General features: G+C 47.2%; 2 protein-coding genes across 3 annotated transcripts; both read right to left on the reverse strand.

The window, feature by feature from the left end:
• Positions 1–6,500: 6,500 nt before the first annotated feature.
• Positions 6,501–12,638, reverse strand: LOC144094923 (uncharacterized). Of its 2 annotated transcripts, none has more exons than XM_077628791.1 (5): positions 12,454–12,638; positions 12,096–12,179; positions 9,430–9,528; positions 8,839–8,915; positions 6,501–6,671 (listed from the first exon to the last, which is right to left on the reverse strand). In XM_077628791.1, exons 1-5 carry the CDS (start codon positions 12,581–12,583, stop codon positions 6,654–6,656), a joined length of 408 nt encoding a protein of 135 aa, XP_077484917.1. In that variant the 5' UTR covers positions 12,584–12,638; the 3' UTR covers positions 6,501–6,653. The 2 variants fall into 2 exon arrangements, with proteins under 2 accessions (XP_077484917.1, XP_077484916.1); XM_077628790.1 differs by having other exon boundaries at positions 6,501–6,731.
• Positions 12,639–23,665: 11,027 nt separating this feature from the next.
• Positions 23,666–51,863, reverse strand: LOC144094925 (aurora kinase A-B-like). The gene is made up of 7 exons (XM_077628792.1): positions 51,683–51,863; positions 49,898–50,015; positions 44,839–44,918; positions 43,149–43,287; positions 41,886–42,034; positions 26,663–26,894; positions 23,666–23,890 (listed from the first exon to the last, which is right to left on the reverse strand). Coding segments are annotated over exons 1-7 (825 nt in total). The 5' UTR covers positions 51,685–51,863; the 3' UTR covers positions 23,666–23,785.
• Between the last annotated feature and the right edge of the window lie 19,690 nt (positions 51,864–71,553).

The following is a 71,553-nucleotide window of genomic DNA, read 5'->3' on the forward strand; positions in this document are numbered from 1 at the left end:
CCACTACCAATCGATACGAGCCATCTGGCTTTTCCACCAATAGTGCTGGTGCTCCCCAGGGTGACTTTGAGTGTTCGACAATGCCGCGATCAATCAGGTCCTGCACCTGCCGCTCCATCTCCTCACGTTGGGAGTAAGGAATCCTGTACGCACGCTGGTAAACGGGCGATGAAGTGCCGGTTTCTATCCTGTGCTTTATAACGCCACAGCAGCCCAAATCCAGGTTGGACGCGGCGAATACCTCCGAGTAGTCGTTCAGCAAACCAGCCAGAGCCTCCCTCTCCCTGGATTTTACGTGAGAAAGATCGAACGACACCTTTGGAGCAGCCGAAGGACTAGCATGCTCTACAGTTGCGAGTACCGTATCGGTGGGCTCACGTTGCTCTATCGCAGAGGTGAAGAAAGCCAATGTTTTGTTCTTGGGAAGGCTCAGTGGCTGCTGGCTACAGTTAACCACCCGTAGGGGCACTCTGTGGGCGTCATTAACTGTCACGAGGCACGCGGCTGCCTTCAGGCCATTGCTGAGAGAGTCGACCGGCTCAAGCACTCCCACGGCGCCGCTCTCTACATCTGAAGGCACAAACGCGTACAAAATGTGCTCCGACCAAGGAAGGACGACCGCCTCATCGACCAGCCTGACGGCAACCCGCGAATATACCTTCTCCAATGATCCCACTGTTTGACGGGTGTCAATATCGGTAATGCGAATCTCAGCCCCTCTCCTGTTCAAAAACGGAACTTTTGATCCGCCCGCATTAACCTCTTCCTCAGAGAATGAAACTACTACCTTCCCTTTTCTCAAAAAATCCTGCCCTAATATACCTGACACTCCGTTTGGCAGAGACACCGTGTCCGGGCATACGTAGCAGGGGTGCTCCAATGCAATTCCGCCGAGAGAGAAGTGTAACCGGTAGAGTCCACTTATGCCAAGAGGATCCCCCGTTATGCCTACAAATTTGGTTGCCATACCACCAGACGCTTCCAACACCTCGCGGTCCCCCTTCCTTCGAAGCGTGTTAAAACTGCTCTCCTTAAGCAATGTCACCTTTGACCCCGTATCTATCAACAATTCCATACAACAACCATTTAACTTGCAACGCACAACAGGGCATGCCTCGTCGGCCACACAAACTACCACCACCTCATCATCTACTGCTCCCTCCCCACGCTCCTCAGGCTGGGGAGGACTAACTAGTTTTTTGACTCGGTATCTGGAGCCCCGCTGTAGGCTTGCTTAGGGCGTGTCTCGCCTGCTTCTCTTTGTGGCTCCCCACGGCGCACGTTTTGGCAGAACCTGGCGATGTGTCCGCGACCCTGGCAAGCGAAGCATACGATGTCTTCAAAATCTCGCATACCGCGCCTGTAGCTTTGTGGCGGTCTCCGGTTTCCAGCGAATGGGCGCTGTTGAGCGCGCGCTTCAACCTGGCGTTCTACCTGCTGAGTTAGCAGCTGTTCCAAGCGATCTAACCGCTCTGTCAAGAGAGCAACCTCAGGGTTGAGCACCGCTCTCTCTATGACGCGTACTCTCGCTGCGGCTGTCGTTAACGCCTCATTTCGTTCCTCATCCAATGCGGCCTCCACGGCTTGGTCGAAATTGCTCGGCTTGCGCGAGAGCACGAACCGGCGCACGGGGTCTTGCAGACCAGCCACGAACAAAGCGGTCATTTCCTCTTTAAGTATATCCTCCGCGTATTTCTTCCTTAACTGGTCTCCTTCCTCCTCCCTGCTTAACGTATCGCGTGCTAGGCGCTGAAGCCGCGACGCAAATGTTCGCACGTCCTCCCCTACCATCTGTCCGGCGTCACGGAACCTCTGTACCCGCACGTGACGTGGTTCAGTGTCGAAATGCTCAAACGCGAGCTTCTTAAATTCCGCAAATGATTTTGTGGATTTTACTTTTTCGTCTCGCCAGGCAAAATCATGAGCAGCTCCTGCCATCTTACACCTCGCCATTCCCAGCATTTGAGCATCGGACCATCCCCCCATTTTCCCAATCTCTTCTAGCATGGAAAAGAAATCGCAGATTGGAACCCCTGTCTTATCTCCCGTAAACGTCGGAATGACGCTTCCTAATGCCAGCATGCTTGCTCCGAGCGACGGCTGTGGAGTGGGAGCTCCCTCAGATACAGTCATTTTTTTTTTCAAGCCCTCCAGTGCCTCAAGCCTCTCAAATGGGGGTAAAAGTCCCACAATCAGTCCCGTGATTCCCTTTTGATTACAATTTTGAAGTCATGAATGTCACAGCATTCAGAGGACATTTGCTTTTGAGACCCCACTCCTGACACCAGTGTGATGACCCCCATAATGCGCAGGTCCACACGGGACGGAGAGGCAAAGAGACACCGTATGGCTCAGTTTAAACAAACAGGTATATTCAATAATTACACATGGTTAAGGTTATACATCAGAGGCTGGGGCGTCCGAGCTTACGTGCCGACGACTTCATGGGGGCGATAGAGTGGCTCCGGAGTTGGGCTCGAGCGGTTGCTGGCAGAAGCTGCACGCTGACGGGTTTCGGCGCTGAAGGCCCTCTTGGCAAACGATGTCGTCCTGAGCGTGCTTGCAGTAGAATTTCAATAGTCGTCCGTTTCTTCGAGGATGGTTCACAAACCCTTCCTCTAGTGTCGTTCGGCTTGGAAGATGAACAGGAGGCGAGCTTGTAGATGATGACAGCAGAGCATAATTTTACAACAGAACAAACTTTGCACTTCTTTACTCATCGACCGGGCAGGTTAGTGCCTAAGTAGCATCACATTACATGCTAAGCATGGAGCCCCAGCTCAGACTGAACTGCATCCGTTTACATGCGCTTTTAAGCACTTGATTAACAAAGGACTAAGGGCGGTCATTTCCAGTGGCCCGCCCAAAGCATCAATTCTCCAATCCAAAATAACATGCGAGATGGGGACCACCCCTTGGGCTGGGCTTAGCCTCGACCCCAGAGTCTGTTAACAATACAAACTAAATAAACAACAAAAACGCCACCACTCTCTCTCAAGTGAGAGTATACACAGGCTCTCTCTTCGGAGCTAATTCACTAGCGCCTGTCTTTCCACATTCTTGGCGAGTACTGCCTGTCCGCCATGACAGGTGTCCGTCGCGGCCCTTCTGGGAAGCTGTGGGTGCCTTCCCGGCGATAGCCCACGACAAAGGGGGGGGGGGGGGGGGAGGGAAAGAATGTCGTCTTCGCGGTTTCGCATAGCGTCGGCTGTGGTACGGCGCGCTCTGGCCCGCTGACAGCTCCCTTGTCCTGGAATGTAACCGGAAATTGGGGAGGACAAAGCCCGTTTCCCCGGGGCGGCGGCGGGACCGGTTTTTCTGGTCGTCACCCAAAGAGCATGGCTGGGCAATTGATGATGCCGCTGTCACGGGTCTCCGTCTACGCCGCGCCGTCGAACGTGGACCCTCGCAGCACACACGGAATGTCACAACAGAGTGCAACCTAGGAGGCAGTTGGGCCACCTCGGTGACGTGCCCTTGCGGCGTCATCACAACCTACCCATTGGAATGTGAGAAAACTACCCACCGTGGCAGGTGGCCCAGCGTTGCCGATTGGTCACTAGGAAATAGCAACCTGGGTCGCACAAGGAGGACTGGTGGCAGCAGCTGCCATTCGGGGCAGTGACTTATCGCTTAACCGCTACGCCACTGCGCCAGAAGTGGTAGTAGGGCTCCCAGGGAACTATGAATTTGAAGTAGAGAATGACCAATTCCGCACACATGGGCATTAACTCATTAACTTTATTACGTCATACCCTTAAGGCGGAGCTGAAGTGGCCCCTCCAATTTCGCGTCGTCGTCGACGAGTCGAGATAAGCAGGTGGCCCAACTGCCACCTACGTCGCGCACGTGACCGTGTGAATTCATCATTGCGAATTCATCAAACTACACCCCGCGGCATGCGGCAGTTAACGATTGGTCGTAAGTGGTTTCTCGGTCGAGAAGAGCAGCCTGGGTCTCCCAAGTCCCACCGGTGGCTGTATTTGAAACAGCCACCTGCCAGCCGGGGCAGTGACACTCCGTTTGACCGCTGCAACATTGATCCAGGAGTGGTATGGGGAGTCCCAGGCATCTATGAATGTGAGGTAGATAATTACCAACTTCGCATATATGGGCTTGTAGACAGAACCGAAAGGACAGGGATTTCTTTTGTTAAAATTCAGGCCCCAAAGCGACTCATGCGATGAGGGACGCCGTAGTGAAAAGCTCCGGAAATTTCGACCACGGATTGCTAACGTGCACTGGCATCACACAGTACACCGACCTCTATAGAATTCCGCCTCCATACGAATTCAACTAGAGCGGCTGGGATCGAACCCGCGTCTTTCGGGTCAGCACGAGAGGACAGAGTATACTTACGCGAGCGGGATCTCTAATCCTATCGCATTGTACTCTCAAGGGTGGTTTAAGCGTTACGCGATGGTGAAAGAAAGAACAGCGTCATTGTCTGCGAAGTAAAACGCAAAGAGAACACCAGGCCGCTGACTGGACCCATTAACGCTCTCGCGTCATACCCTTAAGAGCTTAAAGGGGCTCTGAAACACCTCCCGAGCATGCCTTGTAAAGTAGCTAACTTGCTAGATGTTGTTGCGATGAACATTCGAGAGATAACATACATCTACGCGCAGTAGAGAGCCAATAATTACATTCTAAAGTTGGCGGGCTCTTTCCTGCGACTTTTTCAGGCTCGCTCCCTCTTTTGTGCACCATATCTACGTAAATACGGTTTCGAATGGCTATTGAACAGTTGCTTCTATAGACGTCACGGAGCCGCTACTGGACACTTATTTCAAATTACATGTAATATTATTAGCTTCTAGTGATTACAACTGAAAATTATGGATTTTCAGTGCGTGATAATGTTTTTTACAAGATTTTCGTTTTGCACTCCCGGTCTGGTGCGGGCGGTCCTCGCAGCTGTCACAGCCGCGGTTGTCGCAGTCCCAGCGCAAGCTGTGTATCATGTGTTTTTGTTTCTTGCGTTTCCCACACGACATGTGTTTCGAAGTTCGCTTGCTGGTCCACAGGATTAAGACTGGTGCCTCTGTAACCGTATGCCGACGTGTCGTACGTGCAGAAATTTTCGGTTTGCACCGTCGTCACTAACCAAGTCACGCCGACAACTTGCGCTGGTAAGTAATATATCCTCGAGGCTCAACACAGTGCCGGCTAAAATAAGGTTTCAAGTGTGTATTGTGTTTAATTCATATGCGAGCATACACCCCTGTTATGCATCATGAACGTACACGGTTTTTAAAATCTGCCCACGTCTACCACTGGCTAGTTTGCGGTGAAACTGCGCACGGAGCTAGCATATTGCGGTAACTTTAGGCTGGTAGTAAGCTTGGCAACGGTACATATCTGGTTCGGGCGCGCATCGCAAATGAGCCGGCGGTTGAGGCGGGAAGGTTTCTAAAAGTCGCTACAGTAAAGATGCATAGCACGAAATCTAACGTGCAGCGACAGCGAAACTGAAGAAAACAACTATATTTAGGGCCTCTCTCTCAACTGCATGCGTCATGGTATTGCATATGCTGTTTTCCCCCTTGCAACGTTTCACATGATATGCAGTGATAACGAAACATCGAAGGAAAGAAAGAAGGAAAAGAACTTTATTTGAGGCCAGTACAAGGGCTTTTCTCTCCTCGGCGGCTGGCCGTGCTTCCAAAGTTCTGCATGAGCTATAGAAAACGTGTGTTGGCAAGAATAAAGCAAGGGTTTCCAAGTGCAATAAATACTCCATTAGTTGGTGCATAATCTTGTGGTCTGCTTTATGCTGTTGTCTTGTCAGTGCAGAGTAATTGATGGGTAGCAGTGTTCTTGTGAACAGAAAGACTCATTAGTCATGTGCAGAGTTTGCTCATTTTACTATCATAGTGGTGCTTGTATATGCAGTTTCCAGGAAGCACTGTTTTTTGCCAAAAGATGATTCATCCTATGGAGCAGCAGCATAGGTTTGTGGGAATATCTGCAGCCAATTTTTATCCACGAGCAACGTGTAATTCTATCCTTTGGCACTAAGAGCTGCAGGTAATAAAATACCTTACATGGCCGTAAATATTACCTGCAGGCAAGTGGTTACTTGTGTCTGTAGGAAGGCCATACTGACCTTTGAGTTGAGGCCAGCTGCACTTGTCACCAATGAAAACATACCATTCTGAACCATTGTTCACAATCGCACATCGCTCTGCCTTTTGCTATTTGTCCCTAACCTGCTTTAATCTCTCTCCTCGACAATGCTTTTTTTTCCAACTTTTTTTCGTGACGTTAAGAAGCGCTGTCTAGAAATTAATGGGTTTTTAAACACAGATTCCAGAAACATTTAGGCCTCACCGGCATGGAATCTAAACATTTGCCACTGCCGTGCTTCCAACGCAGCGATCTCCGAACCATCTTTTACTGCGTGTAAACCAGATGCGTTCACCTTACCTTCCACCTCAATGGCAGCAGCGACAGTGACGTCAATGGCAGAAAGAGAGAATAAACATTTATTTGTAAAAAGAAGACCGGAGCGGATTGGGGGTGGGCTCCTCAGCTCAAGACTCCAGTGGCTTCCGCCGACGCTTGGGCGATGACGACTAGCGCCTCCTGGTCTCCCAGGGTGCCGCTGGCCAGCTTCACCTCCCACTGCTCCAGAGCCGCGTTGTGCGGCTTCAAGTGGTTCGGTTTAGCTGAGCAGATCCATGTAACGTCCGTGAACGGGGGAATATCGCCACACCAGGGACATGTATCTGCGCATAATGTTCGGTGAATGCGGTATAGGTGGTGGAGATTGGGGAAAGTAAGTGTTTCGATGCGGCTTAGGAGGTAGGAATCCTCAAGGGAGATTCTTATCTGGCGGGGCGTAGAGACGCCTATTTAGGAGGAGGGTCTCTAGGCAGGTTGAAAAATGGGCTGAGAGGGGGTAAAGAGTAGACTCAAGGTGCCCTGCTCGGTCGGTGTAATCTCGAGCTATACACGGTATCTGCACTAATATTGACATCGAGACCTGCATGTCGCCAGGTGATGACGTGATCATACTGAAGAGTGCCGCCCAATATGCGGAGAGCCGTGCCCGGGACTGGTCCTCTCGTTTAGGCTCTGCAGGCTGCTTGGGATAAAAATGTGAGTGCCGTGGTGTTGGGTGTCGCACATTTCGATGCAGATGGCTATTGCAATGGCTTCTGCGGCTGCAGCATCCTGTGCCGTGAAGGACGCTCCAAGAAAAGGGGTGTTGGCGTGATTGACAGCAGCGCAAGCATATCTGTGGGGCTGCGCATAGGAATTAACATCCACATATATAGCAGAGCTGTCTTCGCCGTATGGCCTGCAGAGGCTGCGAAGGCGGGCCTGACAGCGCGGGGCCTGTGACTCGTGCTTCATATGGCGAGGGATAGGGTCTATGTAAAGGCGTGAGCGGACAGCATTTGGAAGAACTCCGGTCAGGGCCATGGGTCGCCTATCCTTGAAAGGATGGCCCTACCCGCCGAGGTGGTGAGGAGGCGAGTCTGTTGGGAGTTCAGAACAGCCTACTGGATTTCCGCAAACATGTTGTGAATCCAAAATGCAACCAGTCTAGTGGTGGATGTACACATGGGAAGGCCCAGAGCTGTTTTAAAGAGGGCATAACGGATAAGGATATCGATCTTACTCTCGGCGGTGCGATCAATATTGTGGTATATGGGAGACCATACTGGATTCGACTCATGGCTAGGGTTGGATAGGGCATGGATAGGGCGGTTGTGAATTTGATTATGATTGGGCCAGGGGAACGATAGCGGGGACCATAAACACGGATGATTTCCGATTTCTCCGTTGCACACTGCATACCGCTGCTCTGAACAAAATGCTCGACCGCACTGATGGCTGTTTGTAAGGCTTGCTCTTTGGCGGCGAGGAATCCTCAGGTTGACCAGATGGTGTTGTCATCCGCATAGATGGTATATCCGATGTCTCAGAGAGTGTAGAGAGATTGTGGGCGAGAGGGGCCATACGTTTATTGAATAGCAGTGGTGATAGGACAGCTCCTTGTGGAGTGCCCTTCTCAGGTGCTTGGAAGGAAGACTAGTAGATACGATCCCTATCGTGGCTGTGCGGGCAGTGAGGAAGGTGGCGATATATTGGAAGATGCGAGAGTCACAGTGTATATGATTTAGGCCTTCCAGAATTGCAGAATTGGAAATGTCGAAGGCGCCCATAATTTCAAGTGTTAGAAGAAGGTGCTCTCCGCCAGGAGGTATCCCCGTGAGGACTTCGTGTTTGATAAGAAGAAATGCGTCGTGTGCAGAAAGACCTGATCGAAAGCCGAGCCTAAAAGGGGAAAAGAGATTATTATCTTCAATATAGCTGGGAAGACCTCTCCATAAGTGCTTGGCGAACGGCGTAGCAGTTTGAGGCTGCCTTTCTGCAATGCCATTGGCCACAGCCCTGGAAACACACAAACCACACTTGCCATATTCTTTGGAGATGAAGTTTCAGACTCGAAAACTCTCTTCATCAGTTGTGTTTGCATGAATCAAGCAGTCATTGCACTGTGATGAAATAATGAAAAGGAGGCCTGATATGCGGGTGGAGTCAAATAGAAAGGCGCAGTGAACGGTCTCGATCAAGGTGGGAACCGGAACCACGCAGTCAGGAATAGAATGAAAAAGGCGGTGAAAGGAGGCAGAGAGAATTGCCATATTTGAGAACTGCAATAGGACGAAGGCACGCTTTGATGCTACGCACCACTATCTCCGTTCGGCAAGTTCGCTGTCGTATTTTTCACCGGATCACTATGTGCCGGCCGAAACGAGGTAGATGCGAACGCGGTCTGAAGGCAGCTTTTCAAATTCGTCAAGCTCGCGTGCTTGCACTCACCTCTGCGTCCTTGACATGGGTCAGTGGTCCGTGTTTGGGGCAGTCGCCGGGATGGTCGACACCGCAGTCATCGCAAACTGGAAGCAGATTACCCGCACCGTGATTTAGGAAAAAAAAAAGGTGCGCGGATGCCGACATCAGAATGGGCACTGAATCTTCCTTGGACGTTCTGCAGACGCCCTGCAGACATCTTGAACTTCTACAGGACATCCAAGGGAGTTTCAATGCCCATTGGGATATTATATATATGCACTGCTCGCCGATTGCAGCGGAAACAATTTGCGAGTGAAATATCCGTGTCTGGGTGTCCTAGGCTCATTCAGGCCATGATAAAAATGAATTCATCAGAACACTCCTTTTGTGCGACATACATTAACCGTATAACAAGCTGCCCAACTGGCCGCTCCAGAAAGTGAAGCATGTAAGTAGCTAAGAAGGTTTGTGCTAAGAGCGCTTGACGCTGTAGACAAGCCGCTCTGCATTTCATGTGTTCACCCCTTACGAGCAACACTAAAAGACTCTTTTACAATAAGGTGTGCATTTCCCATTCTCGTGTTGGAAGCCAGGAACCGGCTTTAGCAGACAACTCACATAGGTATTCTTCGTCCGAGTTCTCGCATTCCATGTAGTTGATGTCTTTTCGCTGGCGTCTCGGGTAGCGGGACCCGCTGGAAGACGTCTCGGGCGAGGCTGCATTTCACCCCACGATATTTGTAAGACTGGCTTGTAGAATCGTGCGCATCAAGCAGTTTTAACGGAATGCTACTATTTTGCGCAGAAAAACAAACATGCTCCAGACCAATCAAGCGTCACTTACTACACTCTATTAGGAGAACAAAAACCAAACAGCAGTCCCCAGCCCAGTAAAACATCAAGCCATATATAATCTCTAGTAATTGAGTCATGTTTCAAAACTGTTTCAAAGGAAAGTTTGTGAGAAAGCTCGGAGGATAGTTTGTGAGTTTCGATCGGAATTCGTGGCGTCTATGATTGACCATGACACATTTCTTGATAGCCTGAAGCGTTTCCTGATCCTGTGAATGGACTTGCAGCTGCCCAATTTTTATTGGAAAAGGTGTGTTTACTTGATGTACGAAATCTCTGAATGGCTGTTTGTTACTGTGTACGTTCTGTACGTTTCAGAGCCCCTTTGATTATAAATTCTGCCACTAATTTATGCATCGTGTAGTTAAAACAGCTCTGTGCCGGGCGCATAATCATACCGAGAATCTCCGAATTTGGTTACTAGAGCAGCGACTTCTACTGACGGAAAAGGAACCGTATCGCGTGCATTTCCACGAAACTTTTGCAAAAGAGTGCGCGCATTTTTCTCTGGAACAATTTCCTAGGAAGAGTAGTCCACCCGTACAAAGGAGCTCATTCAGTCAAGAGACCAATGAACGTATGGCATATGGTTTTCCCTTTCCGGTGGCTGTGTATTTGTAATTGTGTATGTGTGGTGGGTGCGCGCGAGGGTAACGGATGTGCGTGCGTGTGTGTGTGTGTGCTCACGGGCGTGTGTGCCATTTATCAATGCCAAATTAAGTCGTCGTCTTGCGAAAACCACCGGGCTTCTCCGTAACGAAATTCAATGATTGGTCAAGAGGGGCGCGTCGCCATCAGCACCATCAAATGTGTAAATCTGAGGAATTTTCTAGTACCTTCCACTGAATTATCATAGCGACACAATCTTCCACCTCAATCCACTCACTAATCCCCACCAATCCACCTATCCGAATTAATAGAGACCCATTATTCCGCACTAATCCACTTTATTACTTTTTATGGGATGGGCTTACTCGCAAAATTTGGGGGTCCTTTGGAATAACTTAGAAGGACTTTGGTGTAGGCCAGTTGGTATGACATCATGAAGAGCAAAACCGCAAAACAGGACGGGACTGAGGCAGGCGACAACACAGGCGACAACAATATTTTGGTGTGGGCGATATTCCAAATGCTATCTCGTTTTATTCTCTGAATGTGGTTAAGAAGGCCCGAGGTTTTTTTAGACTACCATTATTGTAGGTGAGGTGGGACCACCATACGCGGCATGTATATGGGCCGGCCGTGGGTTCGGATCCTATCGCAGCCGCGCGATTGTCTTTTCTACTATATTTTACCCACTGGGGGCCCTCAGTGAATGGTAATTGGTTGTTGAGCCCCAGTAAAGGACGCGAGATTGAATCCTGACCGAAGTAGAAGCACATTTTGATGGAGGCAAAATGCATATACGCACACATGTTCTGTCGATATATCACCCGATATTAAATAACCTATAGCTAGGTAGGTGGTCTATATTATTCCAGAGCCCTCCACTACGGCGTCTCTCATACTTAGGTAGCTGTGTAACATGATGCAGACTGTCGCACAATTAAACGCGTGCCGTAGAATGCTTTTCTCAGCTAAACTGATGAGTTGTTCGAGCTCAAATTTCGGAGAGAAATGGTGGATATTCAACAAAGAATTCCACTAAATTCGGCAAAGAAATTCCGGCAAAGAATATTCGATATTCGAATATTCGGCAATGTAATTCCACTTAATTCCGTCTTTTTTATTTTACAAAAGACTTGAAATTTAGTGGAATTTTGGCCAAATTAAGTTTTTGTCATCATTACCAAAGCAGTTGAAAAAAAAAAACGTGTTCAAATCTCCCGCAAACCATCCCCACCCGCCTCCTTTGCCGAATCTCCACATCTGCCAAACGAGATGGCGCTACTAGTACATTTCCTGAGATAACGGCTAGTTTCGTTTCCTCGTCGCCACAGACGATGCAAATATCCGACTTCTTTTTTTTTTACCGATTCAGGCAATTACATCACACAAATGTATCATGAAACAATTGTACCGAGCTGCTGCCATTTATGTGCGGAATTTGAGCTCGAACAAGTCACCAGTTTAGCTGAGAAAAGCATTCTACGGCGCGCAATTAACTGCGTCGTACGCTGTATTTATTATCATTTGCCTATCGAAACGAGCAGCTCGCACTAACAACTTGTCACGACCGTCTAATCTGAAAAGGTGTTTTCTCAACTGCAACAAAATATTGGTTGAACATATTATCCAACATCTGTTCTAGGTCGAACAAAACTCATTCTAAGCGTATACAGGGTCACGGACCTCTGCGATATCGCTCCGAGATGCAACTGAGGCAGAGACGTGCATCTTTCCATCAGCATATGAAGCAAGAAACTGGCCGTAAAAATAAAAGAAAGAATTATCTCAGCACCTGACACTGTGACAGCTCTTTGTATACTTACGGGAATTGGACTTTGTTGCAGGTTTAGCAGGTTTAGCTGGGGCCGGTTTTGGTTTCATAAATTCAGGAAGCACTGGCTTCAGTCCTGTAAATATGCAGGTAAGAGTCATCTTTTATGCGCAAGACTTTTTCTGTTTGTATCTCCTTTTATGCTAGCAATAATTGATGTCTGTCGTGGTGTGCGACTCAGCCGTTGATTCTGGCCCCACAAATTTTCTAATATGCACAGTTGCTGCGTTTTTTGAAAATTGCGTCATTCTGGTAGCCTTAAACTATATTAATCGCAGAGAACTTTCAAAGCAATTCGCGCTTTCAAAGACGCAGCTCCGAAGGAAGGCAGTACAAAAGAGTTCACTCACCCAGATTCAGCATCAGCTCGAACTTCTTTTTGAGGTTCGAGTCCGCCGTCTTCATGCATTCCGAAAGGCCCTTCCATTCTTCGTCCGTGAAATAGTGACGAAATTTTGCAAAGTCGTCTTCGCTCGCCATTCCAGTCAACGCACGAAAGTCTCAGCAAAGATCTCTCTCCACTTCTGCGCGTTAACCGCCACTCGGAAAGGCTGTCGTCTGCGTGAGCGCTTAGCGCTTCATGTAACAATTATACAGCTTAGGCACGCATAATCAGTTTAAGTTGACTATCACGGAGTTAGTACATCTTTTCATAACGTTTTGCGATGAATATTAGTTCACATTCGTCCAGTAATTACAAACAAGTGATTACAAATGATCACACAGCCAGTGCAGAGTTTAGCAGGATCCGAACACTCCTCTGGCCACATTGTAGTATTCTTTTTTTTTTTTGACGGAAGTTTTGTTGGTGGTCCGTATGGTCGCGTTGTTGTGTGGAAGTATGTTGAGTCTCCCCAAACGCGCGAATATAGTGCTGAGACTTCGCAGGTCTCGATCTAAATTGCAGGCCGTGAAACATAGCGCGAGCGCTATTCATAATTTGCTGCGACGAACCGCCCCGTAGCCGCTTGTTTGAAAAGCGCGCTCAATTTAATGCGCGTACTTTGCTTTCGAGTGGCGAAGCTGGCCTTCAATATCGACGCACATAATTTTGCGCTGATCGTTGCAACGCTGTCAGCCTAATGGATACGGTCCAATGTGGGCGTGAGATTTGTTTTTTTTTTCTCCTCAGGTCTGTGCCTCAGTGCCTGAGGCTTTGCACAGCGGCTACAACGTGTTGATTGAGCTGGTGGGGTTAGCGGTTCTGTACATGTGCATTTTTTTTCTCCACTGTTGATGAACTTTTTGATGACTCCACTGTTGACGAACTTATCAGCTTACGGGCAATAGCGCCTAGGGCAGCTCTGAAAGGTAGAACAGATGTAGTTTCATGTGTGCATGTGTGGTGTATTGCTCTTCAGGAAGGTGTCGCGAATTGCCAGGTCTCAGGAGGAAGCAGTTGTGTGCGGTCAGGTGGTAACAGGCCTGAATTCACTTGTGAATTTTGCAGATACACATTTCCGTGTTTTGACTGGAGCACTACTATGAACTACTATGAAAAAAAAAAAATCACGTTTGGCCCAAACTACTAGGTGCACTTCTCCAATTAAGCTAATCATTGCGTGTGGCATTTATAGTGAAAGGAGGATGTTTGAAATTTCTCTACTGTTGACATATTCTTTAAATACGGTGTTAAAACTTTCTCAACAGTGTGTACATAAATTCTCTCCCTGAATGCGATCCATAGAGATGTGTTGGCATGTAGTTAGGGATTTAGGCAGCTGCGAATCTTGCTATCAACTAATGCATTATTGTCTGTTCACTGCCTCTCGAGTTGCTTCTCCTGGTCCAGTTTCATGTAAATCTCTTTTCCCGTCTCCTACACTTTCTCTCTCACGGTGGAGAGGATGGGAGAGTAACCCATCAGTTGGCACAATGGTAGCACCAGAGTGCTGGCCCATCTTCTTGGCACAGTACAGAAGTATGTGTTTATGAACCTCATGTTGTTGAAGAAGCATTCACAATTGAGTTCTATATTACTGAAGATTGTAAAAGCTGCTGGATGCATAAAGATAAAGCAGGCCAGAAGACTAGAATGGCAACAGCAATGCAGTGTAGAAACACCAACGCATTGCAAATTAAACAAAATCCAGTTTTTATTCAGCTTACTGATGCCATCATGCTTGCTTGCAAAGAACAGATTTTGTTTGAAGAGGCGCCACATAACGATTAGGACGGCCATAGCAGTCTCATGCTGAAATCTATCTTGGTGCGACTAGGGGTAGAGCATTCTGGCGGTTGGTCACAGGCATTATTTTGAATTCTCGCTTCCTATGCTACACAGCAAATTGGCAGAAAAAAAAAACTGTCTCATTAATTACTGTGCATTCGTCAATGTGGTTGGTTGCATTGAGGCATAATTCTGGAATAAATTCTTTTCACCTTTTGGAAATGGACCAAAGACAAAAGAAACACACACTATGCAGATGACTGATTTGTCATTGCTGATCCTATCTTCACTCTTATTCTTTGTGCCCATTGTTTACTCCTTATTCTTAATTATTTATGTGTTATTTTTATTGATTGTTATTCTATGCTTAATCTTATTCTTTGCTCCAGGCCTGTGTCCTGAAGGTAGGGTGAATGCAATTCAAATATTAAACAGCTAGCTCACTAACTGCGATGATGGCACTGGTGAACTGTGTGCCTGTCATTTGTAATGTTACTGTAATGTCATAACTGGCCCAGCTATGCCTACTTCAGAACAAGGCCCTCTCCCAGATCCCTCCATTTAACCCTGTTCTGAGCCACCTGCAGCCACCTTAGCCCTGTAGACTCCCCAATATAGTCTGCTGCTTACCTGACTGTTGGTGCCCTTTTGTATGTCTGCATTCGCCTGTGTTACCCAAGGATCTCTCGGGTAATGTCACTGCATGATAGATTGTAATTAGAGCTTGCTCCTCTGTGAATTTTTTGGTGTGAATAACGCGCTACACACTAACAAAATGACAAATGGAAGAACAGGAGACACAGGACAAGCGCGCACTAACAACTGAAGTTTATTCTGGTACGAGGGTACAGAAATACATTCCGTCACATGCTAGCAATCAATTCATTGTCAACAGCTGTGTGTTCTTCCAGTTGTCGTTTTGTTAGTGTGTAGCGCGTTATTCGCACCAAATGTATAACCAACTAGCCCACATTGCTGCCTTGCCTCTGTGAATATTGAACAGATCTGGCCGCTCATGCTTTGCTATGCCGTGCTGCGAGTGAGTTGGTACAGTGCAGTAAGTATGCCTTGCAAACATGGGTGCAAAATTATATTAACAGTGAAATATGCAATGGAACCATCTTTTCTAAGTTTTCGCTTTGGGCCAAAGTCATCTTTTGTGTTCCTAAAATGGTTTTGCCTTTCTATCATTGACTCAAGGCTGATCTTACAAATTATATCCTGAATAAGGAATAAGTGGGCATCATTTGTAGTGTACGGTGATTGCACTTTTATTTTTGCCCTGTACACCGTGTGTTTTCAGAATTACAATTCCATTACTCTTTCTGCTAATGTATGGCACCATTCAGTTCGAGCTGAAATTCTTTTTCCTATATCACCGTGTATGCATTGTTCTTTTGTTTTCTGATTCCAACTTGAATTTAGTCTTAGCAAGATGAAAAATGGACGCATTTTTAAGCCGGCTCTCTCTATCATCCATGGCTTTTTTCCTTCCTCCCTGTCTTTGCACTGCTTTTCCGTTTTTCAGTCATGCTGAACCAACTAGCCCAATGCTCAATGTTTGTGAGCAAGCCAAGGGATTTGCCACTGCTCCTGTAGTGTGCAGGTAGGTTGAGAGACCATGGTCCTGAGCATAAATGGGTTGCATCCACCCACCCATGCTCTAACCTGTGTATGGTGTGCATTATGTACCCTTCTTTGTCTTTCTCTTTCCGCTCTTCACCTCCGTCGTCCCTTCCTCCTCCTGGTGTAGTTCAGGCTTGTACACAGTGTGAAGCAATCTACATTGCCTTCACTCTCTCCATAGCTTTCTTCTCACTACAAAGAGGACTGTGTTTCATTAAAAATGTCTGCACTGAGCTGAGGGGTCTCCATCACTCTCATATTCCTAATTCCTGTTTATCTCCACATTCCTGACGTGATACCTGCGATCTTGTGATCAAGCCCAAAGCACTACAGCATTCTGGCAGATGGAACAGGCTAAGTTGTGAGCTTTGCAGGTTGTGTTAGTGCCTGAAAGAAGATGACTTCTTTGGCTTTCAGCTATGGGTTCTCCCTGTTGATTCAAATTCCTTGTCCTCCGTTTCGCTTGAATAGCTTCTTCACCTTCTGTTGTTCTGTGTGTGACATGCATGCTGCCCTCGAGACCATCAAATGGTGCCTGAAGTGGTTTCTGAAATATTTCCACAGTCATGGTGAGTTGAATAATAACAATAATAATTGGTTTTTTGGGGAAATGAAATGGCGCAGTATCTGTCTCGTATATCGTTGGACACCTGAACCTGTAAGGGAAGGGATAATGGAAGGAGTGAAAGAAGAAAGGAAGAAGAGGTGCCGTAGTGGAGGGCTCCGGAATAATTTGGACCACCTGGGGATCTTTAACGTGCACTGACATCGCACAGCACACGGGCGCCTTAGCGTTTTTCCTCCATAAAAATGCAGCCGCCGCGGTTGGGTACGCAGTCAGCTTACTTTGCTGCTCCAGGACACGACGCTATTATGGATCCATTCATCAGATTAAGTTTGGAGATGGCGTCCAGCACTAGTGGTGAGTGCTTCTCTCACCACAGTGTTTTGTTATGACTCTCTGCATCAAAGCATACTCTGAGCTGATAAGGCTTCTCTCTTATATCTTGTTTTGGTCATGTTCCTTCACCCGGCTCTCCGTGCACTTTCTAGAGCTTTTCCTTTATATCTTTCAGGTGCAGCTTGCTAATTTCGTTTCAGAATGATAATGTTTATTTATTTTAATAAGCTTTCAAGACAGTCGCAGATCTAGAGCAAGTAACATTTTTCTTCTTTGTGAATAATCTTGAAACAGTCAAGCGTGTGAAGTTCACAGTGGCACCGGCGGCACTCCTGACAGCTTACGCTGTTTTAATGCTGTAGCATTGAAAGTCCCGTGTCGCAGAAAAGCTGGCATCAGTGTCATTGGCCATGGGCGATGGGCCACGGGAAAAATGCCTACCGTGGCAGCTGGCAGATCAATTAATAATTGTTTGCAAGAGGCTGCTTGGGAAGAGCAACGTGGGCTCACCGCCTTGGGGTCGGTGAGCTGGGGTACCTTGTCAACTTGGCTGGTGCCGGAGATCGATTCCTTCTGGTCTTCCCGAGTGGCTACCACGAGCTGGGTGTTACCCGGTGCCTGGACATTGCCGGGCCTGTGGGTGGTGTCAGCTCGGGGCTGACGGTCGCCGAATTCTGTCGTGCTGCGGGAGTTATTTTTTTTTGATGGTCCATTGGGTTCTTCGGAAGGGCGCAGACCCTTCCAAACGTTGTTGTTCGGCGGTGATGAAGGGAGATGTGCAGCTGAAGGTCAAAGAGGGAATATATTTACAGGATGTACAAGGGAAAACTGCGTTACAAGTTGAGTCACACAGACAGTGAAGCTTCAACTTAGAAAGACAATTCTCACACAGAGAGACACTCGCTACAAGCCCTTACTCATCGACCCGAGGTTAGAGTCTAGGGTTGTCGAATTACGTGCCACTGCACGGAGCCTCTAGCTCAACTAGACAGGAGTGCTCTCCAATGATTTTACATGCAAATTTAAAGCTTTTGCAAACAAAGAAGTTAGGGCGGTCATATTTCGAGGCCCGCCCTAAGCTTCGATAACCAATGCAGGTAGCCACGGCCCCTGAAGGTTGGACCCAACTTCGAGCCCGGGGCGTGGCTAAAAAGGAAAAGGAACACATACCGAAAACATTCTGAAAACCCTCTCACCTGTGCGTCGCCTCTTGAAGGATGAAAAGTTTTTTTTTTTCAGCTAATTGGCGGGACCACTAATCTACTAGCTCGCCGCAGGAATGTCAGATGGCGGAGACCCGCGAGGCTTCGGTGCCATCGAGAATGCCAAAAAAATGGGGGCCCATCACGGAATGCGACGCGGTTTGCATATTTCCGTAGACGCGCAGTATGGCGATCTGCCGCCGTGGGAGTGCTGCCTAAGACCAAGCGGCACCACGTGCTCGTTGTGTGCGCCTTGCATGCTTTCTTGGGGCGCTTAACAAAGCTAGGAGTCTTCGACCCTCACAGCGGTGCTGTCAAGCGGCAAATGATTCCTGTGCCTTTGCTGCTGTTTGCGGGAGAGGGGCACGCAGGTAGGGGGGAGCTCGGAGCTTCACTGAGAGCTCTCCACGCAGACCGGAGGCTCACAGTGACCGCAAGCTAAGGGGGAAAAAAAATGTATGCGTTGATGAAGCGCGGCGTTACAATAGCCTTAAGGTTTTGTAATATGCACGTGTTGGGTGACAAGGTTTTTTCGTGTTTGCTTTCTAGCTCTTTTTGTTTTTACACTTGAAGGCACGGATCTAGGGCTACTGTACATCTTGTTGCACATGGTTGACATTATGGTCTATTTTTATGCTCATGTCTCTTCCGAAAAATAAACAGTTGCTGGTAGCACTTCGTCGTGTGTGTGTGTGTTTCGTGCCAGTTAGCGCGTTCCAAAACCTTACGATGAAATATCAACCAGCCTCCCTAGTAGGTCTTCAAGTTGGGAGACAGCCACTTTCCCCTCTCTAGGCCTGTGTACTGTGCACAATTTTTATTCTTTTTATTTCATTACCATTAGGGCTCAAGGGCATTACAGAAAGGAGTGGGTTACATATGAAAGTGAAACAAAAATACAGCAGTATATAAACATATAAATCAAAATAAATGAGTGTCACAAGAAATGAAGAAAGGTTACATCAGAACAGTAAATAAGAGAGACTAGAAAAATAAGATAAGCATAGAAGGCATAACAACAACTTTTGTAAACATTAAAAAAAAATGGTACCACTCTAAAAAAGCATCAACATGCACATATACAGAACAAGAACAGGAACTGTTTTTTAAAAAAATTGGCTGGATCAGGAAATTAACTATAAAAAAGCAAAAATGGCAGTGCTGCAGATTATATTTATTACAAATACCTCAAGGGCCCTTGGGTGAGGGCTTTACATGAGGGGTAAAGCTAAAGGTGTTCCTTTGAGGATGTAACATAGGGGGGGAAGGGTCACTGTAAAAAACTTGTATAAAGAGCATAATTAACAAGCAAAGGAGCAAAAAACAGGTAAGGTATAACATGAGAATATAATTAAGCACCAGAGAGTAAATAAAGAAACAGGCAATAGGAAACAATACAATACAAATTATAGGTTTAAAGAAAATGATAAGGCATAACAGAAATTAAGAATAATACAGTGTACGTATAAGGCACGAAAAGAACAGAAGTAATCGCAAAAGTACAGCAAATAGAAAACATGGAAACTGGAAACATTTCAAATGCCAACGTCTCTGCAGATGAGATCAAAAAAAGCGGAGGCGTTAGATTCAATGGCTCTATGTGCTGGTAAATTGTTCCGCTCCATGATAGTGCGTGGCATGATTGACTTGGCAAATGCAGATGAACGACACTTGATGCGTTTAACTTTGTGGGGATGGTTGAGCCGCGGAAAGAAGGCTGATGGCGATTGGAAAGAATCGTGGTGAGGAGATGGATGGTGATGCAGTTAATAGAAAAGTGGTAGTCGTGATAGTTTATGGCAGTGAGACAAGCCTTCTAATTCACCGCGATTTTTTAAAGCAGTGACGCTGGTAGCATGTGAGTAGTGTGAAAAAACAAAATGCGCAGCATGGTTCTGCAAGGACTCAATGTTAGCTATGAGGTAGGCTTGGTCAGGATCCCAGATGGCTGATGCATATTCATCTTCGGACAAATGACTGTTATGAACTTAACTTTCTTCAGGTGCGAGGGAGCCAGTCTGAGGTTATGCTTTAGCGGGCCGAGTCAGAGGTTGGCGGACGCTAAATTCAGATTAATGTGGTTAAGCCATGTTAAGTCTGAATGCATGTGACTTCCGAGGTACTTGTAAATAGTTCCAAGTTTGAAAGAACCGTTATTTAAGAAATAAGTTGTGGGAATGCAAGAACTGCAAGTGATAGACATAAGATTAGTTTTAGAAGTATTGAGCGGCATAAGCCAAGATGTGCACCATGAGGTTACTGCATCAAGGTCAGTTTGCAAACATTGTTGATCAGTGATAGAAACAATATTACGGTATATCACATAGTCATCAGCAAAGAGCTGAACTTGAGAAGACAGAGAGTTAGGTAAATCATTAACATATATTAAAAAGAGGAGTGGACCAAGAACGCTCCCCTGTGGTACCCCAGAGCCGACTAGAGTAAGTGGAGTTGTAGCTGTTGATGGAGGTAAAATGAAGTCTAGCGTTCCTTGGGTTTATGACAGCAGCAGGTTAGAGTGAATGCAGACTTGGATGCAGAAATATCTGAAATTTCGACGATAGATCCGGGGGCATCATCATCAGCCTGACTACACCCACTGCAGGGCAAAGGCCTCTCGTATGTGTCTCCTATTAACCCGGTCCTTTGCGAGCTGCGCCCACCCTATTCCTGCAGACTTCTTAATCTCATCCGCCCACCTAACCTTCTCCGCCCCCGCTACGCTTGCCTTCTCTTGGAATCCACTCTGTCACCCTTAACGACCAGCGGTTATCTTGCCTTTGCATTATATGCCCTGCCCAAGCCCATTTCTTCCTCTTGATTTCAACTAGGATGTCATTAACACGCGCTTGTTCCCTTACCCACTCTGCCCGCTTCCAGTCTCTTAACGTTACACCTATAATTTTTCTTTACCTGGCTTGCCGTGTTGTCCTTAACTTAAGCTGAACCCTTCTCGTTAGATCCGGGGGCAATTCCAAATAATGTCCGGACCCCGTAGAGTATCTGTTACGGGTTCAGTTGGACTTATTTTTGGAAATGTGGCGGAGAGTTTGAAGGATCCTTCACTCCCGCCATCGGTTGGCCTGGTATTGCACTACCTCAGGGATCGGCCTCGTCTTTAGCGCCTCTTTACTATCCTGTCTTTCTATCCCATCTTTCAACTCTCCTACTATCTGCACGTGGTAGCGATTGTGGCTCGGCTAGAGCCAGTGAGCAGGCCTGTGTACTTTCCTTTTCTTCCTTCCTGGCAACAACAGACAGACCGACGCACTTGGGATGAATGAATTGTTTCATTACCTTCTTTCTTCCTGTAGCGCAGTTTTACACCACGCTTGCATATGTGCAGTACCTGAAAATGATGCATTCTAAATCCACTTCTGACGAGTTACTGTATCCTACAAGTTACTACACTACAGTGGCTATTTTAGCACGGCACAAATTGTAGTGCACTATTTTTATGCACCGTGCAAAGGCAATAAGTGTTATTATTCTTGGTAAACCAGCGCAATGGCACGAAGCCAAAAAGGAGAAGAGGGGACAAGACACAGTACTGATGTGTTCCCTCACAGCTGAGACCCGCAGGACAGTGGCGTAGCCAGAAATTTTGTTAAGGGGAGGGGGGCTCATGTTGCAGCACGGCCTTCTCATAGAATTTGTGGAAGGCTCAAACGCAACAATAATAACTGCATTTCCATTGCAATGCCATTGTGTATTAGATAACGCTACATACTGTCTAGACAAGTGAAATATGTATTTTTTAAAATAAAAGAATGTATTCGTATGTCTTAAAATCATGGCAGACATGATTACAAAACATAAGACTGAGCAGGGGACAAGACAGCAGGGAAGGAAACAGGACGAGCTTGTCCTGTTTGCTTCTCTTCTGTGTCTTGTCCCTTGGTCAGTTTTATTTCTTGTAATCAAGTCATACCAACTATGTATCCCCTTATTGTTCACTCGTGGCAGACATAACTGATACCAATGCTTCCATGTTTTTGCGTATTTATTAAGTAAAGAAAATATCCCACGAAGTATAAAACTATATCAGTCTCAAACCAGCAAAGCAGTGCATGCCGCTGATATGAAAAACGTAAAGGCATGAAATTAGCAAGTAGAGGACAAAGATTTTAATGAGTGTTTGTCGTTCAGGAACCTTTACATGTTTGTACATATGCAACGGCCAGGGAAAAATCTCTACGACGCTGTCCTTCGTTCCATTGTACTGCGCAGCAGCAGCTGTCACCGGTCATGTATTGCCAGTAATTGCACCGAAATTTTAGTCGCAACAGTGAGCCATCGATAGGCCCTTGAAAGTTTGCGCTAGGATGGGGCCCCTTGCGTTACATGACCCCAGGTGCATGGGAGTTTGCACAAAATCAAACCAGAGTTAGCAACGTTCGTGCCAAAATGACTTCTCTAGTCTGAAAAAGACACTGTAGGTGGCAAAATCCAGAATGACTTCCAGAACCGGTCATTGTTTTGGTCAGCGGTGCGGGACAGTTTGAAAAAATTTCGGGAGGGGGGGGGGGGGGCTGAAACACCACAAGAACCCCCCCCCCCCCCCCCCCCTCCTGGCTACGCCACTGCTGCAGGATGCAGACACCTGTAGTGGCCCAGTGGTATGAGCATTTGCCTCAAATGGAAAGTGTGGAGCTTGATCCCTAGAGCTCCCAGCTACCCACCAGTGATAAATGTATACAAGCTTTTCCTTAGCTTGGTGCCCGGATTCACTGGGTGAAAAACTTTGCAATTTCTCTCAAGTTGTCTCCACCGTCTGTAGATCAAAAAGATGTTAGCTACTGCACTCTTCGACTGAGCTGCTCTTGCACCATTGAAATTTTGCTTGCAGATGCTTACTGCCCCAGCTTGTGAAAGAAGCCGTCTTGTAGAGGGCTGGTGATAGTGGTGTAATGAAACTGCTTAACAATCGTGTGCAAAGGGACTTGTAGCTTTTCTAGTGAGTGTGCCGCACCTAGAAGCGATTGCTTTGTTTCAGGTGAATTTTGCATCCTTCATGTCGTAAATAATGTGGTTCTTTTAATGCCATATAGTGAACGCTGCAAATAATATTTCAAAAAACAGTGAGAGGGGTAGCATGTCAGGCACCATTGTCGTGCAGACTTATTTTGCCACCAGTAAAAACAGCAATTTTCTTTCACATTTTGAAGTGTTACGTGCACCTTCAAAATAGAAATTAAAACTTCCATGGTCATCCAAATGTTTACTTGATAAATCATGGGAATTTGATGGTGCTATTTGCATCAATTATGACACATTTTACAAAATTTTACACATCCCTGCAAAATAAGCCACTATTATTTTGCGCTCAGAAGTTAACAAATTATCTTAATTAAGACATGGATATACTATTTAGGCAGAAAAACATTTAATTTTGATGGAAACAACAAGTGGAATGAATGGATTAAGAAAATCCTTTGAAAGGATAAGAAATTTTGCTTCCCTGGATGATGCCGAACTACTACAGTATAAAAACCATCGACCACAGGTTGATTAGAGCCCTTCAAGGAGATTCCAAGGTGCAACAACGGCAACCAGGACCCAGATGCAGGAAGAAACAGCCCTTCTAGCTGCATGGCTTGATACAGCTCATCTGTGAACACACAGCTAGACCATCACCTTGAGCATCAAACTTTAGCCGGAAGGTCAGAAATAAAAGCATTTATTAAAAAAGCACAGCTCTGTTGGGGCTGTCAGATAAAATATGCTGCACACACAGCATGTACAGTATTTATGTGCAGGTGGGCTCCCGGCGTATTCTTTCTTCACAGTGTCTTGCACTCTACAGTGGTGTCTGCATTTGTGGTCACCCAGGGGTGGCTCAGTACCTCATCAAGGGAAATTCGGTCGGCAGGCCGTGTCTTCAACAACTGTTGAAAAAAAGAAAAAGGAAGACTATGCTGAGCGCAGGCACTCGCACGTGATCAAATGAATAAGACCTGTTTCATTCATGGGAAGTGCTTGCGGATCATGGAATCCCCAGAATAATTTAGAGTCCACATTTTTTTTCAAATGTGGTGCCCTCTAGGAAGCATACCAAAATTTGTCCGCTACACAACTGGTGGGAAACAAATGCATGTGGCCACTGCTGTTCCCACTACTGGCACAATCCGCTTCAGCAAGGCACCAACTGCTCATGTGATGCAGCAGGTGTGCACATTTAGCTGTTGACTGCTTTTGTGGCTAACACGAATTGCACATGCGTGGCGTAAGCTGGCAATTTGTTTTCAGCCAGTGGGTTGCAGGCATCTCTAAGAGACTTGGACATTCCGAGTTCATAATTGCATCATATCCTTCGAAGTCCCGTTTCTCCAGCATAGCAAAGCATTTTATCAGTATATCGAGTGGAACTATTTTAAAACAGCCAACCGAAACCAATACTATATGGCCAAAGACTGCACTCTCCTCGACTCCATGACGACGTCACAAACATTCCTGAAAAAAAGTTGTGCACAGGTTAAATGGCTGAAACAGTGATTGAACGGTACCCCATGCACAAAATGCCTCAGATGATCTGACACAAAGTGCGAAAATTTTGTGCAGCGAGTATAAGTCAATGTGTTGGCAATGTCTGCGACATCCCAAATATAGTGTTGCCCGTGGAAATCACACGAAATGACACATTGCTGCTAAACTTTGTGGAAATGACAAATGTGGCGAGGGGAACCTACAGCAATTGTTTTATGTGAATATAGGAACCTTGAGAAGCCCTCGGAGTTGCTCTTAGAGAGGTCCAGTCGGTGCTTGTGCAAGTGACCACCACAATCTTCTTCCAATTCCAGCTTTCAATGCTGTCCAAGAACAAGTCAAGTAACAAAATTTTTTTTGCGTGTGTGTGGCTCTAGTGGTCATTAATATTTCGTCCCCAATAACCCACGGCTGCGCAGTCCAACAAAACGTGTACATGGCTCACTCTTGACATCCCAGGTTCAACTTAGATGCCTGCGCACGAGGTACAAGAATACGCATCACAGGATGGCAAGAAAGGGCTGCACTTATGGTTCCAAAAATAAAGAGAAGGCCTGGTGTTGCACTGCACGCATCTGAGTGCAGCTCAATGCTATTTTTCTCCTGCAGTACTTTTCCTCATTCAATGTCTTCAAATGCAAAGCTTTGTGCTGTCACAACTTGCAGCTTGTCATAAAAGCCAATAAAATTGCCATCGCCCAGATGAATGAGCCAGGAACATGTAGTCCAAAAAACAAAAAACAAAAACTTCCTTCTGGATTTCTGATGCTACTGTGCGAATTTTAAACGTTTAAAGGAGACTAAACTGAGACATTAGGCGTACGGAAAAAGGCGATCTCACACACACACAGCCACCCACATTTGCGCGCACGCGCACAATTAGAAAGCACATGGGTATTAAATTACCAGACAGAAGAAATGCAAAAGGGCATAGTTCCATCAGTTAAAGCTGAGGCGGCCGTGACTGGCAAACTTTTCTAGCTTGTTTTGTGAGCAAGCACCATGACAATTTCTAAGTTTTGCTTACCTGTAGTGCTATATGCAAAAAATACGCTTCTATTTTTGTCACTTGCCAGTTGTACAACAGCCTTCATCGTCGATGTCACTGGTCTCAGATTCTCTACAATGCGCATATTAGCCGTCTGCCGAGCCACTTTCAAGCTGCCTGTTTACAAATGCAAGATGGCGATTTTTTCATTGTCTCTCATTTACTATGTTAACAGTTGAAAAAAGAAACGGGTATGTTTAGCTCCCATGATGCTGGCAGCATGGGCAAACAAGCACGAATTTACAGACAAATTTTAAAACAAGCGCGATTTTAGGTAGGCAAGCTATAAGCGAACGTCCCCAATGCCGCAACATTTGATAAACTGAGGCGCCCCTTCTAGGTTGTAGAAATCTGCAAAAGACACCAAATCTGGTTGAGGGTATTCTTTGAAAGGATACATAACACAACAGCATACGTGGGTATTCTCTGTAACATGTGGTATTCTCTTATGACTGTGACTGCTACACAATAACTGAATTTCGTCACATCATGCTTCGGCTTCAACAGTGGAATGATGGCTGCGATGTCAAAGGTCAGTACAGGTCACATGAGGCATAAAAGCATTGATATAATATCTGCTCCATCTTTCTTTGCGATTCCCACTCTGGAGACAGGCTGGCTTTAACGTTGCAGTGAATTAAAATGAGAGAGCGGAAATTATATCGCAGTTTTTTCATGCCTCAAGTGACCTATATTGAACTCCTTCATGACAGCCATAGTTCGGCTGTTAAAACTGAAACCAAAACAAAATAAGAAAAGAAACTCAACTGTAAATTATTTTGCGGTTGTTGCCGAATGCACTGGGATGATCCATGCATACCAATGTCTTATGTGTTCTTAAAAAGAAGAAGATAGGCAACCAAAAATTTTATGTCTACACTCCTTACACACATTAACCTTCCAACTCCTTACCGAGACAGCAGAGTCGATTTGGGCACTGCATTAGCCCATAAACTTCAAGTGTCCAAGTGCAGCATGTCACCAACATGTCACCAGGACGTACTTCCCAGCTAGGTATCGTTATGTGCCAGTTCAGTTTCCTCAAGCACATAGCGCTGCCATCATGGGAGTGCACTAGATGTCCCCTGTGCAAGTCATCACTTGGCTCAGAGGCAACCTTGCTCACCTTTCCAATGATGTCGCGGGCATCAGCGCTGACGTATGGGGGAAACTGGACCCTTGCGTTACGAATGCGCTGGTACGTCTCCTGCGTGGTCTCCGATTCGAAAGGCGGCTTGCCGACCAGGAACTCGTAGATGAGTATGCCCAGGGCCCAGTGGTCAACCTTCTCATTGTACACAGTGCCCTCGATCATCTCTGGTGGCAGGTAGTCCAGTGTGCCGCACATGGTCGCTCGCCTGCAGACCGGGTTGCAAGAACCACAATTAAAGGCCTATGAACCGCAATTAAATGCATGACAGGATGCTAAAGCAGTCTCTTTGCTTCTGCTACCAGAGGATAAGTCTTACTGGCCGATTGGCCAGACCACACAAACAGAAGGGCATTCGGAACAGAACAAGAAAAGAGGATGGCATTGCAATTCTGTGGCAATGACAGAAGGCTATTTGCGAAATGTAGATAGAAAAACAAGGGGGTTCTGCACTGTTACTTCCTATGCTCAATATTAACGAAAATGGCGGAAAAACATGTCGACCATCTGAAATGAGGGCAAGCACTGAAATACAAAACTTTGACATGAGCACACCATGTATATTTCCCTGCGGGAAACTTCTGTGTAGACAATGCGGTTTAGAACTTTTTAAAACATTAGGAACAGTCAACTGAATTCCCTCTTCAATTCTGGGTTAAGCAGTGCACCTTCAGAACTATTTGAAACCTTGGAGACCTAATGAATAAATCTTGCACCGTGGAAAAATGCTACCAACATGGCCCGAAGCTATGGTTCAATACAACAGCCGATAATGATCAAGACACTATGCTGCCTTACACAATGGCCAACACAAAAATACTTTGAGGACACTTGCGCTCACCTTACGACTATGACTTGATAGCATTAAAATGTCCCTATGATTGCTTCACAGACATCGACACATTTGCTGCTATAACAAACTGCTTTATTACACATCATTGTCCATATTAACTGGTAATACTAATTCGTGACCCTAATTACCAATTCCGCTTGACCGCCTGTTTTCAGCAAAACTACTTTTCTGTGTCACTACCCTCTTTACCAGGTCAGGATGATCCAGTCACACCGACACAGACACCGGGGTTTTTGTCGAACGGGGCCTTTGAACCTTGAGAGTTAAAAGCTGGTCATAGGAATAGATGCCACCTGTAGCTACTGGTGGCATCAATGATTGATAATAGCAAGCAAACAAAACAAAAAAATCCTGAAGAAATATATGGCTAAAGCCTCCAATTTCTTGTAGCAGAAAGATTAAAATTCCAAGAATGAAAAATAAGGAATCTGCAACATGCTGCGGGAAGCCTCCCGCATGTTAATGAACGTGACCTTTCACGCGGCAGACGTTTCCTCTGCTTTGTTTCTTCGTGCTCTGCACTGCCCAGTTCTCTGCCCATCAGTCCCTTTTCCCTTTCTTACCTCTCGCGGCTTCTTTCAATGCCTTCTCTTTATCAACAACCTGCACCACGTTCTTTCCACATTTGCAGCAACTCTCTTGACAATGTGTGCTGGGTGCTTCACCTCAATGACTCCTGTCGACAAGTTTGCTTTTCCTCACACCTCTCAAATTTGGTGGGAGCTTCTGTGGTTATGAGCAGAGTTGTGCAACTGTTTTCCCCAAACCACTGTTAATGCTGCTTGTGGAGCGCCAATCACATGATCCTGCAGACGTCGAACAAGTCCAAAATTCTAGGACATCAATTTTAATTTTGAGGCAACTGTGAAATATTGTAAGGTACTGTTATGGAAATGTTGACAAAATGGTCCATTCTTTTCATGCATAGTAAAATTACCTTTTAAGATTGTCCATCGCTTGCATAGAGTAGTTCAGACTGCCACAGAAAACAAATAGGGATCTTTTTTGACGATAGCCAAAACGTTAATATGTAGCAAAAAATACAAGCTTGTAGAGGGGAGATCTACTGATATACGGCCAGCAGCGCTTCCAGGGAGGATTGGCAGCTGATAGAAGAGCCAACACCGCTGTTTGTTTGGCTGATGCGACTGCCGGCTACGCTTTTCTTGGTGGCTCTGACGGCTTGTGCTTGGGTGTTCGGTCGTGTCTTGCGATGGGATATCACAACTATACGGCATGTTTCAAACTGCTTGTCAGCGCGGAGCGGCGAAGCCAGCGAGAATAACCGCGTGCGCACAAGTTTGCCCATAGATGATAATCGTTGTGTCGGCAAACTTGTGCACACGTGGCTTTTCTCACTGGCTTCTCAGCTCCGCGCCGTGATAAGGCGCCGACAAGCAGTTTGGTCGACGCTCGTGTGGTACTGTTAAAGAATTGTGTGGTGTGGTAATTGATTCGCGGTTGCTTTCCCGGACGAAGTTGCGAAAGCAAACTTATGGAATCCGGAACTACCGAACAATTCGCTGGGCCGCAAGTGATGATGCTGTTTTAGCGTCTTACTCAGCTTCGTGCGTGCACCTTCATGCCATCCTGCAAGGGGGTGGGGGAGGGAGGGGGGTGCGCGTGGCCTTTCATTTAGAGTGAACTTTTTTCGGGGGCCGACCAGCGTAGGGTGCGGGTCCGGGTGGTGACATATACGCAGCAACATACACTATACCTATATTGCGAGTTATGACCTTTGTGGAGTTTTTTAAGTCGCGCTTGCGAAATCAATGCCTAATTTGCGCACCCCCTTCTTAGAGCCCTAATTTCTGAATAAAAAGTGCGCAAATTATGCACTTAAATACGGTATTGATTATTACAGTGGAATCCTACTATATGAAAAAACTGAGTTCACGAACTTCCCATTGAAAAATGCACTAGTCCAGAATTTCTCGGTATGCGTTCCATTTCACTGTAACACAGATGACTTCACAGCTGCAGTCCTGGCTCTTCACATGCACAGATTGCCAGCACGTGGCACAGTCGCTGCTGGCAAGTGGTCGCAATATACGCCATGCGAAAATTCAATTTAGCATAGAGTTTCCTGTGCTACAACTGCGCATGAGAGATTTACTGGAGGCGACGACGGCAGTGAGACATTTTTTTCTGCAATACCCTAATAGCCAGCACCTTGTTACTACCCGAACATAATTTTGAAAAGCAACTCAGGTGGGTCTTCACAAACATTTTAAGTTGGTAGCCACGTCACATTCCTTCAAGTGCTCTCGAAGGCCACCACAAACCATTTTTGAAACTACACAGTGGAATATTTTTAAAACAGCGGAAACAGCAAATCGAAATTGAAACACAGCCCGCGGCCAGAGACGAGAAAAGAAAAGCACTCATACGCGTGCTGAATAACTGCAGTTGTGACTGGAAATGACGAGTCTTTTGATACAATGCTTAAGACGACCTAGTACAAGCCTCAGAATTTTGTTAAATAAGAGAGGAGCACGTATGAATGTGCTGAAAATGTTTGAGACGTCGAAAAAGCAGTGTTTCCCACAGATAACAACTGAACCGAGGCTATGGAAATGACAAACTTTAAAAATCGATTTGCCACGAAATGAAATGCCGCATGGCTGCCAAGCTTAACGGAAGTAATCAGGAACAAGAGAAAAACCTACAGTACAAGCTTCATTAGAATAGGGTAACCTTCGAAAACCCACTAAACCCAACTGTTTGAACACATAGCGTCTGAACTACGGTTCGAAGCTGCTACATGTCTAGGTATGGCCACACGTGTTGCATGAACAAGGCGACTACTCCGAGGTTAGCAAGGCAGGTTGTCAAAGGGGTGGACAAAAAAAGTCTCTTAGGCCCGTTTGTGAGATGACAAGCAACTTGAACTTAAGGCTTAAGGAGGTTTAACGTCCCAAAACGACTAAGGCTATAAGGGACGCCATAGTGAAGGGCTCCAGGAATTTCGATCACCTGGGGTTCTTTAACGTTCACTAACATCGCACAGTACATGGGCCTCTAGAATTTCGCCTAAATCGAAATTCGACCGCTGTGGCCAGGATCGAACCCGCGTCTTTCTGGTCAGCAGCCGAGGGCCATAACCACTGAGCCACCACGGCGGCCAGCAACTTGAACTGTAGTTTGCCTGCTAACAACTTTCGTGAGTTTAAGTTGTTGCTATAAATACTCATTTCAGAGTGAATAAATGCGTTCAAATAACCAGAATTGACTATCAATTCACTGGGCACGATCATAAAAAGTTATGGCTTTGTAATTTACCTAATGAGAGTTCCTGTAATAAGGCCAACAAGTAAGCTTTATGCAGAATAAACATGAATTATGCAGCTGTTGGCTCCTGAAAAGGCCAGAAGAAGAGAAAACATGAATGATGTAGAAACAGCCTCCCATGTCGCAAATATTTACATGCACTGCATGCAAAGTTTTGGTCGAGTGGTCGAGACGCCTTGGGCTGCCGTGCCAAGGATTTCAGGTTTGATGCCTGCACTTGGGCAGATATCCACTTTTTCCTTTTCTGGGCTACTCTTTGTATCAAAGCGAAAGAAACACCTGATAGTAAATGGGTTACTAAAGCCTCCAGCAGCATTGGCCTGCAACAATGGTTGAATTTATTAAAGACCTGCAAAAACAATAAGTGATTGCTCATTTATGGTTTTTCTGGCAGAACCACTGATAAAGCTTTTCCTTAGACCCCTTAGAGCAAATGTAGCTGCCAATGAAATGACTATCATCTGCTTATTTTACTGCCCCGAATGCGTGCCCGAGACGAAGAAGGCGGATTCGCAAACATTCAGCGATGCAAACATTTTAAAATATAATGTTTGCAGAAATATATTTTTTTCTTACCAGTGCTTAGAGAATAAACAGACATAGTTCTTCAGCATGACATGTATATCAGTGAAGTCAATGAAGTTTAAGCCAGGCTGCTGTAAAACCTTACCAGGTTTAAAATCTTAATTACTCACCATAACAACGGCGGCCACTATCTGGATGTGGTGCCACATTACAGCACCATGAATAATTGTGACTTCACAGCAGAGCATTAAGAGTCAAATTTGAGCTCTGCATGAACTAGTAATCTATTAATTTTTGAATTTTATCAACACCTCTGTGGTCATTTTCACCTGGTTCTACCCAAGGCGAGTGTGACGTCAACTCTGGTGAGCCCCGCTATCCAGGTTACCCAAGCGATGCTGCCAATAATTCCGAATAATTCCAAATAATTATGTCTAGTTTTTTTCTAGAAGAGAGACACTGACATAGGAAACAAGTGTGTTGTCTCACTAGTGCAGCACTGCAAACAGAGTAAAATCTTTAGGCTCACAAACTGCAGTCCGCTCCCAGAGCTGGTGATATCATTGCAAGTTTTCCGGCCCTCAATGAGTCAACCTTGCTCTATAGTGGGCTCCAATGCCTTCCCACTTGCCGACTAGCCTGGTTAACGGCTGCTCGCATGGAGTGAAGGGTTGCAATACCATGCATAACACTGAATGGCTGGAAGCCCATCTTTGCATTAATATGGCACAGTTGCACTTCAGGCTGTGCAGGGTGTCGGTGAGTGCTGTCCCAACAGAATCAAGTTGCTTACCGGGCTTGGTCACAGAGGTGGTTAGCACGAGTTGCATCGTCGACTGGCTACTAGCTGACTGTTCATCCTCACTTGGCTTCTGATTCACTGGACCAGCATTATCCAGCATGCCAGCTGCACCAAATTTATGTCATTGCATGTTGAACATGGAGTGCATTAGGCCACGTAGCAAATGATTACAGCCCAGCAACCTGCACTGTTAAACTACTACTGTTAAACTACAGCCTGTGTTGTAACAAAACATGGCAAACTGCTGTAGTTCAACAGAGCTGTACAGTCTGTAAATTAGCTACAGTTCATGCAGCAGAGAGGCCTCCATGTCACCAACTGACCAGTGCAACTGTCATGCCACAGCAAAAGATGTGAAAGGCCCCTGAGCAGCAACTCACCTTTACCTTCAATTTAGCATCGAATCCCAATATCTTCTGGGCCACTATGGCATATATCTGCCGGAGGGACTGTGCTAAATGGATGTTGTTGCCTACCAAGCACTGCACATGTACAGCACCAAGAATGTGCATGCACATACCACATTTTTCTATTTTCGACTGTGTAAGTCGTGCTTTTTTTCTGAATTTTCCATCCGTGAGTCATATACCTTGAAAAATCATGCATTGCCACACGCCATCTTTTGGCATGACCAGCAACTAACATGAAGAGGAAACCGGTGCCTCTCAGCCCACTACACCTCTGCCCTCGACATCTAGACATAGACACGATGGCCTCCAGTGACGGCACCAAGCGCAAGCTCAGTGCCTTGCTGGACATTGTTTCAGAGTCTGGCATCCTAACCCTTTCGGCATCAAATTGCTCACTCATTCACTCACTGTTCTTTCTTGCTGAATGTGATGGCACCTTGCGGTGGCCCACGGGTTAGGGCGTTCAGCTACCGAGCCGGAGTACCTGTGTTTGAACCCAACTGCGGTGGCCACGTTTCGATGGAGGCGAAACAAAAATGGTGCCCGTGTGCTGTGCGATGTCAGAGGGCACACTAAAGATTCCCAGCAGGCAGAAATTATTCTGAAGTACTCCACTGCAGCACCCATTTCTCTTCTTTCACTCCAACCCTCCTTCCCTCATGGCGCAACTGAGGTATCCAACTTGAAGCAGGACAGTTACTGCACCATTTCCTTTTCACGCCGCCTGAGAGGAGAAGGAGTTACGATGCAAAATTCAAGTTCTCTGCCATTGAATGTGTGCTGGAGAATGGGATCAGGGAAGCAGGGAGACTGTTTGACGAGAGCAATATTACCCAGGACTGGCGTAATTCAAACCTTGCAGGTGCAAACCTGCAAGAGCACCCCAGCTGACAAAGCTAAAAAAAAAAAAAAGCACTCCATAGGAAGAAAGCACCCTGGCCAGTGCTCGAAGATCGTCTGCACATGGCAGCTGCCGCAAGAGTAGGTATCTTCATCACACTTTCCGACGAAGGGATCCTCAGTATGTTTATAGCACTCACAGAATGAGCAGGTGTGTATTATACACTAGTGAGACTTGATGATTATTGATTATTATGGTGCAAGGGCATCTATGGCAAAAAGCGCCATGGCACAGGGTATTTTCGATTACTCAATGTGGGGTCAAAGACCCATTTTTCAAGCATTTCACCACTTACTAACTGAGCACCAGGCCAAGGGAAAGCTTGTATCCACTGCAGCACCGGTGGGTATAGGGCGGCACGGGAGATCTAACCTCGCACCTCCCAGATGTGAGCAGGATGCTCAACCACTCAGCCACTGCTGTGGTGCTAGTGAGACTTGTGTGAGGCTTTTTGAGAAAAACTGCCATTTGCAGGGGGCGCAACTTAAGCACAGGTGCAACTTGCAGACTGAAAAATACGGCAAGCCCGGTAGCGTTGCCCCTCTTTCAGGTCTAATTTTGTTGTAGCATCTTTCAGGCAGAGATGTTGTGAATGCTCACATCACAGGCTCACACAATGTTCTCTTAGCAGAGCACAGCCTCGGCTGGCATCTGTGCATGCACCAAGAAGGGAAGCCATTACATGCAAGGGTAATTCTTGAACTCCTACCGCTCGCCTAATACAGCACACACAGGAGGATACTCCATGACAATATGACTGTCATTCGTCACAATCAAATCAGCTAAGATTTAATCCCCAAAAAACAAAAGCCATGCTTTTTTGAGCTTGAAATAAAGAATTCACTACAGTGTGCCCAATTAAAGGCGGCAGATCGGACATCAAAGTTGTTGAGCAGCACACCATTCTTGGAGTTACGTTCTCTTATTTAATCTGGGATTTACTTGCCGAGAATATAGGTATACCCGAAGCTTTTTCGTAACTGGAGCAATATCGCTAACCCGCACTCTTCTTCCACAAAATAAACAAATATATCCCACATTGTTTGCCTAGAAGTTATTACAGTCTTGTGTGGCTGACCATTAATTTAAACAAAAATCTAGTTTTAGAGAGAGAGGCTAGCCATCACATATTGAAACGAAAGCTCCACTTTCCAGCCAGGCTTCACATGCCTGATGTCATACCATGTGACTGGCCACAGCTGAAGCCGAGCTTCGCCCGCGCCGAGCCTCCACCGTACCACATGACATTAACAAGGCGGATTTAAATCTACCTTGACATTAATACGTGATTAGCCGTATATAGCGAGCGCCTCGCCGCGCTCGCTTCAGTCGGAGCTGTTGGGGGCTTGACTTTGCGGAGGGATGGAGGCCTGTCTTTTGCTCGTCTCATTAGGTAGAACCAAATTAAACCCGAGCCATTTTCCGATGGGTAAACCCCGATCAAGATCTAGCTATGTTCGTAGGTAGGTGCCAAGAGCATAGAATAATAAATAAATTATAAAGTGAACATTGCCACGACTAGGATTCGAACACATGGCGCCACGAACAGATCAGCTTCGCTGACCAGTGCATGATAGCATTATGCTATCATCTCAGCCTATCACGCCTCCTGTTAAACTGCACCACACTCGCACGCTGTGCATCACACATCCTCGTCTTCATCAACTTCCATCTGCGGCGCGAACAGATCAGATCAGCTTAACCTCGATCAGAGATTTAACCGGTTCTAATTTTGTTGCCAGACGTGCCAACGACCCAGCAAAGGAAAACCATGAGCCAGTCAGGCGAAACACATGCTTTCGCATTTTAGCTGCGTTAAAACCCTGAAATTTTTTTGTTTTGCTGCTGATCTCCTACCGTACTTTCTTCAGCTGTATAAAATTCTTCAAATAAATCATATTTATGACAACAGAATTTTGCACCCAATCATTCATCTGCTTTAAACAAGCCTTACGGTTTTATGGGGTTTAACAGCCCGAAGAGACTCTGGCTGCGAGCTACCGTAGTGGAGGGTAGTACACGAGCATGTAGCATTACGCCTCTATTGAAATGTGACTGCTGCTGTCAGGATCGAATCCGTGTCTCTTTGGTCAGTAGCCGAGCGCCATAACCACTGTGCCATGCCAAATTTCCACATTTGTACCAGCAAAGAATGCGTAGGAACCTTTTGAGACAATGTTGCTCTTGATTGAAATGCAATGCATGATATTGTCATGTAGTGGTGAAGGCAGTCCAGGCAGTGAGGAAGACAGTAAAAGAAAGCTTCCAAAAGAAACTGTTATTGGGCTGACCTGTGCCCACAATGAACCGAATGACTCGGCGGTGGCGAAAGCAGCAAATATGCTCAGTGGTCGTTGGTGTGCCCGCAGCTCTTGGTCGTGCTGTATTTAAATCTGATAGCGCATTCGGAGATATGACGCGCAAAGTTACCACGACAGTTTGGAACAACGCAGAATTGGCTCTGCCTGGATGCGATCAATCGAGATGAATCTGGTCACGTCTTGCATCACAAAGTGATAAAGCCATGTGCTGCCAGATTTGAAGAACAAACAAATAACGAGTAAAAAGATTAGTGGCAATACTATAGGCATGCGTGGCTGTCAGCAAAGTAGAGTATCACCATACACCCTGAACCCAGCTTTAAAAACCTATTCCATAATCAGCCTCATTTATTTTCCATCTTGTAATTAAGATGTTCAACTGGGTTATCATAATACACTGAAATTTAGAGACATCACTTGCGTAGCTCACTGATGAAGCATGGAGTGAAAGTAGATTAATGTGTTTTAACTTTTACGTGCCAAAAAACTGCCATTTGCTATGACATAGTACAGCAAAAGGCCCCCAGATTGATTTCAAATTCTGGGATTTCTTTAGAGAGCACCACAACTCACTACAAAGGTGGTTTTGCACTTTGCATCTGTTGAAATGGAGCAGCAATGGTTGGAGATGAACCAAGAGCTTGTGTGCTCAGAAGCCAAATGCTGCAATGAAGTGAAGTAGCAGTCACTGACCATAGTCGAAAAAAAAAAGACGTTTCGAAACCCGTACGGGTTTCTTGTTCACAGTGAGCAGGACAAGAGCGGTGGAGAATTTATACCCGGAGAATGTGACGTAAAGATCGGGCGTAGATGCCTGGCATGGGGCCAGCGTTCTTGTTTAATGTTGCTTGTGATGTTTGGATGAATAGCGACTCCAGCAGAAGGCGCGTCGTCAGGTTTCTTTCCTTAGATAAGATGGAGGCATTGCCCCAGTCAATCTGGTGGCCAGTGTCGTGTGCATGACCCGCCAGCGCATTTGTGGCATGCTTTTTGTTTTTCACATCACGTTGGTGGTCCTTTATGCGTCTTGAGAACTTCCCTGTCTCACCGATGTAGGCATGATTGCAGTTCAGGCATGGTATTTTGTAGACGACTCCTGGAAACTGCTCATTTGGTAGTCGGTCTTTCACATTCATTAGCTGATTCCGCAGCTTGCTGACAGGCATGTGGGCCACGCGTAAGTCGTATTTTGAGAACACACGAGACAACGCTTCGCTGATACCAGGCATGTATGGAATGCCTGCTCGTGTTCGATACGTCCTACAATCAGTGGTAGCTGGATGTGCAGCTCGTTCTTGTAGCTTTGATATGAAGCGGCTCGGATAACCGTTGGCTGACAGTTCTTCGTGCACTCTTTTTAACTCCTTTTCTTGATCTTCTCGGCTTTTGCAGACACGTGTCGCACGTTTGGTCAGTGATGTGACGATGGAGGCTTTGTGCGCAACTGGATGATTTGAATGAAAATTCAAGTACTGGGCTGTGTGCGTAGGCTTTCTGTACACAGAGAACGAAAGGCGATTGTCCCTCCGCTCGACCAGGACATCCAAGAAGGGAAGGCGGTTTTCTTGCTCAAACTCGGCCGTGAACTTCAAGCTTGGTTCGACACTGTTTAGTTCATGTAGAAACCGCGACGCGTCCTCTTTCCTTAATATGCAAAAACAGTCGTCGACATACCGGTAGAAGACCTTGGGTGCTGGAGTGAAAGCATTCAATACCTTGTCCTCTAGTGCTTCCATGACGAGGTTTGCTGTGGTGACCGATATGGAAGCGCCCATCGCAGTGCCTTGGGTCTGTCTGTAGAACTTTGAATTAAAGGAAAAATACGTATTGCTTAGGCAGAACCGTAGCAGTGTGCTCAGCTCTGGAACGTCGAAGGGCGTACGACTTGCCAGATTGCGGTCCTTCTCCAACGCTTCCTCGCACGTGGAAACGGCTAGGTCAACCGGGACACTGGTGAAGAGTGCCGTGACGTCGAAGGAGACCATTACGTCCTCTGCGTCCAATTCCAAGTCATGCAGTTTCTGAACAAAATTTGAAGAGTTCCCGATGTACGTCCTAGTCTTTCCGGATAAAGGGCTGAACACTTCGTGGAGGTATCCCGAAAGCCGATACAGTGGCGACCTTGTGAAGTCCACTATCGGGCGTAGGGGGACTCCAGGCTTGTGGATCTTCGGTAGACCGTATATAGCAGGAGCCGAACCATTTGTGCATAGGAGGCGGTAGTAAAGTTTCTTGTTATCCGGGGGCACGAGCTTAAATAGGCCCGCCAGCAGTTCTTGCAATTTTGTTTGCAATCTGGCCGTGGGATCGCGTGGTACAGACAAGTAGGTGCCGTCGTTCAGTAAACCGATCATCTTGTTATTGTATTCACTGCGGTTGAGCAGGACGGTAGCATTCCCTTTGTCTGCCGGTAAGATGGCAATCTCCGGGTTCCTTCTGAGGTCGCGTATGGCTCGTTTCTCAGCCACAGAGAAGATGGGCTTATGCCGCCACTTCGAGAGAACGCCAATGGCGCGAGTGCGGGCTTCATCTCGGACGTTCATAGGTAGCAGGCTTACCGCACGCTCAACCGCACAGATTACCTTTTTCTTTTCTGGTGGGCGATCTGTATTAAAGCTCAAACCGCGGCAGAGGACAGAGGTTTCAGCTGCGCTTGGCTTGTAGGAGGAGAGGTTCACCACAACCTGTCTTTTGTTCTCTTTCCTTGGAATCCGAAGAGCATCAATCTTCTTCTCATGCGATGCCTTGCAATGCCGTTCTCTTACTGCTGCCGTGTAGTTGGCGTGCAGTTGTACGTCCGGAAAGCGCTCTTGGACAATGTATTCGAGCTGTCTCCGCGCGAAAAACGAGTCGGTCTCGAGGCGCTTTATCTTCTGCCGGCATTCCTGAACACGTGCAAGTACCAGTTTTCTTTCGGCGTGTTGAATGATCTGAAAGACCGACTACCAAATGAGCAGTTTCCAGGAGTCGTCTACAAAATACCATGCCTGAACTGCAATCATGCCTACACGGTGAGACAGGGAAGTTCTCAAGACGCATAAAGGACCACCAACGTGATGTGAAAAACAAAAAGCATGCCACAAATGCGCTGGCGGGTCATGCACACGACACTGGCCACCAGATTGACTGGGGCAATGCCTCCATCTTATCTAAGGAAAGAAACCTGACGACGCGCCTTCTGCTGGAATCGCTATTCATCCAAACATCACAAGCAACATTAAACAAGAACGCTGGCCCCATGCCAAGCATCTACGCCCGATCTTTACGTCACATTCTCCGGATATAAATTCGCCACCGCTCTTGTCCTGCTCACTGTGAACAAGAAACCCGTACGGGTTTCGAAACGTCTTTCTTTTTTCGACTATGGTCAGTGACTGCTACTTCACTTCATTGCATCACCATGCCTGACCAGACGGATTTCCGTCGAACTCTTGACTACATGAACTTTCGGAGCATTTACGGACAAGACGTGGTCACCAAGATTCGTCGCTTTGTTTCACTAACTTCAAGAGTCGCAGCCTTTAAGACCCATCTAGACTTCAACCTGACATTCAGGCGGGAGAACTTGGTACCCAAGTCTCTCCGTCTCAAAAGTCCCGTCCACTCCGTCTGGGGCCACCAGATCATTCAACACGCCGAACGAAAACTGGTACTTGCACGTGTTCAGGAATGCCGGCAGAAGATAAAGCGCCTCGAGACCGACTCGTTTTTCGCGCGGAGACAGCTCGAATACATTGTCCAAGAGCACTTTCCGGACGTACAACTGCACGCCAACTACATGGCAGCAGTAAGAGAACGGCATTGCAAGGCATCGCATGAGAAGAAGATTGATGCTCTTCGGATTCCAAGGAAAGAGAACAAAAGACAGGTTGTGGTGAACCTCTCCTCCTACAAGCCAAGCGCAGCTGAAACCTCTGTCCTCTGCCGCGGTTTGAGCTTTAATACAGATCGCCCACTAGAAAAGAAAAAGGTAATCTGTGCGGTTGAGCGTGCGGTAAGCCTGCTACCTATGAACGTCCGAGATGAAGCCCGCACTCGCGCCATTGGCGTTCTCTCGAAGTGGCGGCATAAGCCCATCTTCTCTGTGGCTGAGAAACGAGCCATACGCGACCTCAGAAGGAACCCGGAGATTGCCATCTTACCGGCAGACAAAGGGAATGCTACCGTCCTGCTCAACCGCAGTGAATACAATAACAAGATGATCGGTTTACTGAACGACGGCACCTACTTGTCTGTACCACGCGATCCCACGGCCAGATTGCAAACAAAATTGCAAGAACTGCTGGCGGGCCTATTTAAGCTCGTGCCCCCGGATAACAAGAAACTTTACTACCGCCTCCTATGCACAAATGGTTCGGCTCCTGCTATATACGGTCTACCGAAGATCCACAAGCCTGGAGTCCCCCTACGCCCGATAGTGGACTTCACAAGGTCGCCACTGTATCGGCTTTCGGGGTACCTCCACGAAGTGTTCAGCCCTTTATCCGGAAAGACTAGGACGTACATCGGGAACTCTTCAAATTTTGTTCAGAAACTGCATGACTTGGAATTGGACGCAGAGGACGTAATGGTCTCCTTCGACGTCACGGCACTCTTCACCAGTGTCCCGGTTGACCTAGCCGTTTCCACGTGCGAGGAAGTGTTGGAGAAGGACCGCAATCTGGCAAGTCGTACGCCCTTCGACGTTCCAGAGCTGAGCACACTGCTACGGTTCTGCCTAAGCAATACGTATTTTTCCTTTAATTCAAAGTTCTACAGACAGACCCAAGGCACTGCGATGGGCGCTTCCATATTGGCCACCACAGCAAACCTCGTCATGGAAGCACTAGAGGACAAGGTATTGAATGCTTTCACTCCAGCACCCAAGGTCTTCTACCGGTATGTCGACGACTGTTTTTGCATATTAAGGAAAGAGGACGCGTCGCGGTTTCTACATGAACTAAACAGTGTCGAACCAAGCTTGAAGTTCACGGCCGAGTTTGAGCAAGAAAACCGCCTTCCCTTCTTGGATGTCCTGGTCGAGCGGAGGGACAATCGCCTTTCGTTCTCTGTGTACAGAAAGCCTACGCACACAGCCCAGTACTTGAATTTTCATTCAAATCATCCAGTTGCGCACAAAGCCTCCGTCGTCACATCACTGACCAAACGTGCGACACGTGTCTGCAAAAGCCAAGAAGATCAAGAAAAGGAGTTAAAAAGAGTGCACGAAGAACTGTCAGCCAACGGTTATCCGAGCCGCTTCATATCAAAGCTACAAGAACGAGCTGCACATCCAGCTACCACTGATTGTAGGACGTATCGAACACGAGCAGGCATTCCATACATGCCTGGTATCAGCGAAGCGTTGTCTCGTGTGTTCTCAAAATACGACTTACGCGTTCGCCACATGCCTTTCAGCAAGCTGCGGAATCAGCTAATGAATGTGAAAGACCGACTACCAAATGAGCAGTTTCCAGGAGTCGTCTACAAAATACCATGCCTGAACTGCAATCATGCCTACATCGGTGAGACAGGGAAGTTCTCAAGACGCATAAAGGACCACCAACGTGATGTGAAAAACAAAAAGCATGCCACAAATGCGCTGGCGGGTCATGCACACGACACTGGCCACCAGATTGACTGGGGCAATGCCTCCATCTTATCTAAGGAAAGAAACCTGACGACGCGCCTTCTGCTGGAATCGCTATTCATCCAAACATCACAAGCAACATTAAACAAGAACGCTGGCCCCATGCCAGGCATCTACACCCGATCTTTACGTCACATTCTCCGGATATAAATTCGCCACCGCTCTTGTCCTGCTCAATGTGAACAAGAAACCCGTACGGGTTTCGAAACGTCTTTCTTTTTTCGACTATGGTCAGTGACTGCTACTTCACTTCATTGCATCACCATGCCTGACCAGACGGATTTCCGTCGAACTCTTGACTACAAGCCAAATGCTATGGCCACTGCGCTGCTGTGCCAGGTGCACAACAGGAGAAGCAATGATTCACACAAAACAAGGCTGGAATAGAGTCTCCTTCACCGTTACCGACCCCCTAGGTACAAAGAAAAGAGACTGCAAGTAGAAAAAAAATTGGTTGATACACTTACTTAGAAGAGGGCGCGTGTACGGACCAGCCAAAGTCTGCAATCTTGACATCGCCATTGATTCCCAGGAGCAGGTTTTCGGGCTTGATGTCCCGGTGGATGACATTTTGGCTGTGGCAGACCTTGAGAGCGTTGCACAGTTGGTAGATGTACTGCACAAGAGGAACGGGCCCCTAAGAACCTCAAGAGCAAGGCAACCTTGCGCTGTTTTGCACAGCACCGCCAAGTATGTCGTGGTGGCTTTTACCTCATACTGCACAGCATGGACTAGTCTATCAGGGTCATGATGAGTACCTAAAAAAGTCCCTACACACTACAGTGTAAGAAAAACAATGCACAAAGAGCTGTCTAAACCATGCTCCCTGTTAACATTTAGCAAAAGCACTGTTTGCAAAGTTGCTGCCAAAACACTGGAAGAGAAACAGGCAGCATGTGCACATTATTCAAGTGATTCTTTTCCACAGAAAGTGGCCACAAAGCCAAGGTATGCCTGTGCTCATCAGACAGGTGCCTGGTGGCAGTGCAGTTGAAACCAAGAATCTCCCACAGATGAGGCAGGGTGTTGCATGTGCTTGCATGAGGAGGCAAATACGCACCGCACCCTGCCTATTTTCATTTCTGGCTGGCCTTTGCCCTGGTCCTACGTTTTGTATTCACTCCCTGATCTCACGCCCTTCCTACTTTTGACATCCGTCAGTATTGAAGTTGGGGCTCATTTGCCCTCATAGTTATGACTGTTGTCCACAACAATAAGGCTATGGAAACTAATTATGGCGCACAGTTCACAAGCTCGGAGAATATGCACAAGCTATGCAACAGGAGATTATAAAGGGCTCAAGAAGAATCCGAACCACAGTCACCTCCAATGTATACGAAAATCTCTGCGTGCAGCTGTTTCCACATCAAGCCTCAACCACTGTCGGAAAGCTAATTTCTATTTATACTTTTTGATCTGATAACACTCTGTGGTGATGCAAGCCAGTGCAAGTGGTTAACACAAAGCAGAGCCTCGTTCGTTGTGGGTGCAGGATACAGCTCCAAACAGAGAGGGCACCATACAAACGGCCAAGCTAGGCTGAGCTCTGGCAAGCCCGAAACCGTAGAATCTGAAACAAGAGGCAAACGAAACAACAGACAGAGAACAACAATACTGGGCCTGTATGGAAGTATGTATTGTAAGTAAAAAAGTTCAGTTTAACAGCACTTTGTCTCATTGGGATCACCTAGAAGACATCACAGTGGCGCAGAAACAGGCAGGGTGCTTACTGTCGCAGCTCTCTGGTCGGTGAATCTCCTTGCTCTGGTGAGGTGGTGGTACAGCTCCCCCTGGGGTGCATACTCCAGGATGAGGTAGACACGTGTCTCATCGTGGAACCAGTTGTACAAGCACAGGATGTTTGGGTGCCTGCATCAGGGACGCCATTTTCCACCAGTTCTTTACCTCTGCAGCTAGCATACAGTTGCAGCTAAGGAACCTGGGTGCGGCCATTCCAAGCGCTAAATTCAGTTTGGGAGCAGAAATGAACCAATTTTACAGAAAAACTCTAATTTGCAGCAACATGCAGCAGGTTTATTACAATGGTGCAGTTTGGTGCAAACAGCATGGCATTCCCATGACTGGCCTAATGAGTAATACTAATGAGGAAATTTCAGATACCTTTCAAAAACAAAGCACCACACTTACCAAATAAAATAAAAGGCCAAACGCATTCATCGAAAAATAGCAAATGCCCAAGGGCATACAATACAAGAATCTTTGTGCACTCAAAGCACAAGTGCACTCTCAACACGAATACTCCTGTATGGGAGTAAAAAAGATGTAAGCTGTCCTCTAGCATGCTCCCTTTTTACTCCTTTCTGTTTAGAGTGTGGTGACCAAACCACTAAGCAATGCACTCGCAAAAGAACTCATGACACCAAATTCAAACGCTTCTTTGAACACAAAAGCAGCAAGCATGTATGCCCCCGTGTGTGTGGGAGTCAATGCCAAAATAGCTCAGGAAACAAGTGGGGCGTGACGTCAGAAGGAAGACTCCGGCTTCATGGGGTTTAATGTCGCAAAAAGACTCCGGCAACGGTGGATGTTGTGATGAAGGGCTCCAGTATTTTTAACCACTTGGCGTCCTTTAACATGCACTGACACCGCACAATACACAGGCCTCTAGCATTTCGCCTCCATTGAAAGGTGACTGCCATGGCCGGGATCGAACGTGTGCATTTCATGTCAGCAGCCGAGCACCATAACCACTTAGCTACTGCGGCGGCTTCTGAAGGAAGACTCAGAACTAAATCTCACTCAAGAATGCCGTTAGGAATAAGCTAGTGACATACTATTGTTCACCTTGCTTTACTTTGACAGCTTTCACAAACCTTGAATGCGTTACACATACTACTAGAACAGCAATGTTCTGTAGCCCCGAGCTACCGTTCTAAAAAAATGATTTATTCTCAACAGCAGTGAAAGGAAATAAAAATTGGCGGTGGTTTAACTCTGGTTAAACCTGGAGTGACGCGATACCTACAGCTGGCCGAGTGGAACTTGGTCATGTGACCAACCCTGTGACGAACCATGTGATCAGCCATGTGATGAACCATGTGGTCAGCCACGGCGCCACTCCGCCGACACCTGCTCTGCACCACCTGACCAACCACGTGACAGTGCGGCGGTGCCGCCACGCTGAAGGCTCGAAATGCTACCATAATGTAGCTATCGCTACAAAACTCTGTAGCAACAAACCCACTAAACACCAGCAAGATCTAATGCTTCAATACCTATTCATGCTTCTCCATTCTGTGAAATATGATCGGTCCTGACTCCCGCCATTCCAAGCTGTTGATGCCTGTGTCGGCTGTCTTGCTTGTGTTCAGTTTCAGTTATTGTTCTGAATGCAGCAAGCGGTGCAACAACCTTCATGCATCAAGTGCCATGCAGTGCAATATGAAACAGCAGCCTCACCTGAGGTGAGACTGAATCTCGATCTCCCTCCGCAGCTGGTGCTCCACGTTGTTCTTCTGCAGCTGTGACTTAAACATCACCTGCGTGGACATTTTTCGCAGTTCTTTCACGGGGACTCTTTGTGGGCTATGTGTGTTTTCAGAGCAAGTCATAACCAAGAGGTTGCGGTCTCTGCCAGCTACCAGCAGCTCTTGCTTTGCATTGCATTGGTGGTGAATACTCTAATGTAGTGACACCAGAACACCCATTCTCCTGCTAGCTAAAGGAGTTACCCGGTAGGCCAGAGTCGTAACAAACGCGCATGCCAGAGAGGGTGCTCTTGAGAACCTGCTACTTGTCATGCGATGTAGGTGGAACCTGGAAAAGGCGTGCTTATGCGAGTGGAGTGGGAGCACAAGAGCACACAGCTATCACTGCCCCTTCTTTGTTGTCTGGGAGTTGGCCATTGCCTTTGAGCACACAATGGAATGAACTGAACGAACTAAGTAGCAAGTAAGATAACTTCACCTCTGGTTGTAAATTTGGTCCGTCGTGACACGAACCGTTGAGGCCGTCTGGCATTTTGGATGGTGCAGGGCAAGTGGCAACTACTACATCAGCTTGTAATTACATAAGAATGAAATAGACAGCTATGGATAAGGAGTAGCAACGTAGTAGCCAGTTCAGAGACTTAAATGATTTGTAACAAACCAACAACAGGAATGCCGCAATAGTTACGTTCAGTTGCCAAGCCAAAGCTGGCCTACAGCTACATCACAGACCCTACAAGCAGCAATCAACAATGTGGAGAGGTCATGTAAATGGTAGAACAGGGACTACTGTAACCTCAGAAAAGTACAAGCCACAGCTCTTGCAAATGGATAGCAAACAGGAAAGTTAAACTTAAACTTAGCTTAATAAAGACAGCTGTTGCTCAAACTCTTTAGGTGCCACTGGGCACTTCTACTACAGATGAAACCTTCCATAAATTATCTATGTGGACCAAAAAAAAAAAAAACCAAACTGTTTGTGTACATGCCTGCGACACAGCAGCACACAGTTGTGTACAAAGCGTCCCGGTGGTCGCAACATCACAAGGTGCTTCAGGTAAGGTAGGACCACAGACGCTGCCAACTTTCGACCTGCAAGCAGGCGAAGCTCCGAGAACCACCAAACTTGCTCTAGTGAATTTAAAATTTGTGATCAGTAGCTTACACTCTCATGGCATATGTTAGCGTCAGGCTGGGGCAGATGCAGCTTCTTTTCTACTAGGAGATTGTCCTAGTCATGCAGCATTATCGTCCTTTCAAGATACAGCCAGCTGAAAATGCTCATTCCTTTCTTACAGTGTTCACCGTTGTAGTTAGCACATGCTCTGTACTGTGCCTTACAGGTTTTAGTTAGCATATGCTCGATACTGTGCCCTACAGCCTAGCACCTTGGATATATTTGCTTTGCAGTTAAACGTAGCCAGGAAGTATGCCAAAAATAAAGCGAGAAAAAATTTTTTTTTAAATTGGTTTTGAGAGAAGCAAAGGGCGCACTGACTTTTCAGTGGGCATCAAAACCATACCAAGAGGGAAGGTATGAAAGATGGAGTAAAATAAGAGAAAGAGATGGTGTAGAGGAGAAGTCCAAATAAATTTCGACCACATGGCGATCTAATGTGCACAGACTTTCTAAAGCAAACGAACACCTTTTCCTTTTCACCTACATGAAAACGGGAATGGCTGCTGGGTCTCGATTGAATCCAGGATCAAGTGAGGGGCAATGGAAGTGTTATGCTGCAGGACCTTTCTCTGCATGCAATGTCAGCATGGGAATAGCAGACATCATCCTAGCCATTGAAAATTGTTTACTGTAGTCCCCATGGCACCACTGAATATATCACTTCTTCCACTTTTGAAACCTCATCTTCAAAGCTGCCGAAAGTGTTATAGTCACTTTTTAATCGTTACCTTCAATTTCCTTGTGGCTTCGTTTCCAAACCAATTTCAGATGTCTGTCAAGCATACACTTCCATCATACCATGAAACTTTGACCAAAATAAAAAACAAAGCACCACAGAAAATTGTTAGCTCTAAATACCAGGGATTAATTTGCATAAAAAATTGCGCATTGCTCAGCACTGTTCAATGTGCCACTTGGCAAACAGCGCACATATGTGTTTCATTACATTAGTTTGTGCACAGCTGTGACCATGCATAAATTGAAGTTATAAAAAGTGCTGCTTGCTTTCAGTCATTACAATCTCTCAAACTGACACAAGATTGAGAAATCAATTATTTTTTTCAAACCTGCACATAGCATCAAAAAAAAATATGTGCAGCCGCAGCACATTCTTTATGTAGAAAAAGCCGCAGTTTCGCTATCTATGAACATTTCTGTACTGAATGTCAGAACCTTTGAGGCTGTGATCATATAATCAGAACTGCCTTTAACTCTGAATGCTTCCATGTGACCAAAGATAGTTCCTTAGCAGAGATAAGAAAGGCTGCTATCACCTACCAGTTAGCAGAGCAAAATGCATTTCAAGACATCTGCCCATGGAGAAGATATGATAAAATCCTATGGAGCTACGGGTAATGCTGCTGTAAGTACAATACAACTTATACATGTTTGAAGTTTGCACGTTGAGGAATGCATAACCCCCTATCAGACTTCTTTTTACGAAATTGGTGCTGAAATGATCATTTAGTACTCATGCAGCAATCTGTTTGCAAACATATAAATCCTTTGGACAAGCTCTGCTTGTCTTAAACCATTTGTTGGTTTGCAGACAGATTGCAGTATGGGTGCTTAATGATAATTTTGGAAAAAAGCATGTCTTCTAGGGGGTTAAAAGCTCAGGTCTTGAACTACTTGATGCACCAGTTGTGTGTAAATAGGATTTAGTGAAGGTAACGTCCAGGCAAATTCGGTGGAGGCAATTTTGATCACGTCTAGCAATACTGCGTGGCATGCGGAAGTCACAAGTGGGGTCGGTATGAAGAAGGGGTCTATATTGATGCTGCGGATCACACCACACAGAGTGTTGCATCTGCAAGATTTTGTAGTTAGAAGCCTCGCGCCATCACTGCGAGAAAATGGTATAGGTAGGAGCAAGGTGGTGTCGCCATGCGCCGACCTCTCTGCACCATCAGCGTGATCGTTGCTTGCAAGGCCACAGTGAGCGGATAACCACTGCAACACAACACGGTGGCCAAGCTCACAGACCTCCGAGTGGAATCTGTTTAAGTCATCGCTGATTGGCTCTTGAAGGCTTACTGATGACCTTATATAGATTGTAATCAAGCCCGGGAGTCACTGAAAATAACCCACGCTGCTGACGGTTGTTGGAGAATGTACGTAAATGCTACTCTCAGAGCAGGCAGCTCGGTAGTAGTAGTCGGGGTGCGTGACTGAGTAACGCCGAAATTGTGGTGCGCGTCGACGGAACCCAGCCGCCAATCACTGATGAGACGGATGAGACAGAGCCATCAGTCACATCAGACAGTACACACTGTAGCATCGATAAATGTGTTCAAGAGCAAAATATTTATGTGCAGGACCGGGGGTGTTTGTTTTTATTTTGATGCCAGGCACTGTTGTCTCATTTGCCATGCTGTGTACCTTCAAGGTGAGGAGGAGGTCGTGTCCAGCATGCAAGATAGGCATCAATTTCATCACTCACGATGAAGTGGCTTATCTGTTTGTTAAATAGGTTCTTGATGTCTTCTTGGTTCATCTTTTTTACCAAGCATGAGACCATGCGTGCATGTGAGGACAGGCAGGCGCAGACTCAACATTGTGAATGAAGAAGAAATTCACCAAAGCGAGTACCTGTCCCACTTCTTTTCCATTACTGCCCGTATGCCTTTTGCAACGCTCTTCCATGGGTCATTATCAAACCTCGCAGCTTGTCATCTCCACAACATTGAACATAAAATTTTTATTGAAAGTCTGAAGACAGGTGGCACTTAGCAGCTGTTGCATGCAGGCCAGAGGGTGCAATATTTTATGCCCAATGCCCTTGCACAACATCAAAATGAAAAAAAAAAAGATAGTTGATTTGCGTAGTTAGGCCAGATGCAATCGAGGTGTGCCAGTAGTTGTTTTCACTTTGGTTTCAGTGTTTAGATCGAGTGTTCACGGATAGCAGTTGGACGGAGTTAATGTTCATATATGTGGAACTGGTCATTGCGGTACCAGACACCTAGGCTTGTATACAACACCTCGTAGACAACATACATGATGGGAAATACCTGTAACATGGTACATAAAAATCAGCAAGCATCCTGCAGTCATGGGTGTGCCATCCACTGCAGTCAGACACAAGGAGTCCTTACTTCTTGAAAACAGTGCCATGTGCCTTAAAGGAACCATGAAATGATATTTACTGAGGTTACGAAAAGTGCACAAGCGATCGGTATTCCATCACTCATCACCACACTACAAAAATATTTAAGCTAGCTGGCTTTATTAATACTAAAGATAGATTAAAAATGATGCTCGCCTTTCAACCCATACATGATGGCCTGCCAAAACAAAAAAAGAAAACAGGTCTGCACTGCACCTTGCTACACCCCATCCCACCTACAGCACATCGACACACCCAACAGGAAGGCTCGCCCAGATTCCCCACCATTTCACGTGGGTAGGGGCAGCTAAGAATGGGTGCCAAAGTGTTGCCCTAATCAATTCCAAGCAGTAATTTTTAAGAATTATTTGTAAATTATAGGGTCCACCGAGAGCTTTTAAACTTGACAGGAATATTCACAAAAACCACCTATATAGGTTTGTTGGTTTAGAATATGCCTATGGCAATCATTGCAGGGCCCATTAAAATGATACCAGTAAATGATAAATGAGAGCAATGGAAGAAGACACAGCAAGGTAACTGGAAAAAGCCATCATTGCACTGGAGGGTTGACTGCGCCAGAAACGTGCAAGTTTTCATTTGTTCTTGTGCCACCATTGCTGTACCAAACTGACAGCTTCTATTTGCGCTTCAGTTCTCTTTTCTTATTGTGTTCTTGTGTCCATATTCGTCATATGTCCTGAAGTGGTGCAAAAACTTACTATGAACCCTGCAACCCACCTTAAGAGCCACAATGAATTTTGTTTTCTTTTCTCGGGCGAGGTACACGTTGCCAAACTTGCCCTTCCCCAGTGGCCGGCCAATCTCAAAGTCCTTGAGGCACCACTCCTTGACAGACCTGCAAGTAAAGAAAAAGAACACACAGGGCTGAAAGTGCTACTCCAGCAATGCCGCATTCTGAGCATTACACCAATCAAGAAACCCATGCCACTACCCTGCAATTTCAATGACAGCACTACACTGCACTGCTCCGATTAAAGATCAACCATCATATGTACAGATGCAAACACAAGCAAACAAAGCACACTATTTTGTTTGTGAATGATGCCTGTCCTAGCAGAAATCAAGAACTATACTGTCTTCACGAGAAACTACAGGTTCGACCACTATTAGCATGCACATGCCAAGCCTCCGAATTTCTATTAGGGCATGCGCAAACAGGGGTACAAGACTACTGTATCCGTTTACTTCTGTTTACACTTGTGCTTATTGGATAGTTATACATTTTTGCTCCACGAAGAAATAGCGCATTGCTTGCACGTTATAATATATGTAGTTTGGTCAAGCATCAGCAGGAATGACTTCCTGACAAGTTGGTGACACATTCTGAATTGACAGCGTGAATGATGAGACAAACAGAAGGAAAAAGACCGCAAGACAAGCCATGTTCGGATTTATAAAGAGGTGGGGGCAATGGGAACGGATGGCCCTTCCCACAAATACAGAAATTTTACAGACGAAAATTATGCTGGACCTCACTGTTTTGACGAAGAAAGTCGAGAGTGATTGATGGGTCACTCCAAGAGACCATAAATACCCCCCCCCCCCCATTCAGAGAAAAGCGCTGCCTTGCAGTTTTGTTTGTTTTTCATCATTTGCACTACTATTTCAGTGATGACAAGCATGTCCAAGTAGCCAGAGCCTGCACAGCCACCTTCCTTAACACTCTGCCACTGCACTGAACGCTGGTGCACGCACAATCTGGCGCAGAAACACTGCGCACGCAAAATGTGACAGAGAAGGCCTAAATATTAAACGGACACTGGGGAGAACTCTATCATTTTTTTTTTGTTAGCAAAATCTGATACTTCGGCATTTCATGGCTTTGTTGCCGCTTGTCCGGGCGCGAAAGGTGCATTTATTTCAAATAAATTTGGATTCGAAGTTGAGAAAGTTTTTCCCGCCGCTCTGATTCAAACTCGAGAACTCTTATGACGACACGGAGAACTCTTATGACGTCACAGAACGGAGTGACGTGTTACGTGACGTAACCGCAGACTCCGTGATTTCTGACGGCTAGCGGTGCGGTGCGCAACCTTCCTTTGCCAGCCACAGAGATTCGTGGCTTCCATGAAGTAAGGAAAATTCCTCCAAGGTGGCGCCTCTTGTCCTAGGAAGTCATCACGCTTGTACTTGCGAGATTGGCCTGTGGCGGCGACACCTGTATTTTGGTTCTTGCTATTTTCTACATTACAAGAGCTTTGTTTTCAGTAAGAGTGGCATTTTTGTGATCATGAGCTCCTATTCTATTGATACAAGCCAACTTCAATTTCTCCTCAGTGTCCCTTTAACATGACAGGCGAACAAGCTCAGGGACCACTGCGGTTTATTGATAACTTGGCATAGCTGTGGTGTCATGCAACTGCAAACACAATTTTCTTTGTGCCTGTTATATATCATTGTAACGTAGTTCACGGCAGTGATAGTGAAAAAACGTTCCATTTGGGTATGGTCAGACGCAAAAGAAAAAGCAATACCGCGACAAGTCCTGTGAACGATACTCACATGACGATGTTTCCGACAACCGTAAAGAATATCAAATTGACCTTGGCAAATCCTCGACAGCCGCAGCAACAAACTTCAAAGTCTCACAACACACGCAGGTGTCACGGCGACTGTGTTCAGCTCTGTTCAGTGCCACAACCTCTAAGGTTTGCATAGAACGCTGACTGCTGCCCGCAACTACCGCAACTGTCGCGCCGCGGAAATTAAATTCGCGGACATGCGGACGGGTGGCGCAGTGCATGAGGGCGCCGCTTGGGTACGCGTTCATCAGCGGAGTCTTGAGTAAATCGAACCAATTTTAAGTGTAGCACACAAGTTAACAACAAAAAAGAACCTTTTCATTGTTATTAAATATTTGGAAATAATCTACACATTTTAGCGTGCGACTTCAGCAGTTTCGGTTTTATTCATTTCTTAACTGAGAGTAAGAATGGGACACAAAACTCCACGAGTTTCGTCCTCCCATCCTTGCGCTGTTTCAAGTATGATCGGTGACCTGCATGGTGACCTAAACTTCTTCACTTTTTTTTGCGCTCGTAGTGCAAACTGCTAATAACTTAATGCTGCTAAGTGCTACTGGTGTTATTCACTAATGATTTCAAATTTGTAGTCGAGTTTTTTCGATGTGCAAGTGAAGAGAGAGAATTAGGTTTTCGCGAAGGGAAATCGCTCAGTACCTGTCTCGCATCTCGGCTGACACCTGAGCCGCACCGTAAGGGAAGGGTAAACGGAGGGAGTGAAAGAAGAAAGGAAGAAAGGGGCCGTAGTGGAGGTTTCCGGAATAATTTCGACCACCCGGAGATCGTTAACGTGCACTGACATTGCACACCACATAGGTTGTTGTTATTGTTAGTGGCTATTTATTAATAAAATAACGATGGAAGGAAAAGATGTTGTTAGCCGCGGCATCTGCGATCGAAACCTGAATCCCCTATATTGCGGCTAGCGGGAATAAAACGACAGAGAGAGGACAGGAAGAAGAAAGGGTGGAGTGATAGTGAGAAAGGATAGCTGTAGGGGGTAATATACGCTATGCATGTACAAATACTGAATAAGAAATAAATGGGGGGGGGGGGGGGCAGCACCGCGCATCATAGGAGCACTCAGCACATGGGAGCCTTTTTTTTTTCGCGTTTCGCCTCCATCGAAACGCAGCCGTTGTGGCCGGATTCGAACCCGGGTACTCCGGCTCAGTAGACAAGCGCCTTTACAATTGAGCAACCGAGGCGTTTTTTTTTTATAGTCACTGGAAAAAAGCTTCCAGTGACTCTAGAATATTAGCAGGGCCTCGAGGAGGAAAAGCGAGGTGGGACGGGAAGGGATTAGAAGGACCGTAGTAGTACTAAACAGTTATTGACGCGAAAACATTATATGGCTCAGTTGTGCCCACAAAATGTGTCTACACGATGACGTCACTCCAGGTGTATTAATGTGTAAAAGTAATTAGTGGGTCACTTGACAAGATCACTTAAGAAATGAATCACGTGTCAAGGTAATGACGTCACTCCAAAGTGGGTTACGGGATGACGGCAAACTTAGAGGGATGACGTCGCACCAAAGTGATGACGTCGCATCCGAGCTGAGTAACAACTGCTACCACGTGCAGACAGGAGAAATTATGTGAAAAAGACATGCGACGCAAAACCGCGTAGGCCGAAGTGACGACGCTGGTTTGAGCAATAAGTATCGCAGGTGCAGACGAAATCCCAGCGACATCACTGGTTGACCTCACTGTGGTGGCAGTATTCCCGAACAAATTAACCAAAATTCTAAGCAACCGTTCGTCTTACAACATCTGGGTGGTGTCATAGCATTTCTCCTTGCATGCAGCTTTCATGTTTTAGTCAATTTGGAGGCAAGCTCTCGACAGGGGTTCGGACCAATGACATATGCACCTTCAATTGCATGCTTTCTGAGACTTGCGACAGAGGTTCGGACCGTACGCTATCCCCACTATACGAGACGCTTTCTCATGTGTGCTCTGCCAGATACTTCATGGCGTTGGATCTGGCGGCGGGATTTTGGCAAATAGCAATAAACCCGACAGATGCCGATCAAACGCATTCAATACACCGTGGAGGCACTATGAATGGAGAAGGATACCGATGAGCCTGGTCAATAGCCTTGTCTGAAAGAGGACCACTGATGTTTTCCTGGCGGACTTTCTGGGAAAGTTGTGCTTCGTGTATATAGATGACAAAATCATATACAGCGACGAAATTGAGAGGCATTTGCGCATTTTTGAAAAGGTTTTGGGGCGACTGCGAGGAGCGGGCCTCAAGTTTAAGCCTTCAAATTGCCAATTCCTAAAGAAGGTAAAATACCTCGGACACGTTGTTTCAGCTGACGGCGTCCGACCTCACTATGAGAAACTAAAATATATATATCTCGGATTTTCTATCCCCGTCTATTAATTGTCCACCAGGTCTGGCAGTTACTCAGCCTGAGTGGTTACTACCGAAGGCACACAAGTCTAGGAATTTGCCAAGCTAGCTAAGCCGCTGACCGCCTTATCCTCCGAGAATGTCGCTTTTCGCTGGTCGAAGGATGCGGCGGATGCTTTTGGAGCTCAAAAGAGAAAGTTTATCAGTGCACCACTGTTGCGCCAGCCAGATTTCAATTTGCCTTTCGTTATGGCCACAGATGTTAAATTTCGTGGTTGGTGCCGTGCTTTTCGCAGGTTGTCGAGGGTAGGGAACATCCTGTAACTTTTGCTAGCCGACAGACGAGCCCCACAGAGCAGAAGTATAGAGCCACGGACAGCGAGTGCCTCTCGGTTGTATGGGCATGTAGTAAAGCAATTCAGCTGTCACATTTGCGGCCGCCAGTTCAAGCTAGTCACGTACCATGCTCTGAAATGAGTGATCAGTGTCAGAGACCCGAGCCCGCGGCTGGCTAGATGGAATTTACAGTTGCAAGAACATTAAGGCGAAAGCCTTTAATGGCTCATACTGGCGGTGTCCTTCCGTCCGTCCGTGACACTCTTCAACTCGGTAAAAAAAATTCTTTGCGCACGATGGGAATCGAACCATCATACTTCCGTTCTGCAGCTCAGCGTGCTAACGGCTATGCTACTTCCTGCCACCGCGCATGTAGTTCTCTTTGTCTATAAGACGTTGGAGAGTATTTGCAGAAAGGCATAGAATCAGATGGATGCCTCCCAAATGCCCTCCAATGTCTCCAGCATTTAAGATTCACAAGCAATTGTGTACTTAACATCTTAACCACACATCGGTGACCCCAGCAGCAACACCGCGCTAAAGGCTTTCGCCTCACCGCACTTTAGGTCAACAAAGTGCCCCTTGAATTTTTTCTTTGAGATTCGAGCATAAGTCAGGCAGAGCACACATGAACTCTGACGCGTTAAGCCGCCAAGCCAACGTCTCAAGTTTGTCCCTGTAGTTGACCTAGCCGAGTTGTGCGAAGAGCAGCGCAAAGACCCCGACCTCGAGTGAATCATCGAAAGTCTAGAGGGAAAACCATCTGACCCAGAACAATTAGGCCACTTCGGAAAGGACGGTACCCTGTGCCGGCGGACAAGGCAACGAGGAAAGGGAGACCAAAACCAACCACTTGGGGGGAAGGTCGTCGTGCCTATAGGTCGTGGACAGAAAGGGTTCTTCGTGCGTTTCACGGCGCGCCCTGCGAGAGCCATTTTGGCATAGAGAAGACGCGCAAGCGTGAGGAACGGTTCTTCTTCAGGAGTGGCTTGTCATAGAACGTTTGGGAATACAGAGCAAAGCGCCATTCCTGTCTAGAGAGAAAAACACCCAAGGGTTGCAGGTCAGAATCAATTCGGACGTTCCGTGAGGTTTCGGCTCCCTTCGAGTGTACAGGTATAAACGTAGTTGGGACATTGCCCACAACCACTTCTGTAAACAGGTACATACTAATATCTGTAGATCACCTTTGGAAATTAGTGGAAGCGGTGGCACTCCGAGATCAAAAGGTAGATACGGTTGCGCGAGCCTTTGACGAACAGTTCGTGCTCTGACGACCTCCAGGGAAACATTTAACGAACCGAGGAACAAACTTCGTGTCGCAACTACTGAGGAGAGTATGCGAGCTGCCTAAGATAAATAAGAAGCAGGCAACACGATACCATCCTGCTTGCAACGGCGTGGTGGAGCGGCTAAACCGAACCGTGACCGGGTTCCTTTCGCATCTTGTCTCGCGCGACCAGCGTGACTGGGACTTGTGGCTCCCCTATGCAATGTTTACATATAATTACGCAGCGCACGAAAGTACGGGCGACACGCCATTCTTCCTCCTGTGTGGCAGAGACCCAGACCAGACCAATAAGGTGCAGAGGGTCCCCGTCGTATCCCATAAGCCTCACTGGACGGCCGTAAGGTGGAGCTGGATACGCGACTGCAGGCTGCAAGGGACATATAAAGGGAGGACTTATTGAATGCGATGAAGAGAAGAGGCTCACGATCGCGCGGTGCCAAAGAGGCACCGTTCCACGTTCCATGTGGGGGACAGCGTGAACATCGAGAGCGGCCAAGGACAGACAGGGTTGGCTAGAAAGCTCCACAAAAGGTGCAGAGGACCATGTCAGATTGTCGGGAAGCTTTCTCCAGGAACCTCCAAACTCCGAGACCTGAACCGACGCACGATCACGATGCATGCAAATTGCCTCAAATTTGCACCAGCTCAGTATTCGCCAAATGAGCGAGATGAAAGCCTACACTGAGATGAAGACGGCACTCAGACGGAGCTCGCACATCGTTCGCAGGAAACGCCCTCCACTGCATTTGTCCGGCAGGCGTCAGGGGTAAGGCAGAAACACCACCTGGCCTATTTCATGCGCTGCAGGAAGACGAAGCGCTCAACGCTGCCGCGCAGGTAACACATGGGGATGCCCCTGTCATGAGCAGCGCCAAGTCCCAACTTTAAAGTACACAAAGGGGTACACACCTACCCGGTACGACTTCCGGATGCCGATACCAGCGAAGAAGGTACAGAGCTTGTAGCGGCGCCGCTGATGAAGAAGATCTCGCTCGCGCAAGACAGAACGCTGTCGACAACCAGACTCTCGCGCAGCTCAGCGCCACGCCGGCTCGGGTCGAACAGCTGTCTTCGTCACCACCTACCTGCTTCGTTTCATGGTCGTTTCTTTTGGTGACGCCGTTCCACGTTCGTGGGACGTTTGCCAGGGTTCAGGGTAGCTCTGCTGACTTGGGTGATGTAAGGTTGTTGTTGCCTTCGTGACATGGCACATACCCAAGACGAGGGATTGGCCAGGGTTCAGTGGGGAACTCCATATATATAGAATAGGGTAAACTGGTGTCAAGATAACTATTGTGCCTTGGGTGAAATTTCTGAGTAATTAAAAAGAAAAGGAAACAACAAAATATCGGGAGAGAACATCTGAGAATTTAATATCAGAAAATAACCAAACGCTCTTTTAAATGTGGAAATTTTGGAAACAATTAGCGAGGGAATCTGCCGGTAGCTGTTATATAATTGCGGAGGTATTCGCAAACTTGATGCGATGCAAAACCCCTGGCGCTCGCGCCGAGAGAGAGGGTGAGGGAAACCGACAAAGTGAGACCCAACTTTGCAATGGGAATTTCTATAGGTGTGCTCTCCTCTGATGTGCAAACCTCCGGCAAGAGAGTAGGAATTGCTCCAATGTCTCGACTTCATACCACAAGCCGCACAAAGGTTTGTGAGAGTGAACCCGCATCTATAGACATAAGTAAAGGTTTAAACGGGGAATCTTGCACCGCATGAGTGTCATCGCTACCTCACACTGCCGGGTTTTACACGCACGAGCCTTCCATGGGTACATGAGATGTTGGTAGTCAACAGTAGAGAGTAAGGGATTTGCTCTTGGCGGTTATAAACTGAAAACGCTGAAACCGAGTCATTCCGAAAAGAACAAGATTAGGGATGCTACAGGCAACAGGTGCAATTTAGAGCTGATTTTGCCAAAAAGAATGCTGCTTCATTTTGTAAAATAGCGCAGTGACCTGGTATCCAAACGAAGCGCACCTCTATCAGCCATCTACCATCCTCTATCAGAAATCACAGTATGGTGCGGGAAATTGGCAAGGTGATCAAAGAGAAGTACAGTTAATGTCCTTGCAGGCAGTTGCTTCGCATTAGGTGGGTAAATATAATAAAAGGCAATATCCACAAGGGACGCTGCCCAGCCAACACTGCATACAAAATTCAGATCCACAAAATGTTGGATAAGAGGTTCTGAATAAAAACAACTTGAGTGAGGCGGAGCCTTGGCCAATGAGGAGCGAGAAAGAGGGCTGGGTGCGAGACGAAAATAGGTGTAGCCACGCCAGGAGCCGACTCAAATGCCCACAAAAAAGTCCTGACAGTTAAAAGGTGAAAACGGGAATTAAGGTCGGGAATACGAACCTGCAGATGCAGAACTGCGGTAGAAACTGGTTCAGGGAGACCTAAGCAGAGGCGCAGTGCGCAATTTCTAACAGCAGCAACGGATGAGGCTTATATTTAGAGGAGCCAAAAAAAAGTATACAGCCAAATTCCAGAATGGGTCTGACATAGGCTTTGTAAAGAAGTACAAGCGTGTCCCGGCGCATGCCAAATTTTCTATTACTTATTCATAGTAGCCTACTACGCGCTCACCTTTCTCAACGAAGGTTGTAAGGTTGTCTGTGCGCTGTGTGGAGGCATGTCTTTCACCTCGCCGGGAGTAGGCTCGGCAGCCTGGTTCACCAGTCTGCCGGCCGAAAGCTTGCCTTTGAATTCATTTCTAAAAAATGGTGTCAGTTCAATTCCCGTGGCGCTTGTAGCGATAGGAGATGGAATTCTAAAAATGAAGAATCCGAAAACAATGCAGCATCATCTAAAAAGTCTAACCAGTCACTATCTCGACATTTCTGAAGTGCGACCTTTCGGGAGGCGTGGCATTGTTTGTAAGTCAGCAGACATAGTGTGTGTCGGATCTGCTCCGGTGTAATACCTTCACTTCTCTGCCTGTTAAAGGCTTCATTCCTGAGCAGCTTGCATGCACCAAGGGCATTGTACGTGGAGTGGACCCGTCATCTTCAATTCAATAAATTTTGGAGGAGTTCCAGCTAGGATGCCGGGGCGGGAATTATTTCTGTACACTGCCGTTCTCGCGAGATGGCTGTAGTGCGTGTTGCAACGGAGTCAGGCATCACAACTTTTGCTGGTCCCACATTCCCCTCGGAGTTGAGAATTTGGACAATTGACTCCCGCGTGGACGCGCTGCATCCTCGACCCCTGCAGTGCACCAACTGTTGGAGATTTGTACATAGGGGTACAGCCTGTAAGTGGGTGACTAGATGCCGAGTTTGTGGTGAAGGTCACTCTTCCGACAGCTGCACCGCTGAACAACCAAGCTGTTGTCTATGCAGTAACAGTCACAGCGCCGATGATGCCACTTGTGAAAGTCGGTCACAGGAGCTAAGTTCATTGGAATTGAGCAGAATCGCAACTCACGAGCAAACGCTTATGCACTACTTAACCGCAAAAAACACTCATACGTCAGCCCTGTGCGTTCCTGTACTCCTGACCTCGATGCCACATTGTCTGCCTCAACATTGTCAACCGTCGAAAAAGCACTCTCAGTTGTATTCGAGCGCTCTCAGGAGCTTCACGCAGGCGTTGTGATATTGTCGCAAATCCCAACACACACAAAACCTCCTCAAAATCTCGCAGAAATATCCCATCAGGACATTTGGAATGTCCCGAGGAGGTCATTTTTCCCGAAGACCTCCAAAAAACGTCCCCACAACTAGCCGTGTTCAAAAAGTTGTGCGTCCCAGGGACGGCCCCAAAAGGTTAATTCTGGATTTCTCGGCTCTGGCTCAATCAAATTATTTCTTTTTCATGCAGACTTCAGGCATCTATGCGCAGATATGTCAAATTTCAGGCACATGCTTACGTTATAGGTGGTGTAATACATCAGTCTATTAGCGTGAATGCTTGCTGGCTAGGCCATTCAGACTTACCTGTTTACGTGAAATGTGCTTTAACAAGGTGAAAATTTGGGTTGGTTTGTGCATGATCTTGTGACGGGAGCAGCGCAGCACGAAACAAAAAATAGAGAGGCGGGACTCTACGCTGAATAACAACCATATTTTTAATGCTCGTTCGTAGAATATATACATCTCGTTCGTATAAGAAGGAAAAGAAAAAAGCATGAAAAACGCACAAGATGTACACGTGGTGAAATATTAAGACATCGCACGCAGATAATCAATTTCTCTGTCACAAAGCGCTATTGAAGGTATGCAGACACATACGTCGCTCTTTGGTTCGATGTTGAAGGCTTCTTCAATCTCCCTGATTCGTTGATCAAAATATGACGGGATAACCATTGTGTTGATATGCTGCGGAGCGCATTCATGCTCTCTGCAATGTTTTGGTAATTCACTGCTGATGGCGCTCTTTAGGGATCTTTCGTGCTCTCGAAGCCGTTTATTCAAACAGCGCCCTGTTTGACCATTGTAGGTGCGTCCGCATGACCGAGGTATTTCATAAACCTCGCTTTTCACACATTTCACGTGTTTTTCCGGTGGTTTTTTTGCATTGATTTATTACTTTGCTCGCTGTTGACTTTGACGCACATGTCTTCTTTATTTGTTGGGTACTGACATGAGCACTTTTACACCAGCTATTGCGCCTACTTTTTTGAGACTGAGGGGAACGCCATTAATGCAAGGAATGTCCGCGTACGGCTTCGTTTATTCTGATGTGGTTGTGACATATTTTCTGCCAAGTGCTTGCAGAATCGCTTCTGCAACACTGGATAGCAGTCTCGTCGGGCAACCTGCTGCTTTCAGCCGACGGTTCTGGGTGTAAAAACTGCGTTGAACTTCATGTAGACAGGATCTCGTCAATGCGGCTCTCACTGCTGTTTTTTTCTACCCCCACTTGATGATCTTGGAGTGCGCAGGTGTGTAGGGGAGCAGTCCCTTCTAGCTTCGTGGTCCGTACCGCCAGCATATGTGAGCGCCTAGAAAGGCTAGCGTAGTCAAGAAATTGCATAACGTTGTTTTCTGGGAGTTCACTTGTTATTTCTAGTCCTTAGCAAAAGTAGCAATGTAGCAAAAGTAGCAAAAGTAGAACACAACACAAACTATACCGCTGCGACAGGACGGCAATGTAGGTAGAGCAGGTTAATCCATCGGTTCTCGCAGACTGGTGGGCTTCCGAAGATCTCTCCCGCCTATATGACCGCAGTGGACGGCCACGCTGCCACCAACAACACGCCACAGTCGTCGGAGGCGCTGAGGGATGCAGAGTGCGCGCTAGGAGTCGCCCATTGCCTTGAAATCCGCTGCCGCGAACGACGCCTGTATGAGCGCCATTGTGGTGTAGGGCCGTGAACCTGCGCAAAAGACTTGCGATGCGCCGCGCGCCGCTGCATCAGTTCCAAAAGGAATTATGTGGGCAAGCCGAGTTGCGTGGGAAAGCTGCCATGAATCTGTAGCTACGAAGTCCTCTGCAATGATTACCCGCGCGCTGGGGTTTGCGCGCGAGCGGCTAGGGGCTGCGCGAATACGTGTGCGCAAGATGGCTTCCGTCCAGCGAGGAAGCCGGACGAGCGATGGGGGGCCATTACTGCGCCTCTGCTAGACAGCGGCGCAACGAGGACTGCTGGTAGTTGGAGATGCCTGCAGGGACCGCCACACCGTGCTGAAGTTGGAAACACTATAGTAGACTGGCACGTTGGTGACCGCCGCTCCCGGCGGTGCGATGAAAAGGCCGACCGCCGTCGCCTGCCTGCAGCATGGATCCGACGGCCCACGAGAGAGATGCGGGGTGAAATGCGCTTCCTTCGGCTGTTCGAACAAAGCTGCTTGATCTATCAAAACGGCGAGTGCAAGAGCAAAACCTTCTCTCCCCGTAGCTTTTGGCACGAGGGAGAGCGAAAAGGAAGCGAGGAGTCAATTTGTATTTTTTGTTGAAAACCATTGGTCCCAAAAACGTGCTCCCAGTTACCTTTCTGGGACCAATATGCTATTTGTTTTTTTCTGCTTAACACGCTCGATAGGATAGGATAGGAAAACTTTTATTGAATCATAAGTATTTAGGCGATCAGAAGTCTTCTTGCTTGCTTCGCGTGTCGCTGTCTTCACGCTGCGCTGCAGGGAAGGCTTCTTCAGCAAAGGGTGGTCCCTCAGTCCAGGGCTCCACTGAGTTTGGCTGCATCCCGTGCGTGCTCTACCATCCTCTTTTGGACGGCGAGCTCGCAGCTGACGAGCCGGCTCTCCCAGTGCTCCGCACTCGGGGGTGTGTGTTCTCGGAATGCGTTGTTTCGTTCGCATTCCCATGTTATGTGAAATAGTGTGGGTGTGGCCCCGCACCACGGGCATGTGCCCCTATATTCCGTTGGGAACATCTTGTTGTATATAAAGAGGTTGGGGAAGGAACCTGTTTGTAATCTACGCCAATCTGTTGCCTCCTCCTTTGTTAGTGCTTTATGCGGGGGCGGATATTTATATCTCACCCCTCTGTGATGTTGGAGTAGTTCTGAATAGCTCTCCCCGAGGATCATGGCGCTCAGACCACGGCTCTCCTGCTGCTGTCCGACTCGGAAACAAAAAGCTCGAGCTAGACCATCCGCCGCCTCATTGCCCCTTATGCCCTCGTGCGCAGGTATCCAGATTAAATTATGTTGGACTGTTATGCTCTCTGAGAGGTTGCACTCTCTGAGCACCTTAAGAGCAGCTTTGCTAATTCTGCCCTTCGTATAATTTCGACAGGTCTCTTTCGAGTCCGTGAGAATATTCAATGATTTGTTCTCCCTATATCCTTTTGCTGCCGCCAGCGCCACGGCTAACTCCTCGGCGTCCGTTATACTCCAGATTTCCGTGGATGCCCCGGAGGTTAGTTCCCCATCTTTGTTTACTACCACTGCCGTACCTATGTATTTGCTTCTGCCGCTCGAAACAACTCGAAAACACGCTCGAAAAAACTTTCCTAGGACATTAGTGGGCGCACTTCCCTTTTGCTTGTTTCTGTGTCCTTCCTCTACGTCCTGGAAATGTTCGATAAATGTTTTACTGGGACATTCCATCCTTTTTGGGCGCACCTGGAGGTACGTTGTTTGCTGTGATCAGGCTATTTCTCAACCTCAGCCTGCAGGTCCACCAGCATCAACATCACATCAAGCCTGTGCTCAAAGTTTCGTTGCCACTTCGTCACCCAAGGTGCCGTATCACGTTCTGCCTCTCGACAGCGTCCCTGTAAGTCTTTCTCGCGACATTGTTTGCACTGATGATGTAGAAACGGCTTGTCCTACGCAGAAGCGTCGTGCTTCAACCTCTCCTTCTAAGTCCTCAGTTCCCCAGGTCAAGAAAAAAAAGGGCCTTCTAGAGTGTATTTCAAGTCAGATACAAGAGGTCATTTGAGCCTCTATTCTCGGATAGGCATCATAACGGCTACAAAGGTTCCCCAATGAAATTTCCGCCCTACTGCATCTTCTCTTCCTGATGTAAAAATCCTTTTATCTTCTCATAACCCAGATATTGTGCTCTTGCAAGAAACTTGGCTCTCCCCTGTAAAGTCATGTTCTTTAAACAGGTTTCGTGCTTTCCGAGCGGACCGCATGCATAACTCCTAGGGGCGGCGGGTTGGTGACCCTAATTTTGTCAAAATTCTGTCACCGGGCATTATACACTAAAAATGTAATGGGTTCTGATTGCGAGCTTCTAGCTATAGATCTCATTTAGCCGTACTGCGCTACTGTCACTGTCGCAAACGTTTTTTCCAAATGGAGTATGCAGATCAGACCACCTAGACAGCTTACTTGCAAACTCTAGCAGAGTAACCATTGCAGAGGACTTCTACTCACATCACGTCGTCTGGGGCTCCTGTACTGATTCGCATGGAGATATATGTTATGGGCATGGATGTCAGAAAATTATGCGCGGTGCTGCAATTCTTGGGCAGTCAGTTTACACATCAGTTTCCCTCGATCAGTTTCCACCGCAGTTCTGTACTTGAAGGCTCGTATTCCCGACCTTGACTCCCGTTTTCACCTTTTAACTGTCAGGACTTTCTTGCGGCCATTTGAGTCGGCTCCTGGCGTGGCTAGATCTATTTTCGTCTCGCACCCAGCCCTCTTTCTCACTCCTCATTGGCCAAGGTTCCGTGTCCTTCAAGTTGTTTTTATTCAGAACCTTTAATCAAACATTAGTGTGGATCTCAATTTTGTATGCAGAGTTGGTTCGGCAGCGTCCCCTGTGGATATTGCTTTTGATGTTTTCCCACCTAATGCGAAGCATCTGCCTGCAAGGACATTAACTGGACTCCTCTTTGATCACCTTGCCAATTTCCCGCACCATACTGTGATTGCTACAGATGCGTCTGAGCGGCACGGGAAATATAGGCGGATGAACTGGGCTGCCCGTAAAGCAGTGTCACAAACGGCGACAGCAAGTCTCGCCTGTTGGCAGCTCTACCAGGTGGCTCCGAGAAACTCGTTGGTGATCGTTCCCAGGCCTGCCGTCAAGGATTGCGCGGTATGGACCCATGGGTGTCAGCTGGTTCCAATTACCGAGCTTGGTCCGGTCGGAGTGTGGGACCCGAAAGAGCGGTGAGCTGAAGTTTGAGCTCAACCCCTTTCTGAAGTCTCTGACGCCGCCTCAGTTAGCAAGTGGTCGTTATCTTCTCCAATCGCCGTGATTATGTCGGGGAACTATAGGGGCTCGTTTCCGGCGGCTCTCCGGCGTATTGAGCACCGCGGCGGAATGGCGGTCATCGGCCCCAACCATCACAGGCACCGCAGGACAAACGACCACTTTTCGGCCCCTCTTCCCGACCTTGCTCTCTAACGTTGCGCGTCCGTCGCCACCTTATGAAGAACAGGTGTCGACAGCACGTGGGAACCTTCGACTGGCAAGATAACATCGCCTTCCGCAGCCGACGTGAACTTGACGGCATCCTCCTCACTCCCAGGCTCAACATGTGACGTGGGCGTGTCCATATGTTCGGTGGTGTGAGTTTGTGGGAACAAGTGAAAGATTCAGGCCACTCCCACCCCGGCGAGGGCGTCCTCAACCTGGGGAATCTAGGGAAGATGAACGCTATAAACCTCGACAGCGAGTGCATTCGAATAGATCCTCTTTTGCCCTCACACTTGTAAAAATGTAAACAAACCTACTGTACAGTTTCCTCCTTAACGGAGTCCGACAACATCCTTCGTAGACGGGACCTGCGGTGCTGAACGAGTCAGCCTACTCAAGGGCCCTTCCGTCTTCAACTCTGGTGGCACCGAAGTGCAATCCCCAACACTGGTGGCCTGCGATGGGCTTGGACCCCCATCCCCAACAGCACTAGAAGCAGCAAGGACCGCTTTCAGCGCTGTTCAGCAAGAGGAGAAACGATCCAGGGTGGCGGCTCCTAAAGCTGTGAAAGCAGCCAGGCGGCTCATATATGCGCGCTGCCCACGTCGAAGACTACAAGCAGGTGAAGGCAGCGGCTTGTCCAGCAGCCTTTTGACCTGGCCGACACTCGAGTGCGGTTAATGCCATCAATAGGGCGTCTTACGCCATTTCCTGCAAAGCATTCCATCTTGACGGCGAGATGTACTACGAATTTTTTATCGAGTACCTCGCCTGTACTGCGGCCATGCACTCGCCAAGTCGTCATATTGTTCCTGACACTAGGCAGCAAACGTAGACGTGTTCTATGATGGAGTACTTGTTCACAGCCATCTGGACACTACAATTCCTGGCGTATATCTGTAGGGGAAAGCGCAACAAATTACGAAACGCTTACCCGAAGGCTATATGACGAGTTATAACTGTTCGCTGGTAAGCGAAATGATTAACGCATTAACGGTGCTTACATTACACATCGGCGACTGTGTTTACATCTCGTTCCTGATGTTTTGGAATTGCAGGCCACACAGAGGGCATAGCGTGTTGGAAAAGCTGTGAGGCATGAATATCGAAATTCTTCGGGTGTGCCCGAGGAACATTAAATTGGATAGTAGTTTTGGAACGGCCTATGAAATGTTTTTCTAAGGTGGGTGTTAAATGCCCGCATCGCATGTAGATAACAGGCTGTTCAGAGTTCAAAAGCGAGGCATGTTATTTGCAAAATAATTTCCTTCCATTCCTTTCCCCTCGACTCATGGCGACGTCTACTGCCGGTTCCTGAGGCTAACTGCACCTTTCAAGTCTGAATTCACCCCATGACGTCAAGGGCTGTCATTGGCGCGTTATGAACAAATTGCACCTTGTAATTGCTGGGATATAAAGGCAAGATATATATGACTTTTGGGCCTTTTCTGGGAACCTCTGTTTTCTCGGCACGGAAAGTAGTCTTTTACGGGCATGTTTGTTCGGGCATAGTGTGCGCAGTGGCAAAAATTAGTACTGCACTTGCCATATAAACCTTGTCCGCTTTTAACGCATGTGTATCTCCTGCGGCTTCGCCATCGAATCCTGGTGGGCTCAAACCGCAATTCGACTGCCATCCACGACTGAACAAGCAATAGCAGTGACGGAAAGTAAGACAGTAATGACACCACGCGACCGAAAACATGTAATGACATAACAGATAACGAAACAATAAATTTTCAATGTTTGGAACAAGTATGAAGCACGAGTTTTGCCCTCATTTTTTTTGCATCACAACACCACGAGATTCACTGATTGCGACCTCAAAAATGTGTTTAATGGTGTTTGTAGATCCACACATTTTACAAACGTCAACTTCAAATATCCATATCCGAACAAAACAGAAGACGCGAACATCAAACATTACACCGGCAACCATAAGACAATGAAGTTAATTGCTAACGAGAACAGCATCACATTTATCAACTTCCAAACATGACTACCACGTACACGGTGGCTTACTTGTCAGCACTTCTTACGTCCTTCCAAATGAAATTTGTATTTCTTGTTTTCATGCAAGAATAAATTAAGCTCTGTATCAAACGGGTCCATTTCGTTTCTCCTCCAGAGGTACACGTGATGGTAGTATGGAAGGGAACATGTTACAGGCATATAACCATGTGATTACTTCATTATAATCTAAGTGACAACCACTTCTTTTCTGTTTCCTAATAAAACTTTCTCTGTACAAATAATACCCGCATGACATTTTCAATCAAGATGCTTTTACACTAAAAGTAAAATTCGCTCTTCGTAAGCAAACTGGCTGTTCACTTTCATATCGGAGCCACAGTGCCAAGATTCGTCGTGTGCCTTGGCCGTCCTGAATTTCTATTTTCCTATCGCTACATGTAACAGGTGTTAGCCTCCTATTCGTTGCATATTTGCCACTCAATTCGCCTCTGCAACTGATGCACTTCTCTTCCCTTCGTCCCCGGGTGCCCACACCCACCTTGCGCATCATAGAAGCGCCGGTTTGTTGAAAAAATGCTTTCCGCTTTAACCAGATGATGCCACTAGTATGAGCTCATCGTTTGGCTGATTTCTAACATTAAGATAAACATAACACAGCTAATAATACTGATAAGTGCTTATAACATAAAACAATGATAACTGGCAATGTTAAAATAAAAGTTCAATAAAAATATTGCCCGTTAATCTATATTTTAAGTACGGTTGCCAGAATTACTAACTGTGCTATTTATGTGTTAATATCATATATCAAATCTTATACACAGCTCTAATTTTAACGCGTGCATATAATTAAGTTTTATTTGTGAGCAAAGTACGAAGTGCAAATGGGATATTCAGAAAATGCTGTCGCGAATGCCTTGACAAAAAGAAAGTCGATTCACACCCACACTGAAACTCTCTTACTAACCAAGCAGAAGCAACAAAGGAAAACGTGTTTCTATAGCGGTTATGAGTACGTTGAAATACCCACTCACTCCCCAGCCCCTCACCCTTTGGATCCACGCACAGGGAAGATCAGTGCAGGTGGCACCTTCGACGGTCTCTGTGACATGTGCCGTTATAACAGCCCAATCACATGCTGGCCGGTTCCACTAAGGCTTTTGCATAGGCACCGGCCCGAAAGTATATCCCCTGTTGCCTTCTCCAAAATGGCATGCCACCTTTCACAGATAGTAGGAAAATACTGCGAAGGAGGGCATGAGAGGCCCGGCGACAAGTTGTTAAACATCACGTTTCGTATGTGCCCTTCTTCGTGGTACTTTCCTTTCGAGGCTTGCCGCGAGAATCGCGCTTCACTTTTCTTCGTGTATGTATACAGCTGGATCTAGTAAGGAAGCTTGAAAGCCGCCTTCTTCGTCCAACCGTTAGCAACGGTGAGGAAACCGCACGGTACAAAGGAGTTTTCTGGAGGCTCCATGCTCGTTCACTTACGGAGTGGAGCGCTCTGGATGTGTAACAGCGTTGCAGTTATCCTGACCGACGGGCTGCGCCGCACTCTGCGCCGCCTTGGCGGGTATGACGATACTGGGGAAGCAAATGCGCTGACCGCTCTACCTGCTTTAAGTTTCCGCCGCGTTTTCTGCACGACCGCGAGCTGTGCCCGTGGGTTGCATCATGTGTTGTGCTTTCCATTGTCTCAAGTGGCCTTTTCTGGTTTTATGCGCATTAAAGGATTATGGCAATACGTTGTTCCCGCTTCTCTGAAGGGCTTAATCAGTTGCGTTTTATTTTATTGCTGAAATTCACCCTTTCGCATCAGTGGAACGTAGCTAATTTCCAATGAGTAGTGCATACCATGGTTGTTATGGAACGATTATCGTGTATGAAAACCTTTTATCTCTTGAAGGCCTCCTGGTTGCATAGACTCGGCTAACTATGGTAATTGGCATGTGTTTCTATTGCGTTTTTTTATACGTTTTGCGAGGCGCTTAGTGTAGCTGCTTATTGAATTTTTCTCCGCGAATTTGCAGCTGTCGCTCTCACTATAAAATAAGGTAAAATAAATCGACAACAGCTAATTCGCACTACGACGAGGTGTGCGCACGTTGCGGAACACAGTCGAACACATTAGTTTATGTGACACTGCAACCGCATCGCTTGCTTTTTGTCACGGTGTGCTTGCAGTTGTGTTCAGCTAGGCTTAAGCCCTACATCCGCTGTTGAGCGTCGTCTGCGACACTTCGTCGCGAAGTCAGCATCCGATGGCAGCGCAGAAGCGCCCTCACAATGCCTTTACAACGAAGGCGGAGATAATGAACGACTTCGAGAGTGGTCGCTTCACAAAAACAGCGCTTGCGACGAAATACGCTGCCCCCAAGAGCAGCCTCACGAGGCTACTTCAGGACAAGGATAAGCTGCGGCAGGCTTTCGGGGCATCACGCTTTGGCCCTCAAAGAAAACGACTGCGGGTGGCCAACCACGAAGATCTGGAGAAATGCCTGGTGGTTTGGCTGCGGAGAGCCTGCAGTGAAAACATTCCGATCAGCGGGCCACTCATTCACCGCAAGCAGAATTTGTTCTGCAGCTCGCCATCGAAGGTTTCTCGTGCAGCGAAGGGTGGGCGACGAGATTTAAAGATCAGAATGGCATTGTTGCAAATGGGTCGCAAGCCCCAAGGGTAGCGTTGGCCTCGCGGCCTGGGGCACAGCTGGAAACATCCGAAGGTCCTGGCAAAGGATGAGTCGACTGCCAACAGAACAACTTGTTTATTCTTGCATCGCCAAAAAAGCAGCCGGTCAGGGCGACCACGTTACTCGACCGAAGAAATCGAAGCCTCCTCTTGGCGACCGGGGCAGCTGCCTTTATACCCTCGGAGTCGAGGGCAAGAAGGAACGGCTCGGGATGAGGGGCACGAGACGGCGACGCACGGACATGTGGAAACGTGACGTGACGCGTCCGCCGGGCCGGCGCCGGTCAGACCTCCTCGCCTCCCAGTTGGGGAGCTCCTCTCCCCGGCTGCCGCGCTTTGACAAGCGTGGGCACCAACATGCACACACACACACGCACACACGAAGACACGTGGCATTGAAACCTGCCTGGACGCGCTTGGCGGGAGGCGTTGCGGCAGCACTGAACGGGCCAAAATAACCGCCACTTTGAACGAAGCCCCGGCGTCCGTTGCATCCGCGCCGGCTATACCGCGCGTCGTAGGCGAAACGTAACAGACCGCCCCGCCGGGAGAAGGAGATCCCGATGGTCAGGGGACTGCATCCGCTGTCCGGAGGGATGTCGCTTGATGATGCTCGTAATCGAAATCGGTCGTCCCTCGGCGTTGCTTGAGCGCAGCGCACAGAGAAGGCCTCGTTCTCAGGTTCAGGTTCACACAGGACACTGCAAAGTGACTTCGGGAGAGTTGCCATTTTTGTTCTCGTTCCCAGCAAGCGTTAGAACTACGCCGAAACGCAACCGCTCAGTCAGCAAGCACGAGACAACCCTCACTAAGCTCTGCCAGGCTCTTTCCCCTTTTATACAACTGCCTAGTTCCTTACAGTAGTCAAGGAGCACTCAGAACGCGCCCACAAATGGGAAATTTGCACTAGAAAGCACGTCATCACTTTGAAACACTAAACAAAAGCAATATGTTAAAAATCCTGCCTCAGGAAGAAAACATCAGTAACAAACAACTTTGAGGCGGATTCCTACGTTAGGGGCCTCGACTTAAGCTATCGGCGTTACCGTTGAGACTCCCCTTTTTGTAGCGCACCTCAAAGGAATATTGTTGCAAAGCGAGGCTCCAGCGCAGGAGGCGGCCATTCTTGGGAGAGATGGTCTGCTGCCATTGGAGAGGGCAGTGATCCGTCTCAATGATAAACCTCGAGCCGGGTAGGGCTCCGGAATAATTGGTCGAAATTATTCCGGAGCCCTCCACTACGGCACCTCTCTCTTCCTTTCTTCTTTCACTCCTCCTTTACCCTTCCCTTACGGCGCGGTTCAGGTGTCCAACGATATATGAGACAGATACTGCGCCATTTCCTTTCCCCACAAAAACCAATTATTATTATTATTATTATTATTAGGTAGCATGACAATTTCTGAACGGCCCACAGGAGACACGCACACTCTTTCTCGGTGGCGCTGTACGCCTGCTCACGACAGGTCAGCTTACGACTAGCATACAGGACGGGGTGTTCCACTTCTCGATTTTCCCGTTGGCACAGTACTACGCCCATGCCTCGCTCACTAGCATCGCACTGAACAACGAACCCTTTTGTGTAGTCTGGCGATCGTAGCACAGGCTGGCTTGTTAGGGCGCTCTTTAGGGCGCTAAAAGCTCTTTCCTTTCTCTCGCCCCAGACGGCTGTTTGGGGCTCTGTTTTTCTTAGAGCATCCGTCAGGGGAGCCGAGATATCGGAGTACCTGGGGATGTACCTCTGATAGTAGGCGGCGACACCAAAGAACGACCGAATATCGGTCTTCGTGCGCGGTTGCGGGAAGTCTCGCACAGCGGCCACCTTTATTTCAGAGGGGCGGCGACGACCCTGTCCAATCACGTGACCGAGGTAGACAACCTCGGCCTGTGCTAATTGGCACTTGGGAGCCTTGACAGTCAAGCCCGCTTCGCGCAGGCGGGTTAGCACTGCCCGCAAGTGTGCCATATGCTCAGACCAGGATGCGGAGAATATCGCTACGTCGTCTAAATACGGTAAAGCGAATTCTTCCTGTCCCCGCAACACTTTGTCCATGAGGCTTGAAAAGCAGTATGGCGCGTTCTTCAAACCAAAACTCAAAACTTTAGGACGGAATGTTCCCATTGGTGAAATGAACGCCGCATACCTACTAGCCTCTTCTGTAAGTGGAACCTGCCAATAACCCCTGACAAGATCTAGGGTGGAAATAAACTGAGCGCTACTAACTTTCTCAAGGCGCTCCTCGATGTTAGGGATCGGATAAATTTGATCCTTAGTGATGGAATTAAGCCTGCGGTAGTCGACGCAAGGACGAGGTTCCTTGCCCGGTACCTCAACTAAAATCAAAGGGGAGGTATAATCACTCTCACCCGCCTCAATAACACCGAGCTGTATCATTTTC

Source organism: Amblyomma americanum, chromosome 6, assembly GCF_052857255.1.
Source record: "Amblyomma americanum isolate KBUSLIRL-KWMA chromosome 6, ASM5285725v1, whole genome shotgun sequence".
NCBI classification, from domain to species: Eukaryota; Metazoa; Arthropoda; class Arachnida; order Ixodida; family Ixodidae; genus Amblyomma; species Amblyomma americanum.

Bases quoted from the DNA above. Each gene is read 5' to 3' on its own strand.
- LOC144094925 (XM_077628792.1), bottom strand. The intron at 42,035-43,148 runs GTAAGCACCCTG...CCTCTTGTGCAG, and splicing joins CCGACCAGAGAGCTGCGACA to TACATCTACCAACTGTGCAA. The intron at 23,891-26,662 runs GTGAGCAAGGTT...TTTTTTCAACAG, and splicing joins CCCGCGACATCATTGGAAAG to TTGTTGAAGACACGGCCTGC.
- LOC144094923 (XM_077628790.1), bottom strand. From the start codon at position 12,583: ATGGCGAGCGAAGACGACTTTGCAAAATTTCGTCACTATTTCACGGAC. The intron at 9,529-12,095 runs GTAAGTATACAA...GGTGAAATGCAG, and splicing joins TGCAACAAAGTCCAATTCCC to CCTCGCCCGAGACGTCTTCC. The intron at 8,916-9,429 runs GTGAGTTGTCTG...ATCTGCTTCCAG, and splicing joins CTCGGACGAAGAATACCTAT to TTTGCGATGACTGCGGTGTC.